The sequence below is a fragment of the Neovison vison genome, chromosome 2 (assembly GCF_020171115.1).
Source record: "Neovison vison isolate M4711 chromosome 2, ASM_NN_V1, whole genome shotgun sequence".
Lineage (NCBI taxonomy): Eukaryota > Metazoa > Chordata > Mammalia > Carnivora > Mustelidae > Neogale > Neogale vison.
This window is the reverse complement of record NC_058092.1, coordinates 73,117,780-73,175,247: the sequence shown is the minus strand read 5'-3', so window position 1 is coordinate 73,175,247 and position 57,468 is coordinate 73,117,780. Positions and strand designations below refer to the sequence as shown.

General features: G+C 36.8%; 1 protein-coding gene across 6 annotated transcripts; it reads left to right on the top strand.

Annotated features, from left to right (window-relative positions):
* Window positions 1–14,998: 14,998 nt before the first annotated feature.
* Window positions 14,999–50,622, top strand: ODF2L (outer dense fiber of sperm tails 2 like). 6 transcript variants are annotated; one of them, XM_044238620.1, is made up of 17 exons: window positions 14,999–15,180; window positions 17,017–17,264; window positions 20,775–20,944; window positions 23,618–23,750; window positions 24,480–24,608; window positions 26,063–26,122; window positions 26,250–26,321; window positions 26,838–26,954; window positions 30,609–30,794; window positions 33,665–33,774; window positions 34,727–34,862; window positions 38,421–38,531; window positions 40,901–41,005; window positions 44,516–44,601; window positions 44,684–44,846; window positions 47,733–47,858; window positions 50,401–50,622. In XM_044238620.1, the coding sequence occupies exons 2-17, from the start codon at window positions 17,235–17,237 to the stop codon at window positions 50,527–50,529; spliced, it is 1,863 nt and encodes a 620-aa protein (XP_044094555.1). In that variant the 5' UTR covers window positions 14,999–15,180; window positions 17,017–17,234; the 3' UTR covers window positions 50,530–50,622. The 6 variants fall into 6 exon arrangements, with proteins under 6 accessions (XP_044094555.1, XP_044094554.1, XP_044094557.1 ...); XM_044238619.1 differs by having other exon boundaries at window positions 14,999–15,462; window positions 17,168–17,264; XM_044238622.1 differs by having other exon boundaries at window positions 14,999–15,462; window positions 17,168–17,762.
* The last annotated feature ends 6,846 nt before the right edge of the window (window positions 50,623–57,468 follow it).

The following is a 57,468-nucleotide window of genomic DNA, read 5'->3' as shown; positions in this document are numbered from 1 at the left end:
GGTCTGGTACACAGTAGGCATCACAAATATTTTAGGAGTGATAATACTACTTGATAACTACCTAATGCTTTAGAGTTTACAAAGGACCTCATTTAAATGTCAATTCTATGATGCGGGCATAACTCTACTCTTTTTCAGTGAAGCCTCTGAGTCTCAGGAAGACTGAAAATGAGCCAACGGTGAAAGAAACTATTGTGTGATGACTTTTATCATGCTTATTTTATGGGTGACAAAACTAAGGCTCAGAAAATCTAAGTAACTTGTTCAAGGTTGTGTGAGCATCATCATAATGCTAGAATGAGACCCATAGGTTCCCATTTCCATTGTTTTTCGCGATATCACATTGTCTTGTTTTCCCAGGAAACTGGAAATAAAGTGAGCTTTATTAGAAATGTAGAGCTTCAACATTGAGGGACAGTAATGGAAATTTTCCTCTTGCTATCCTTCTGCTTGGAATCTCTCCTCTGACTTCTTTTCACTTATTTATCCTTCAAATTCCAGTTCTGGTTTGGAGCCTGAGTTGAGCTTCCTAACTAGGTCAAATCCCCTCTTTCATGCTTTCATAGCATTGCGTACCTCTCCTTTGAACTATGATCATGGTCACGGTTTCATATTCATTTTGTGTGATTGGTTTTCTGCTTCCCATGAAAGGCATATGAGACAAGGGACTCTACCCTGTGTGTTTTTATCACTACCTCCTTAGCACCTCGCTCAGGAAACTCTCAATAAAAATTTGTTGAATGAATGAATGAATGAATGAAGTTGAATGAATGAATAAAGTAAATAAAAGCTAGTTACAGAAGAACGCTGGATTTTAGTGTGGAAATGCTCCTCCCAACTTTATTTTTTTAAGATTTTTAAAAAATTTGTGAGAGAGAGTGAGTGAGTGACAGAGAGCACAAGCGGGGGTGGGGAGGAGAGGCAGAGGGAGGAGCAGACTCCATGATGAGCAGGGAGCACGATGGAGGGCTGGATCCCAGGATCCTGGGATCATGACCTGAGCCAAAAGCAGATGCTTAACCGACTGAGCCAGCCAGGCGTCCCTGCTCCCCTCCCTGCTTTCAAAGTATCTCTTCAGAAGGCAACTCTTCTGTTCCGAAGCAGTTTTCTTCTTTCTCTGTCTTGTCAGAAGGCCCTGGGGTATTGGTGCTCCCCCTGGGTGTGTAGGAGAGTGAATCATTTCTGGTAACCATGTGACTGCCATAGGCATTCACTCTGTCAGTTCACAGGTCAGCTTAGCTTTCTCATCTCTGGGGGCTGGTTCCCAGTCCTGGGGGTTCTTTCCCTCTCTCACCATGCGACAGAGCGGAAGCCCAGAGGTGTGGGGACGCTGAAGGCTCTGCCTGTAATGGTGATTCGTTGAGCAGAACAATGAAATTTATTTCCAACTTTTCTTGACAATTTATTTTCTTAAGCCAGTCTCTTGTGCTTTTCAGAAAAACATTATTGGCATCAGTAAAACCATATGCTCAAAAATGAAAACCAGAAGCGGTACAGAGTCACTTTAGTCAACAATGAGAGAAGAGTTTCTTCTTGCCACCGTGCACACTTGTGTGAGTCGTTCTCTGGCTGAGGGGCTGCTGAGGACTGGCACAGAGCCCTCTCTCCACTTGTTGGTGACAATAGTTACAATGACCGCTGTAGCACGAGGAGCGGAATGTTGGCTTGGGATGGCATGCTGCTTTATAAAGAGCAGCTACAAGGAGCAATCTTGTCCCATTTCATCTGAACAAGTGCGCTCAGGTTTTGCTCCTCCTAGACTGAAGGTCGAGATATGTCCATTTTTGTCTACCTGCTTTTTGCGTCTTTGGGTTTAGAATCCAATGCCTGGATCTGGCCACTCGACTGGCATCCACTTTCATCATCTGTCCCTAGCGGATTCTAGTCACTGACCCATTCTCTGACCGGGTCTGGGGTGTCACATTCACTCCTGAAAGCCTTTTCTCCACTTCTGCTTTGCCCTCAGCAACTAGGCCTGGGGCAAGGCCAGCTAAAGATCTCTTCTTTCTGCCTTCTTCTTTGACCCGGCCAACCTGACAGGAGACAAAAGTAAAAAGCTCTTAAAATTGACTTGGCTAAGGGACTTAAAAGTTGTTCCTGAGGTGAGTGTCCATTTCTGATAAAGTGTGACCTTGTAACCCAAAATCCCACAATTTATCCTTTCATTCCCCAAATATTCACCACTCATATCTATAGCATTTACAATATCTAAAAAATGAGATATACCTAAAGTGAAGAAAAATGGGAATTCAATGTTCAGGCATTTATTTCAAGTTGTAGTAATTCTAGGAATCTGCTCTGCTTTTATCTGCTTTCAAGAAAATAAGAGTTATTCCATTTCAGTAACTGAAGAATCTAGAGCACATCTTTGTTCATTGTCTGAATTTGCAGCTCTTCCTGGCCCCAAAAGGCCTCTCTGTTTTCAGGGAGTCTGCAGGCAGAGACCCACAGAGTGAGCCAAACATGCATTTGGTATCGGAGAAGTCAGGAGATCTGACGTCTTGAAGAGTCCAAAGAAGTTTTGAGTGATTTCTTCTCAGGCTATTGTTTTGTCTCTTAGAACAGGAAAGCTCATGATGGGGCAGGGCTACAAAGCCTGTGGATCGCTTTAGTTTTGCAACATTTATGAGATAAATCAAAATGGAAGTGAGACAAATTGTAAAGAGTAAGAAACGGATTGCACATTTCATGGCTCCCTTATCCCATTTTCTTCAAACTTACATTCATTTTCAAAGCAAGTGAGTGAAGTGGGTGGTCCAGATAGAGTCCGGGAAGTCACTGGAGTTCTGCTGAGTCACCACCGTGTCAGAACTTGAAGCACTTATACTCCTACTTCTTTTAATTCTCGCGATGCAGTCTTTGACCCCTAGGCTTGCTGTTAAGCCTCCTCCCCATCCTCACTGTGCCAAGAACCCTGCAGATGATTTCATGCATGAAAAAACAAAAGAACCTCTAAAATTTGCCAGAATGAATGGAAAACAAGAACTACTTTTAACGATAACCTAATAAAGAACATGGGAGAAAGGGTATAGAATATTTCTCATTTGCAAAATGGGCATAAAATTGTGTTCCATAAAATACTCTTTTATCTGTTATGTACCAGATAGTATATAGCATCATGTGGATGTAAGATATTATCCTTATTATTATCTTTATCTTCCAGGGAAGAGCAAAAAGAGAAAGCAGACATGTAGTGGAAATTTTTTAAAGAGATGAAAAATAACCAGGGAGACTCAGAGGACAATAAATGAAAGTAGAAGCACAAAGACTACATAGTTCTTCCCTAGTCTCCCATTCTGTTTCCTTTCTGCTCTGAGTCTGTGCATCTGTGAACCTCTAAGGCTCTGCCAGATTCCCTTGCTGCCCCCAATCCCAGCAAGGGGCAGCAGGTCTTTCCGTCTTCCTCCCTCCTTGTGCTGCTTCTAATACATTTCACTCCGCCAGCCCTGCAAAGGACAAGGAGCAACTCCAACCGGTTGAAAGACCTGGAATTTGGGGGATTAGGGCTCCCCCTTCTGTTCTCAGGAGGCAGGTACCTGGGGCTCTGAATCTCCAGATAAAACTCTCAGCAAGCAGAATTGACCTGTACAGAGCACACCGATGTTATTTACAGTAGTACTTTTCAAAGTTTAATGTACCTAAGAATCACCTGTTCAAATTAAACTCTAACTCTGTAGATCAAGGGGAGGCCAAGCTTGATTCTGCAAGTGTAACAGGCTCCCAGTTGATGCTGAGGCTGCTGGTCCCTGATCCACGCTTGGAGTGGTCTCCTGGGGTGTATCCCCGGCTTTGCTTTCTGATTACAGCTCCTACAGGACATATGCATTTCTATGGTGACACCATTGTTTATTCTTTGTAAAGAAACAGCTACAAAGTTCAGAGTTAAAATTTAAAAACCAACAGCACAGGTTTGTAGGTTTTAGATTCTTGAAAGTCACTATCACCTTTCTATGATCAGAGCCTCTGCCTTAAATTTAATCTATTTTCTTATGGAGCCATGGTAAGATTATTTTAATGATCTCCAAAATGTAGCCTCAAACAAGTCATTGCAAAGGATGGACCTTATTTAAACAGGGGATCGCTTCCTTAACTTTTAGTTTTCTTTTTTCAATCCGTTATTTATTCAAAAATAAAACTGTGTCAAATATACCTCAATAATGCTGTTAAGAACATAAAATCGTGTTTCTGCTAGCTACTCGGCCACCATTCTAGGTGCTGGATATGTGTGAAGAAATGGAGTTTACATTCTGTCCTAATGAAGTTTATATTTGAGAAAAGGGAGAGAGACAGCAGGCAAACATAATGAGATATCTAAGGAAAGTACATGTAAAATAAGAAATGAGGTAAAGGGGAGGAAATAAAAGGGTGGAAGGTGAGGGCTTTTATTTTGTACTGGGTGCTGGGGGAAGGCCTCTCAGGTAAGATTATCAGGAGTAGGGAAGGAAACAAGCAAGCATCTGAGAGAGAAATGGTTCAGGCAGAGAGAAGGTCAAGTGGGAAGCCCCTGAGGCTGGAGGGGGCCTGAAGTGAGAGACGCTGGGGACAGGGCCCTGGGCCTGGGGGTCTGAGGCGTGGAGGCCATGTCTTGTGTACAGACCACACAGGCTGGTAGATCATGGAAAAGACTGCAGTTTATCTGTGAAATGGGAAGTCAGTGGTGGATGCAGAAGAGTGATACAATCTGACTCTCAAATTTCCTTTCTGTGAGGAGGCCAAGTGTGGAAGCAGGAGCCAGTGAGGGCTATTGCTGAACACAGGTGAGGCAATGGAGTGGACAGAGCTCAGACGACACTCTTGCTTGTCTTCCTTTAGCCTTCCTTCAGCTTTCTAGCAGTTTCCTTTGTCCTCTCCATCGAATATTTTTTGCTGTCGAGGTGAAATAAAAAGCCCTTCAGCTTGGAAGCTTGTTAAGAGAGGACTCAAGGACTGTTTTGCTTGTCCAGGAATGTGGAGCATAACGCTGACTGACAGTAGAGGAAATAAAATGAGCAGCAGTGACATGAAAATAATCTGAGGTTATTCATAGACAAATGACATGAAAATATAGTCCGAGTTTATAACAGAAAGCTGTGGTTCTTGTTTTGTCCACCGATGCTCCATAAATGGTAACTACCGTTATTATGAGTTTAGTTATCTTCTGTTGTCAACTGGGATCCCCTTGTTCCTCAGAGACCTCCATACAATTGGTTTTTATCAATGTCAATTCCATGACCTGTGGAAAACAAGTCCCCCTCTTCGATTTCTCCAACTACCTGCACGCTTGGCTCCTTAAAATTCCCGTTTCCTCGTTCCACGCGAGCTGCTCCCGTGCTTTGCTATAGTGTCCCAAATACAGTGTTATGAGTTTTCCAAAGAAACATGTACATATCATGTTTGTGAACAATTTAGACTTTATTGAAGGGTTAATAGGTGGAACTAGAGAAGGATTTGTGTCACCAAAAAATAAAACAAAGCACTTCCCAATCACTGAAAGCATCAGCCTTCTGGAAATAATTTTCCACAAATGTGGATCATCCTTGGCCCCCCAGTTGTCTCAGTGTCTTTCTATCCCGAGGGATCTTAATTTCTCCTCCTTTCTCCCTTTTCCTTACTTTCAACAGTGAAAGGAACCAACTAACTACCACCGACAAAATCCCTGCCTGGCCCCATATGCAGCCAGTGTGCCACTCCTCAGTCCTCAACACCACTCAGAAACCAAGCAGCAGGGGAAGATTGGAAGGGCTCTCCTTCAACCTCAGACAGTTATAAAGTGTTCTCCCCAGGAGGAATTCTGGCCAATGGGGGTTTTTTAAGACTCTTCTGGCTTAGACACTCATCTTTCCAAATGTCTTCAAAATTCACCTCAGCTCATTTCTATTTCTTCTATAAATTGGAAGTTAAAATATTTATTCTTCTACCATTATTTTTCTTGTGACATGTCATTTCAATTCTGTAAAGTTGCTATTTTCCCTTTAACTCACTGGGCCTAGCTAAGATCTCAGAGTTCTTCTCATATCCCACAGCGCCTGGCACCCTACTTGGATCCCAGTTTTCTTGAATAAGCTGCATATTTGTATCAAGAGTTTTGGCTGTGACTTGTGTGACAATCCCAATAAATGCTCTGCTTGAACTGAGACCATCTTTGATCTCCTTTCTTTTTCCTTATTATTCACCAATTCTTTTTTGTCCCCCATTTGAGTATTTTCTCTCCTGCCTTTTTCTGTTCTCCTCCAAAAAGAATAGGGAGCAACTTTAAAAAAAAATTGTTAGAGCAGTATATGTCTTTTACTACATAGCTGTTTTTATTTTTTTTTCTCTATTAGAAAGTAATTTTATTTAGTAAGTTCTCTTTAGAGTCACATAACTAGAAAAAAAGGAAAAATCAATCAATTCTTTAATACAATGCCATAATTGGTTACTAAAAATACAATAATCTTTAAAAAATTTTTTTAATTAACATATAATGTATTATTTGCCCCAGGGGTATAGGCTTAGACATTTCGACATTTCACAGCACTCATCTTAGCACATACCCTCCCCAATGTCCATAACCCAGCCACCCCATCCCTCCCCACCACCCCCCCAGCAATCCTCCATTTGTTTTTTGAGATTAAGAGTCTCTTATGGTTTGTCTCCCACCCCGGTCCCATCTTGTTTCATTTTTTTCCCTCCCTACCCCCCATGACCCTCCGCCCTTACTCTCAAATTCCTCATATCAGAGAAATCATATGTCTTTCTCTGATTGACTTATTATGACTTTTTTTGTTTAGCATAATACCCTCTAGTTCCGTCCACGTCATTGCAAGATTTCATTTTTTGATGGCTGCATAGTACTCCATTGTATATATATACCACATCTTCTTTATCTGTTCATCTATTGATGGACATCTAGGTTCTTACCATAGTTTGGCTATTGTGGACATTGCTGCTATAAACATTCAAGTGCATGTGCCCCTTTGGAGCACTACATTTGTATCTTTAGGGTAAATACCCAGAAAAATACAATCATCTTAAAAACTAAAAATGTACAATGGATGATACATTTTAGCTAAGATCAGATGTTCACAGTATAAAAATATGAAGAGTATTTTAAAAGCAGTGGTTAGGGGCGCCTGGGTGGCTCAGTGGGTTAAGCCACTGCCTTCGGCTCAGGTCATGATCTCAGAGTCCTGGGATCGAGCCCCACATCGGGCTCTCTGCTCAGCGGGGAGCCTGCTTCCTCCTCTCTCTCTGCCTGCCTCTCTGCCTGCTTGTGATCTCCGTCTGTCAAATAAATAAATAAAATCTTTAAAAGCAGTGGTTATAAGAAGTGACAAATTTTTTAAAAGAAACTTTTTGGGAAGCATTTTGTCTTTTTCAAAGAAGAAAAAAAGGATGAATTTCTTAGTGTCATATTTTATCCTAAGTGTCATTATATCAGATACATGTTTTATCTTCACTTGGATGAGTTATCATAATATAAATTATTGCAATGAGTCACACACGGTAAATTGCTTACTGAGTAGGGGATAAAGCCAAAAGAGTAAAATTCCAGAATGTAAGAATAAAATTTTCTGCCACATCTGTTTTCAGTTATATACACTGTTATTGGCATTCATCTTTAATCTTATAATAATCATGTATAATCAGCAATTAAATCATTAAGTTTTTGGCTTTGAACGTTAAACTGATGAGACTGACATCCCAGCTCTGGCTTTTACCAACCATGTAGACTTAGGTAAGTTATTCAACATCTCCATGTCTGATTTTCAGCATTTGTAAAATTGGTATAAAATTTAAATAGTACATGTGGTGATTACAACTTTGTTTAGGTCACAGTAAGTGTTTAATTAATATTAATCCATGTTAATTTATGGCTGTTCTTTGGTGTGCTTGGCACCTGCTTAGGCACTGTTGATTGCCCAGCTAGAGGCTTGCCTCCTTCTCTTTCTTGCGGGCAAAACCCGTCTTCTGTGAAAGAGGTCAAACCTGTCTGATGCTCATTTTTCCAAGCCTCCCTTATACTGGGGCACAACTGTGACCTGACTCAAGCCGATAACCAGGAGGGAGGTGGAGGAGATGGTGATGTTGAGATTGTTTATAGATAATATTTTCCTTCCTGTGAAAAAAGAGAGAGAGAGAGAAAGAGAGAGAGAGAGAGAGAGAGAGAGAATTACCTAGGAAAATCCCACCCTTCTTTCCTACAAGAGTGCAGGAGCTGAGGGAGACTCTGCGGCCCTTAGGTGGAAGGTAAGGAGGGTGGCCAAAAAGTGAGAGTTAGTAGAGCTGAAAGAAAGAGCCCGTGTCCCTGATGACATTGGTGGCAGCTGTGCCAGTCTGGAGAGTGCTTAACTCCAGACACCTTCCTGTGTGAAGTAGGATGTATCTTTAAGCTGCTGTTAGTCAGCTGTTCTGTTACTTTCAGCCTAATTGATAAAGACACTTCAAAAAATAACACTGATAATTTCTAAAAAGTGGCGATCAATATTTGGAAACGTGTATATAAAGTGGTTTAACATATAAGTTGTATGATATTTTGAGGAAAAAATAATATTAATCTCCTAGATGAAATTTTGGCCAACCAATTTGATCTTCCATACAAAAGGGTCAAGCTGAACTTTCATAAACCAGGGGACACAGACCCAATGAAAGAAGGCCATCCAAAGTAAAAAAGCTTAAAAGAAAATAATTTCCTTTAAGATTTTATTTATTTGAGAGAGACAGACAGTGCAAGTTGGGGGGAGAGGGAGAGAGAGTCTGAAGCAGGCTCTGGGCTGAGCACAGAGCTGGAGGCTTGATCCCACAGCTGTGAGATCATGACCTGAGCCGATATCAAGAGTTGGCCACTCAACAGACTGAGCCACCCAGGCACCCCTAAAAGAAAATAATCTTAATTAAAAAAAAATTTTATTATGTTCAGTTAAAAATAATTTTTAAAAAAGCAAACAACAGGGATGCCTGGGTGGTTCAATTGGTTGAGCATCAGAAACTTGGTTTCTGCTCTGGTCACAATCTCAGGGTCCTGGGATTAAACCGTGTCAGGCTCCATGCTGAGAAAGGAGTGTGCTTGAGATTCTCTCTCTCCCTCTCTCTGCCACTCCTGCTCATCCTTTCTCTCTCTCTCAAATAAATAAATAAATAAAACTTTAAAAGAAAATGCCTTTTACAAGAATGTTCATAGCAGCCTTATTCATGATAGCCCAAAACTGCAAACAACTAAATACCTGTCAACAGGAGAATTGATAAATGCATTGATATATTCAGATAACTGAATACTACTACTCCACAATAAGAAGGAATAAACTACTAAAATATGCAACAACATAAATCCATTTTAAAAACATATATATTGAGCAAAGGGAGGCAGATGCAAAGGAATATATATTGTAGGTCTGCATTTAAATGAAGATCAAGAATAAGTACATTTATCTCTAATGACAGAATTAGAAAGTGGTTGTCTTTGAGAGTGCATGTGTGAAGAGTGAAGGTAGTTTTGGTTAATGGGCTGGAAAGAAATGCAAATAAGCTTTCTGGGTTCATGTAAATGTTCTAGGTCTTGTTGTAGGTAGTAGCTTTATGGGTTGTATAATTATCAAAACTCATATTCTGAACATTTAATATCTGTGCACTTTATTGAATGTAAATTATACCTCAATTTAAAAGTGGCCTGTAGGCTTCAGGAATTAAGTAATTATTGAAGGAAGTCTTTGATGTGAATGGCAGAAAAAAGAATAAAAGATGGAGGGGTGGGTTTGCTATTTATAACTGCACTAAGATGCTTAAAGAAAAATGTGATAAGCTCAGAAGTTCAAAGAGTTTCTTCTTTTTTTTTTTTTTTTTTAAGATTTTATTTATTTGACAGAGGGAGAGATCACAAGTAGGCAGAGAGGCAGACAGAGAGGGGAGGAAGCAGGCTCCCCACCAATCAGGGAGCCCAATGCGTGGCTCGATCCTAGGACCCTGGGATCATGACCTGAGCCAATGGAAGAGGCTTTAACCCACTGAACCACCCAGGCACCCCAGTTCAGAGAGCTTCTATGATTGCCTTAAAAATGTATCTCTGAGGGGCGCCTAGGTGGCTCAGTGGATTAAGCCGCTGCCTTCAGCTCGGGTCATGATCCCAGGGTCCTGGGATCAAGCCCCGCATCGGGGTCTCTGCTCTGTGGGAAGCCTGCTTCCTCCTCTCTCTCTGCCTGCCTCTCGCCAACTTCTGATCTCTGTCTGTCAAATAAGTAAATAAAATAAATCTTAAAAAAAAAATGTATCTCTGAGTTGCTAGAATGACAAGGATTAATGCTGTGAAAGTTTAAACTACAAGGTAAGTTAAATAAACAGACTCACCAGGTCTTTCAGGTAAAAAATTAAGGCATTGAGTGAGAAGTTGGATCTTGAGAATTACAGAATCTTTAGGTCAATTTGCATCATTCTATCATCTTGATAGACAGACCCTACAGAGCTCTTTGCTTTCTGAAGAATCTTCCTTCTTGTCTTACAAGGCCAGTCTTGTCTTCTTTGAAAATTCTGAAGTGACTTCATCTGAAGAATTTACCTTGTGAGGAGTTCGTGATTCTTCTCATAACTCACTGCTATCACTTCTTTATATTTCTTTATATTTCTAGACTAGCACCACCAGTAGAAATAGAATTTTAGTAGCAAAATTAAAAACTAAATTTAAAAAAGAGCTCAATTTAAATTTTAAATATCTTATTTAACTCAACATGCCCCAAATATTATTTCAACAAATGATTATTATAAAAATTTTGTTCTTTTTTCATATGCAGAGTCAGTGTTTGTTTTGCCCATAAAACATATCTCAGTTACTACTACTCACACTTTATTTTTAAAGATTTTATTTATTTGAGAGAGAGAACACAAGCAGGGGGAGTGGCAGAGGAAGAGGGAGAGGCAGGCTCTCTACTGAGTGGGGAACCTGACATGGTACTCGATCCCAGGACCCCAAGATCATGACTGGAGCTGGAGGTGGATGCTTAGCCAACTGAGCCACCCAGTTGCCCGAAGACTACTTGTATTTTAAATGTTCAGTAGGCATAGGTGGCTAGTGGCCTCTACATTCTCTATATTGGACCAGAATTTATTAATGTTAGAATTGTTAATATTTGGACTGAATATTTTTTGTTGTAGGGGCTGTTCTGTTCATTGTAGAATGTTCAGCAGCATCCCTGACCTCTACCTACTAAGTGCCAGTATTACTAAGTCTATATATCTATTGAGTTTGATCTCATATAATCCAGGGTACAAGTAAAAATTCTGACTTTGGAGAAGTTAGAATTATGTTGGCAGAATTATGTTAGCAGAAAACTATGGAATATGACAATGAATTCCAGGAATGTTACACCAGGGACAAAGGAATACAATTTTGATGAGATTGAAATGATCAATATGGATATATTTATCAAAGATAATGGACACATTGTGCTTACCTGAGCACCTGCAAGTGGTTCAAGGTTTACTTGGTGGGTTGAAACCCAGATCCAGTAGTGTTCTGCATGAAATAAAGTTGAGATGCTAGAAATCCCATGATATATTTTAGAGGATTGACTTAAAATACTTAGGGAGGTAGGGTGTTATAATGGATTTATCATGTGTGACTGTCAACTATCTCCAACTGTATCCTGAGAAGGCCTGGAGGACCTTCTTTTTGCTAATGCATCGGGAAAATATTGGGAGAGGAAGTTGTTGTCCTTTAAGCCCAGGGATGAAGTTAGAAGGTGCTGCAATTGAATAGGACCTCTAATTACCTAATGGAAATAATAGAATCTCAAAATGGCAGAGGCCAAGTGATAGCACTAAACTATCAGGGTTGAGATAACAGATTACCATAATAGGCAGCAGGGCCAGGACAGTAATTATAGTTGTTTGACTGGGAGGGATCTTCAGTGGTACAAAAGTGATTATGGTGTTCCTGTAATTGAAATGGATGGAGAGCCTACTAAGATCTTACTTAATCTATAATAATGAAAAATTGCTGGATCTTATAGAGATCAGAACTTCACTACCTTAGCGGAGATTTACAGCACCTTGACCTTGCTTCTTACTTCATGGCTATTATAATAGGAAGGTCAACTGGTAGGCCATGGAATGGCCCTTTTCTACTGAAACAGTTAACCTAAGTCCCATATCATATTTCTAGAGGAATTCTAGTGATTAATGCCACCATTAAAGACTTGAAAGATGCAAAGGTGATAATTCTCACTGTACTCCCTTTTAATCTATCTGGCTTGGGTAGAAGATCAACGGGTCATCTAATATATGGATCTGGATGTAGTCTTTTTATCAGGTGAGTAAGTACAATTCCTAGCATCTACTATGCAGATATCGCTCTGGCAAATGTCTTTTATTCACCCTAATATGTGTAGAACAACTGAACTTGTTTTTTAATCTGGAAGTGAGAAAATGTGAGAGAATTTATTGCTTTATGTAAAAAGTATGTTAGTTCTTTAGTTCTCTGTCATACAATAGTGTGCAGAGACCATAATCATTTCATCGCCTTACAGGACATCACTTTTGTCTAATGCATTAATTGTGTTGTGCTGACAGAACCTGATGTTCAGAAAATGGCACATACATCAATGCCTTGTGTAGTAAATTGTGTTTCCATAGATGCAATGTGACTTTGATACTATCCCAACAAGAGATGGAATCTTTTACTTTTTCTCTTCTATTTGGGCTGGCTCTCTGATATATTTTAGATAACAAAAAGCAGCAGAAGTGGTTCTGTGTAATTTGGGTGGCCTTAGATCTGCAGCTTCTTCCTTTGCTACCAGGGACACTCACTCTTAGGACACACCTGCCATGAACAAAAGCTCAAGTTGGCCACCTGCAGAGCCACATGGATAAGGTGAAGGAGGACTTAGCCTTCCAATTGAGCCCACCTAGTCACCAAACACATAAGTCACCTCAGCAGCTATCTGGCTACAACCTGATAAGAGACACAAGCAATTGCCATATGGAGGAAAAAACCCACCCAGCTGAACTCTGGCTGAATTTCTTACCACAGAATAATGAACAAATAAAATGGTTGTTCTGTTAAATCCTAAGTTTGTTAAAACAGCAAAAGAAAACCAAAACATGTTGGAAAGAACACAAGTAACTCAAGTGGGGAATAAGCCCTAAGAAAATAATTTATTACACAACCAAACTATTTTTTTAATTGCTTTTTTATTTTGTTAAATTTTATTTGTATTCATCAAGTATCTTTAAACTACTATTTCATTGTTTACTACTATTTCATTTTACTGTTTACTACTTTTCATTTCATTATTTCAGCTTACTATTTCACGGCCACTTTTACCATTATAGTATATATTTGTTCCTATGGGGAAGAAAAACAAAATTACTATCCAACATTGCACCTTGCATCCTACACACAGACGTACCACTAATGATGTTTTAAATGCTTTATATCAGAGGTCTATACACTCTGTCCTGAGCCAAATCTATCCTGGTATCTACTTTTATAAATAAAGTTTTTATGGAACAGAGCCAAACCATGTGTTTATGTATCCTTTATGACATCTGTATGCATGAAGGACAGAATTAAATATGACAGAGACTGTATAATCCACAAAATCTAAAATATTTACTATGTGGCCTTTTACAGAAGTAAGTACATTGGCCTCTGCTTTAAATTATGAGAAAATCCTTAATGTATTATTTTGTAAGTAGTCAAGTACTTAATGATATTTGGGGAAATTGATTGGCATTTTTGGTGGGCTGAATTAATTTTTTTTCCACTTAAATAATTTAAAATAAGGGATCTTTCTATCCAAAACTTCATTATCCAACCAGATTTCAAATTCAAATTTAGATTAGATTAGATTTAGAAGATGAGAGATGCCATATTTACCTGGGCAGTTCAAGTAGTCAGTTTGAGAATCTAATATAATCATTTTGAGATTTTGTGACTTATTTTTCATAAGAGAAGCCCAACTTCTGTGTACAATTATTTTATTATGACAAGCTAGTAAGGTTAGCTAGAATCCCAGGTAAGTGCTGGAAAAACCCTCAAAATTACTTTCCTTGCACCGATTTCACGTGTCCACTTCCGGTTTTGTTTTTTTGTTTGTTTCTTAAACAAGGAAGACTAGCCCAGAGTAGCCGTTAGTTGACTTGCCTGCGCTCATGATCCATCAGTAAGAGATGGATCCGGTCTCCACAGCTTTTTAGTATTTGCATATATGGAACAGTTATATGTTCTTTATGAATGAACTCTTAAACTGCCATGAACTTCTTGCTGGATAAGTAGCACTGGAAAACAAAACAAAACAAAACAAAAAACAAAACAAAGATAGCTTTGCTGTAATCATCAATGGAAAATGTTCTCAAATAAAACCAATAATGAAGTATGCCATGGCTAAACTGCTCAACTGACGTATGAAATTCGCTCTATTTGCTTATCTCCCATGATGGTGCACAATTCTTAACATAAACTTCAAGGTGAGGTGGACTTTTAGTTTAAAACTTCGCCTGGCTTGTTCAGGAGTGTAGAGATCATACTCGTTGCCTGTCGTACAGATGCAAAGAATCTGAAATCTGAAAGTCGCCTTAGATCACCGTTCAGGTCCCTAATTTAACAGAAGGAAAGGCCTGGGGAAGATCTCAGCTAAACAGCAATACTATATATTTAAAACAAAGTTCCTTTGTAGTCGCTGTTGCTTGGGCTTTTTCAATGTCCCCTTTAAAAAGCAAAAGCAGGGCAATTCCAGGCCAACTGTTAGAAAATGCGGAATCTATCGGTTATATTTCCTTTTCTAGGTTGAGCTCAATTGATATTTTTGGTAACTATACTAAAGTGAGGCCTCTCCCATAAAACAAAAGGTTTGAAGGGCGGGCGGGAAAAGCTTCCCCAGAGCGGCAACTGAGAGACAAAGCGCCGCTCCCAGGCCCCGCCCCCTCATTCCCGCCAATCGCAACAGACGCAGGTCCTTGCTTTCCTGAGCCCGGCCAATCGGCTGCTTCGGCTGTGGGCCCGACGCAAAAGGCGGGGCGTCCGTTGCCAGAGAAGCCACAGGAGGTTACTAGCGCGGCTTCCGTCCCGCTTGCACCAGGGAGGGCACTCTTCCAAAGCAAGCAGTTCTAGGGATTCGCCTGCTTGCCACCTCACCTTGCACCTCACCTTTTGGCTTCCTTTCTAGCTTTTACCTGCGGCACTGCCCCCTGCGTCCCTCTCTCTCCTAGCCGACCCAGGGCCGGAGAGCACAGGTATACGGCAGTGGTTTCCACTAACTTTCGCTGAGGCGTCATCTTCGCAGCCCCTTTGGACCCTTCCATAGCCGAGCGGCACGGGGCTAACGTCACGGCGGCGTGCTGACGTAGCGGTCGGGGCGTAGGCACGCTTTCGGGAGGGGGTGGTTTGGGCTCGGACCGCTTCCTTGCGGTTACCGCGGACGCATTTTGGGGTTCTGGAGATAAGGGCTGTGGTGGGTCCCGGAAATGAAAGGCCTTCACGTCCACCCAGAGCTAAACCTCAGCCCCTTTCTGCCTGTACGTGCCACTTCCCCAGAGTTGACTGCCTGGCTTGGGGACAAGGCAGCGAGGCTCGTCCTCCTAGGTTTTTTGTTTTTTTTTTTTAAAGATTTTATTTATTTATTTGACAGAGAGAGATCACAAGTAGGCAGAGAGGCAGGCAGAGGGAGAGAGAGGAGGAAGCAGGCTCCCTGCTGAGCAGAGAGCCCGATGCCGGACTCAATCCCAGGACCCTGGGATCATGACCTGAGCTGAAGGCAGCGGCTTAACCCACTGAGCCACTCAGGCGCCCGAGGCTCGTCCTCCTAGGGAAGATGTGGTTCCCAGGACCCCAGGGTAGATCTTAGTTGATGGGCTTTTCCAGAACGAAGCCCTTTTCTGGCCGGCGTTTCCTTGTGAAACAGTTCTCTTACCCAACTGGCTTTCAAGCGACCACCATATAATCTATACCCGATTGTGGTAGGCCCTGCGGCCCCTTTGGTGAAGAATACTATGGAAAGCCTTGAAAATGAAGTCCTCCAGGTTCCTTCTAGGTTTCCAGACTCTGTAGGAAACTCCTTCATGTGTGTGGCCTTGGACTGTCACTTAACTTTCCTGGCTTCAGTTTCCTTAACTGGAAAACGAGAGCGATAATAGTCACTTTGAGTGGTTGTAAAAAGTGATTAAACTACAGTGTCAGGTTTTGAGTACAGGTAGTAAGGGGAGCTTTTTTTTTTTTTTTTTTGAAGATTTTATTTATTTATTTGAGAGAGATGACAAGTAGGCAGAGGGGCAGGTGGGGGTTGGGGGTGGGGTGGGAGGGGAGGAGCAGGCTCCCCACTGAGCAGAGAGCCCCATATGGGGCTCAATCCCAGGACCCTGGGATCATGCCCTGAGCCAAAGGCAGAGGCTTTAATCCACTGAGCCACCTAGGTGCCCCAGAGGTGCATGTTGATTGAGAAAACCATTACCACACCGGGGCTGGTATTTAGGATGTCTATTTCAGAGACAAAGTTTCCCTGTCACCTCACCCATAGTAAGGTTTCAGGTGTTTTTTAATTAATGAGGTGTTTGGAGTAGTTTTAAACGCTACTTGGTTAGTTAAAGGAACAAACTACAGAAAACCTGTTTTTGAAATTAGTTTGCTTTCCTTCTGCTTAGAATAAGAGTGTCATGGTCATGTTCGTAATTCTTCAACAGCTAGGTATCCATTTTCTGCTTCTCTTTCTTCTACTTTCATGGTTGATGGGTATAAATAATATGGTTTTTGTATCCAAAAAACCCAAAGGTATGAGAAAGTGGCTTTGTTTGTATTGTACAGATGAATGAGACTCAAGGAGCTGAATATAGCAGTGAGGTTGGCATAACATCTATCCACTGAGGTCAATTCTTTTGGAAGTCAGTTGTTTTCCCTTGGGCTCTGGTTTAGTAGTCCTCAACTTATGACTTCTTTGATGATGATTTGTAATGATTCTGTAAAGAACAGATCTTGAAGGAATTGTTTTTAAAAGTTGGTTTTATACAGATAACTGAGGCCTGCAAATAATTTAAGGAATGGGGATTGACTTAGTATGGTTTTTTTTTTTTTTAAAGATGAAAAAATTTAAAGAGAAGGCCTGGTGGGAAAGCAGTCCCCAAAATGAGTCAAAGGGGCCCTAAATTTTAAAAAAGCCACTCAAGCAAACAAACAAACAAAAAACCCCACCTGTAAGTGCTGCTTCATTCTGTTCGAACCTCCCCACAGCTTGGCTGGCAAAGGTTTCTCTCATGTAGAAGAGGCAACTAAGGCCCACTGTGCCTGAGAGTTGTCCATGTCAGGTTGTTCTAAGGACCAAGAACGGGTGAGTCTGGCTTGGTATTTCATTTTAATATGCTGCCTCTGGGTCAACAAGGATTAGTTGAATTATTCTCAGGCTACCTGTACTCTGTTTGAGAAAGAGGAAATAATACTTTCAGGAGATTTTCTTCAAGCTCAGAAGTTATTTTGGTACTTAAAGGGATAAACTGTCATTTTCTGGAACAGGTATGTGGAGCAGTCCATTCAGATGGGTAAGTGAGGTGTTATATTTAGGTCACTTGCTTTACTGATCTCTTGCTATTGTAATTCCTTCATTGCTTTTTAAGGTTTTTTTTGTTTTTCTGTTTTTTTTTTTTTTAATCACCAGTGGAAACAACTTTTGATTGCTTCAAAATTTTTTCTAGGAAAAGAATGCTGGAATTTCATCTCTCTGGGACTCGAATAACCAGTTTCACTGCTTCTGCTCTTCTCCCCTCCATATGCATGGTCCAGTCTCCAAAGTACCACTGAATTTATCCTTTAAAGATGCGCTTTTGATCTGGTATTATCTTGCTTAAAATGATTTAATGGTCTGTCTTAACCTTTAGGAAAAAAATCAAACTTTTGAGCTTGGCATACAGTGACCACTTCCATGTGTCCAGTTTCGTCCTTTGCCACTTGGCCTTACAAATCATGTCCCTTCGTGATTTCCTTCCTCTAGCTTGTACTTGACCCTCTACCTAGAATGCCTTTTCACTTCCTTTTTGTCACTCCCATTTGTTCTGCAGCACTCTACAAATTCTTTAGTAAACTTTGACTAGTGTGAAGAACAGTGAGAGAGATGAGCAGCATTCCTATATCTACTTTGTGTTCTTTGCTGAATATTTCAGTGAATTTTTCAGGAGAAGCTGTGTGCTCTTGTTTGAAGCCAGTGGGAGCTCGTTTTCCAAGAATTAATGTTTGGCAAAACAAATTGAAATCTTGAGGTTCTTATGCTTTTCTCTTCAGAGAGATTGGTTTTAAGTACATATTTGTCTGCAGCTGGTTCATTTACTTAGAGCAATCTAGTTGCTAAGGAAGGGCCTGAACTGGGATCTTTCTTTTCTCTGACCATGGCCAGCATTACAGTCCCTGAACAGCCATCCCTCAAATGCTTGTTGTTGGCCAAAATGGAACATAACTTTAGTGAGTGTAGCTGGGTCAGCATACACCATGACCATGCCTGGAAAAAGCTTTAAGTACTTGCCTTTTTGATAGGGGACTGGTAAAGTCATCTCTGTATAGGAAATTTAATTCTTTAAACATTAAAATATGTTTAAATTGCCAATCTTTAGGGGTTTGGTTATTAAATATGTGTGCAGAATATGTGTCTTTGTTTCAACACCAAGTTTTACAGAAGTATATTTGTCAATTGGCAGTATATTCCATGTAATTGAAAACATTTTCTTGCAAAACATCTGCTTTTCTGTAGAAGAATACATTTGGCTCACTAAAATGATAGCATTTTTTTGTAAAGGTAGGACTTTTTATGCTAAAGAAAATTGTTGTTCAGCACACATATGTTTTTAGTTATAGTATTGTCACAATACACAAATGTGGAGTGCCTTGGAAACTCCGAACAATTTTTATTCTGGAAAATATTTCTAGATTATAAGAATATAATTGTTGATAATTCCTATGGATATATCTGAGACTTGACTTACATAGTTCTCTATGTTTTGAGGAATCAGTAATAAAGGTAACATTTCTGAATGTTGGGCTAAGAGTCATTCTAAGATCTCTGTTTTTACAATGGTTTAATTTTATTTGTTTACCCTTTATGGTAAGACACAGTTACTTTTTACAGGTGATGAAGCAGAAAAATGTAGTATTTCATCTTGTGATAAAACTTTTAGAAAAATTGTATAAATGGTTGCCAGTAGCCCCCAGAGCTAAGAAAGAACTCCTTTAAAAAATACTGATACCAAACGAAGAACCCTAATCCCCTTACATTTATTTTTGAACTTTTATTCAAAACATAGGAAACATTTTTCTTTGAATCATTCCCCCAAAAGCTAAATCAATGAAGTGAATGAGTAAAAAGCAGCTGCCTTTATTCATCACATTAACTGCTCTAAGCCTTGAGTCCTCTCCTTCAATTACTGCTTGGCTTTGATAAGGCTTGTGGGTACTAAGGATTCAAACGTAAATAAGGTATTCTTTCTTTAGATTCCAGTGTGCAGAGCAACAAATTTTAAGCAAGTGAATGAATGAAAGATAAATACAGTTCCTCTGTGAGTGGGGTAACTGTTGGAACCAAACGATAGTACTGTTGATTGCAGTGATTTATTTAGATCATATTCTTCTTCATTCTTAGGTTTGGTTTTACATTTGATTTTTATATCCATCTATTTTTAATTCTTCTTTAATTCCTTAAGACTTCAGATAGCTCAAAATATTGTTATGTCCTACTAAAAGATGTTTCATATTTGCACCATTCAAGTAGATCATCTTAGATATCTGTAGGTTAGTTGGCAGTTCCATTTGTACATGAGTTGCTGGTATTTAAAAAATATTAACATGCTTCTCATTGGTCTGTATCCTAAATATTTGTTTCTGAAGTGTATAGAACCTTTAGACAAAAATAGATGTATTTTTACAGACACTTTCAAAGTGTCATTTAGAACTATAAGTAATTTTCAACCTCTAATTCTTCATATCTAAGGTACTGAAAATTCCTGAACAAATATATAATACAGGTTTATAAAAATAAGTTACAAAGAGGTAAAATATCTCTGAAAAAATGCAGAAGCTATTAAATATAACATTTGATTTTGTATAAATGTAAGATGTATAAATATAAGTCAGGGAGACACAATATATTAGAGTTTTGAAAACACAGCCTTAATGATTGCTGAACTACTAATTCATTACTTAAAATGTAACAGTTCCGAAGAAATTCATTGAGTATTTTTGTTTAAAAAAATGATATCTCTAAGTTTGGGAGAAAACAGTTGTTTAGTAAAACTTAGAAGTATTTGTCATCTGCCTATTTGTTATCACCAAAATGACCCTAGATTGAGCTGGGAAATGGGAATAAATCAATTTAATTTTGTAAATTTTGTAAACTTTCGAAAGAATAGCTTAATCTTCTTGTAGCTATTGTTGCCAGATACTTTGAAAAATATATGAAATTTCTACTGTTGTAGGCATACATAACATACATTTCCTATTGGGTAGATATAATGAAACTGAGGACCAGAGTTAATCATAGTTTTTATATTTATTTTCTAGTATGACTGGATTAAGTTATTATAATACTTCAAGAAATAGATTGATAAAAATTTCTACATTCTTGTGGTTATGTAGAAAATAACAAGCCTTTTGGAAACTGTGGAATTGGCAATTGTTGAATGGTTGTGCAATGGAATTTTGATAGTTTTTAAATTAGTATCACAATGAGTAGCAGTTATAATTTCTGTTTTGTCTGTAAAATATTATTCTTTATACATGTTTAGGATTTTTATCTTATAGGTTAATGATAGAAAAAAGAAACTACTGAAATGATAAGTTTAATAACTAAAATATTTCTTAGCTTTCACCTTATGAAGAAAAGTTGTGGAAGCCACCTATAAGTCTGTTTACCAAGTTTATGGAGAAACCTGCAATTGATAGAAGTCATTCAGAAGAATTATGTTCCCATTTTACAAGTACACCAGAGGACGAACATTTACCACAGGCTGCCAGTGAAAGTCATCTCAGCTGGTATTCTCAATTATAGCAGGGGATATCTAATTTTCTGTTTTTAGCATTTCATATTTTGTCCATACTGTAAATTATTTGAATCAAATACAGCATTCTTTCAATAATAACTTCTTCAACTCTAGCAATTCATATGTTTATTTAACCTGATTACAAATCAGTACTCATTTAGCAGAATTGGTCTAGTTTTTTTGGAATCTTAATGAAATCAAATAAAAATGAAAGCCTTAACTATTGAAAGTTATTAAAGTATTAAGCCTTATAGCTAAGGTAAATGAAAATAGAAATACTGTGGAATTTTGGAAATGTAGTTGATGAGTACTAATTCACTGTCATTTGGAGTATTGCTATATAACAAATACCTGTCATATTTTGCTGTCTCCTTTAGAATAGGGAATACATGGGGGTGCCTGAGTAGTTCAGTCAGGTGAATGTTCAGTTCTTTTTTTCAGTCAGGTCATATGTCAGGGTCATGGGATTGAGCCCCACACTGGACTCCACACCAGTTGGGAGTCTGCTTGAGATTTTCTCCTTCCCTCTCCGTCTGCCCCTCCCCCCAAATAAATAAAATCTTAAAAAACATACGGAATATTTATATGACTCATTGCTCACTGAGATGACAGTCTTTTTTTTTTTCTTTTAAGATTTTATTTATTTATTTGAGAGAGAGAGAGAGAGCACAAACATATCTGCTCCCACAGGGAGCCTGATGCAGGGCTTGATTTCAGGACCCTGGGATTGTGACCTGAGCCAACAGAAGATGCTTAACCAGCTGAGCTACCCACGTGCCCTGCAAAATGACAGTCTTAAAACACCGTTATTGTCACTGTTGATAGTATAGTCCAGCTTCTGTTTAACTTATAAATGACAGTAATATTTGGTCATATATAATCATTTGACTTTCTTCTGCCCATGGTTTTTAATAATGGGCAACTGTTATTTACAGCCAACATCTTACACCCATCACGTTAAGCCAGCTGTAATTAAGAACACAGTCTGCTTTCAGACATAGCCTCTAAGATCCCATCAGTTGTTGATGAGCCATTATATTGTGTTTTGTAAAGAAAGAAAAAAACTGCCTATTGAATAAAGATACAGTGCTTTTTTTTTTTTTTTTAAGATTTTATTTATTTATTTATTTATTTGACAGAGAGGGACATAACGAGAGAGAGAGAACACAAGCAGGGGGAGTGGGAGAGGGAGAAGCAGACTTCCAGCTGAGCAGGGAGCCCAACTGGGGGCTCGATCCCAGGACCCTGTGATCATGACTCGAGCCAAAGACAGACGCTTAAGAATCGAACCACCCAGGCACCCCGATATGATGCTTTCTTATGACTTGTTATTTTATTTATAAATATTGAAAAAGCTCCTTCAGACTTAATTATACATAGATTTTGACTTCAAATAACTCTCTGCTTATATAAGAATAAAATATAAATGAAGTAAAGTAGGGTATTCTCAAAATTTTCTTATACTCAAAATCCGACTCTTCTGAGTCGCTTTTTGACTCAGAGTTGTCCTAGCTATTAAGAGTATTGGTGATGTGGCATTTCTTAGGAGCATCTCTAACTGAAATAAGATTTACTGGTGCGCGGCTCTTATAATATCCAGCAAGCCTATTTTGGAGTCTTGCTTCTGGAATGTTGCTAAACATTCCTACATCACCAGCTTCTTCAACTCCTCTATGATCCTCCATTCCTAGGGTTTAAAAAGTGCTACACCTGGGGTGCCTGGGTGGCTCAGTGGGTTAAAGCCTCTGCCTTCGGCTCAGGTCATGATCCCAGGGTCCTGGGATCGAGCCCCGTGTCGGGCTCTCTGCTCCGCAGGGAACCTGCTTTCTCCCCTCTCTCTCTGCCTGCCTCTCTGCCTACTTGTGATTTCTCTCTGTCAAATAAATAAAATCTTTAAAAAAAATAAAAATTTTTAAAAAAGTGCTACACCCCATCTCAGGTATTCTTGCAAGTATTGGACAGCTTTAAGTTCTGGGCATGTGAAAGAAAGAACTTACGATTGCTTCTTAACTAACAAAGATTACAAGAAGCATCCTGATTTCAGGATGTAAAAATGTGACCAAAGAGATGTCTCTTACAATGACACACAGTAAGTAGTGTCTAGGTAATCGAGAAGGCAAATATTAATAGTTTGTTTTGAATGATGATGTATTATAAAGCCAAGCGTGAAGGATTTTTGAGATCTCGAGAGCTTTAGTTTTTCGTGTTCTATTTGTTTAGCTTATTTGTTCTTCTGGAGGAATTTTTGGTGAAGGACATGAAAGTTTCAAGAAAGCATTAGGGAATAAGGTCTAGAAAGACAAATCTTTTGGGTTTGGAGAAGGGAGAAGATAGGGAAGTAAAAAAGACATAAACATATTCCCACAAATCATTTTACAAACCAGAAAAGAGATGTTGAACAATTACAAGCAGCACAGTGAAGCGCTGCTGTTGGTGGTTTTTGTGTGTTACATATCTAAATGTTAAAAAAATTTTCTGTGTATATTAAGTATAGAAAAATAGGGGAATATAGGAAAAATCTGATACATTTTTAGTGACAACTTACTGTTACATTTTGGAGAGCCGTTTGTGTAACTGATAGTTACACTGTGCTATATTTGCTTAAAAGTGTAACTACTTGATGTGACAGATTTAACTTAAATTTTATTTGTATATATATAATTAGTCTAAAGCAGGACATCCTAAATGAAAAGACTGACCTGGAAGCAACATTTAAGGAAGCTGAGTTGGCAGCCTGTTCTGTAGAATTACTTTTGCCATTATTTAAGGATACTATTGAAGAAATTAGTTTTGAAAATGTGAGTATCTGACTTGTGAACATCTAATAAAATGTACAACAAGCATGATACTCGGGATACATTAATTGCAGTTATATCTTAACATAGTTATGGACACATACTGGTTTTTGATATAAAAAATTGAAGGTTTATCAGTCTCCTATGTCATTAACTGAAATTTTTTTCTTTAAAGATAACCTCAGGCATGCACTTGATAAGAGGTTAAGCTGGAAAGCATATACCTTGGTGCTTGATTTATCTGAAGTTCAAGTAGAGAGTCAACTATTTTAAGAGTGAATTTAAACTAAAATATTCTAAGATAAAATATATCTATTTTCTATAGTGTTGTATGGAATAGAAACTTGTATTCCAAAATTTCAGTGTACTAAAGTTTGAGTTAGAGATGAAAAATAAATTGTATTCTACTAGCTTCATTACAATAAATGCCTGAAGTACTTTAGGACTTAAGCTCTTATTTTGATTTTATTAGTTTAATATATGATGTACTTTAATATACTATTAATAAACTTGGCAAAATTTACTCTTACCATATGCAAAAATGATTTTGTGGCTAGAATAAAGTATTCTTTGATACTTTACTGCAACATTGTATTTTAGGTGTTTTAATACTGTAATACTTAATACTTAAAATACAGCAACACTGTAATTTAGCTGTCTTAATGTATCTTTAAAAAAAATTTTTTTTAATACTGTATCTTAAAAAGGTATGTGGTTCTTACATTTTGTCAGGTTGATCTTTTTGCATCCAATTTGAAGAAGATCTCTGAACAGAAGGAAATATTAACAAAAGAATTAGACACTTTTAAACGTGTAAAAAAAACTTTGGAACGTCTTCTTAGAAAGACAGAATACCAACAAGTAAGGGCTTCTAAGCACTAATGTAATAGATGTAATTCTCACTTGAAGGATTTGCTATTTCTCAAACTGTAGAAATTGAATTATTGGTAAATTTGAAATGGAAATAATTCTTGAATTTTTGTTTGAAATGGAAATCATTAAACTAACCCATACTCTTAATGTTTCACAAATAGTTCTACATGAAAGCAGCATGTTTTTATAGGAAAAACACTTATATTTTCTATCTCAAAATTTTTCATTATTTGTTATAGTTCATCTCATCTGGTTACAATAAAATTTTCTTAGAATTTAAGCTCCTTTGTACCATTGTATTCAAACATTCATTAATCTTTGGTGGCTAACAATTTGTTGAGAGATAATTCATATACCATACAATTCACCCATTTAAAGTGTACAATTCAGTGATTTTTAGTGTGTTTGCAGAACTGTGCAGCAATCACCACAGCCAATGTTAGTGCATTTTCATCACCACAAAAAGGAACCCCATGGCCTTTAGAAGTTCGCCTACCACCCAACCCCACCCACCCCTCCTTACCCTATTATCTGCTTTCTGTTTTTATGAATTTGATGATTCTGGATATTTCATGTAAACAGATTCACATAAAATGTGGTCTTCATAACTGCCTTTCATTTAACATAGTGCCTTCATGGTTCATCCATGTTGTAGCACACGTCAGTGCTTCATTCCTCTTTATTACCAATAATATTTCATTATATGGCTATTCCATTTTTCACTTGTCCATTCCTCAGTTGATGGATATGTAGGTTGCTCCACTTTTGGGCTGTTATGCATAAAGCTGCTGTGAACATTTATTTACAAGTTGTTTATACCCAAGAGAAATGAAAATATATGTATGCCAAGCAATTCCACTGTGTCCCTCTACATAAGTCTAAGAGTAGGCTTCATGCAGTCCATGAGCCCTCTGAAATTGTGTGTGCAGTTTTGCATTATATGTACATGGCATAAATGCTTTTGGGTGAAAGGAATTTATAGCTTTTTCACATACTCAAGCAGGAGTATGACCCTCAAAATGAATAAACATTTTTCTATGTTCTCATTTAAAATATCTACATAGAATTCCTTTACTAATGTGCTGTGATTCTTTAAAAAAAAAAAAATTCTTGGTTGCCAGAATTAAGGTTGTTTATATTTTTTACTATTTATAAGCAGCCCAGTGAGCTTCCTTTGCATACAGGATTTTTGTGGGTTTCATGTCATTGGCTTGTACTGTCTGAGGTGTTATTTAGAAATTAGTATATAATTTCATAAACCATGGGCAAAAGATGATTTGGAACACTTAGGCAGAAATCCATATGATGACCTTTTTAAAAATCTGAACAGTGCATAATAGTTGTCCATATTAATTTCTTAAAAGATGCTTATTACTCTTTCTACTTTTATATGTAGAGAAATATGTTTGTTGATACTGATTTATAATATCTTTTTTTCATAGGTAGGGGACAGTTTATCCAGCATGTTAGAGAAACTAACTGATAATGAAAGTGAAAATACTGTAAGTCTTTTTATACTTCATGTCTATTCTGACATTTTTTACTTATATGCTGCTTGGTTTTATAAAATTAGCCAACATTATCCAAATTGTGGTTTTTCTTCTAACTCCTACATTATATTTGCCGAAGGCTCTTAAGAAGAAGGTACTTGAAAAGGAGACTTATATTCAAGAACTTTCTTGTTTGTTTCAGAATGAAAAGGTAAGAAAATTTTGAGCTTAATTCATTATATTTTCTTAATATTGACTCCTTCTTTTCCTTTCCATCCTGGTTCCCATATATTCAGAAATAAACACAGAAGCGTTTTTATATTATTTGGATATTTTACAAGTTTTTTTGAAATTTCTTCTTTAAAGATTTTTATGGTATTTAAGTTAGGGTAATTGACATAAATCACCATATATTAGGAACTATGAATAAATTTGTATTTCAATTTTAGTGTAAATTAAGAAAGTTTAGTGTTTGTAGGAGCATTTTAGATATAATTTACTTAGGCTAGGTAGGACTTCTTAAAAGGAGATATTGGAGCCATTAAATAAAAGGGCAGATGGGGACACAGCCCTATAGTTTCATATACAATATATAATGGGGTCATAGTTAATGTAAAATGGTACTTTACTTTTTGTCAACTTTTTAGATCATATCTAAATGTGGATAAAGTGAAAGACTGTGGAGAAATATATCAAATAACACATCTTTTTGTTTTATCTGTTACAGGCAAATGCTTTGAAAGCTAACCGTTTTTCACAATCAGTAAAAGTGGTACATGAACGACTACAGCTCCAAATTAATAAAAAGGAAGCAGAGAATGATAAATTAAAAGAACACATAAAGGTTATAAATATTCAGTCATTTTTATAGCTTAAGTGATAAAATTAATGAACAACTATAAAGTCCTTCCTTAGTTCTGGAATTTGGTGGTTTTGGAAGAATTCAATTTAAGTATTGCCATGAGAAATACATATTTGAGGCAGATCTTAAGATTTCTGGCCCTTCTACAGATTTGGTTCTAAATCCCAAGATGGAAATGCTCTCTCTGTTTAATACCAGTCTAGGAGGAATTTATAGAGCTTGAATTACTTTAAAAATCTTTCCCATTATACAGTTAATTTATGTTTATTGTGGAAAATTTATAAAATGCAAAGGAAAAATTTAAGGTCATTTAAAAACACCAAAACCGTTATTAATATTTTGGGATATAGTATTCCTGTCTATTTTCTACATCTACATATAAATAAATACATACATTTAGTAGTCTGTCAGTAAATGTTTATTATTTTTATGTTTGTCACTAATGGTTAAAACTTTAAAATTAGTTACTCAGCTTTAGTGTTTAGAAAATTGAGTAACATTCTTGTTGTGCAGTTTTTTTTTTTTATCAGTGTCATTAAGAGGAATATTTTGGCTTAAGCTCAGTGGTTTTAGTGTTCCTCTGGAAGCCTCACAGGCACTTTGAAATAACTTGAGGTCGCTATGACATGACACAAGCTAACTGGATCTATTGTCATTATTTTTGCCAAGAGAAAAGAAGCAGTGTTCTCGCTTGGGGAAGAGAAGTGTACAATGATAATCCACACTGAGTGTGAGGACATTGGTGTTAAATTTCTGGTTGCTTTTGCACTCCTGAATCATGGCAGATGTTTGCAACCTGTGGCACGTTTCAAGACTGCCCTTGGGGTGTTTTGGCTTTTTTTTTTTTTTTTTTTTTTTTCTTCAAGGGTAAAAAGCTTTTGCCTAGTAAGGGGACATTAAGCAGACTTATGCAAAATTTATATTTTGTCCTTTGTCCTCCTACATGTGCTTTTAAGCACTTTCCCCCAGGATTCCTTGTGTCCTTTGCATGGATGTCATAGGGCATTACAGATGAACATGTGGATTGACACCTGAGATAATCATCTGTCACAATTTAACTTTTTTTTTTTTTTTAAAGATTTTATTTATTTATTTGACAGAGAGAGTGATCATAAGCAGGCAGAGAGGCAGGCAGAGAGAGAGGAGGAAGCAGCCTCCCTGCTGAGCAGAGATGCAGGGCTCTATCCCAGGACCCCGGGACCATGACCTGAGCCGAAGGCAGAGGCTTTAACCAACTGAGCCAACCAGGTGCCCCCTGTCACAATTTATCGTATACAAGTTTTAATTATGTCCTCAAATAGCAGTTGGGAAAATTTTTGAAAACATTTTTCTTCAACTTAAAAATGAAATATTAAGTAATTTTTTAAAGTTAATTTTAACAATTTTCATAGGGTAATTTAGAGAATATAAGACTAAAATCTTAAGATTTTGCCATCACATTCTCCTAATACTATGAGTTTAAATTCCTGTACAAAACCCCTACTGTTTAGAAATAATTACAAGAAGTTGCATTAGGTTACTGATTTTTTTTTACCTTCCCTCTAACACGCAATTTTGAAATTTAAGGCATTAAGTTATTGGAGGGGGGAGTTCAGAATTTAGTTCTTCGATTTAGGTTTCACAGGGTTCTTTTTGGAGTACAAAGATAATGAATTCAGTTTGATAACATAAATCTCACTTAATAGTTTTGACTCAGTTGAGTCAATTCGTTGTAGTAGGTCTTTACAAAATTTATGTTTTAGTTCTCAGAGAAGTATCCTAAAGATTCTTTAACCCATTTTTCTTTCTAGATCTTTATAATATAGCAGTTAGGAATAGAATATATTCACAATTTAGAAGACACAGAATAATTATCTTTATAATATGCAGCATGTAGAGTTCCTTGGAAATAGGGAAAAGCAAATAGTTGACTTTAAAATATATGTCCATTCATTTGGCAAGACTGCAAAGAGTTACTTAGTTATAATTTGATAGTTTAGTATACTCCCTAATAGTGCCCAAATGTGAGATAGGATAAATCTAGTGAGGAAGGTCCTGACTATCTTGTTCCAAAAAATTTATTTCACCTTGATGTTTAAAATGGTTTAGTGAAATGTAGCAGTTATTCATGGTGTGCTGATGACACCCTGTGGTTTCCTGGAGGAATGGCAGCTATATTTCCTGTGGAGTCTGTTCTCTTAAGTAGACTTACACTGCTCTTACTCTTTCTTGTTTTCCCTCAGCTACTTATTAAAATATTTTATGGCATTTTTTAGTTTAAGTAGATTTCAAAAGACTATTTAACAGTATTTTGCTGCTTGTCTTAATCTGCTAAGTTCATTTTTCAGAGAGGGCTCGTCTTTAAATCTTATTTAATATGTACTTCATCTAAATTTTAGTGGAAGTTAAGAAGATAGTTTTTCGGGCACTTGTGTGGTTCAGATGGTTAAGCATCTGCCTTCAGTTCAGATCATGATCTCCAGGTCCTGGGATGAGCCCCATGTTGGGCTCCCAGTCGAGCAGAGAACCTGCTTTTCCCTCACCCTCTGCCTTTCCCCCTGCTTGTGCTCTATCTCTTAATCTCTCTCAAATGAATAAATAAAATCTTAAAGAAAAAAAAGAACATAGTTTTTATTGATCATGGAATTAAATAGAAAACTGAGTCTTTTACTGTGACTCCTTCAATTTTTTTTTCATTAAAATGATTGCCCAGAAATTTTAAACTAAAACCTTAACTCTGTAATAATTTTTTCAGTATTATACAACTTTTACAAAAAATGTAAAGTGTTAAAACTTAGGTCTCTAAATTCTTAGCTATTTAGTAGTCAAATACTTTAAATACAAAGTCTTAAAAATAATTAGAAATAAAAGCATGAGAGTTACCACACTAAATCATATCCATCATCTGCCCGGCCTATTATTCTGTCTCTAGTTATGTAAGGAAACAGTCATGCCAATTAGCACCATCAAATTCAATGGATAGAAACATGGCCCTTGAACATCTTTTCACCCTTACTGTTATGGTTCTTATAGTTATTCATCTAAGCCTGTTCAGTCTTGGAATAGTAACTTCCATAAAGTTACTACTTATTGGGTAAAGCAGTATGTTTATTGCCCTTGATGTAACTTTTAAGAATCAAGACGTGCCCCTTAATTCCAGTAAATTAACATTTGCAAAATAAGCCTATCTCATCTATATCATTTGTGATCTGTAGATTCTGATCATATGTCCTTTAAGCCTTTATCATTGCAAGTAAGAGTTCTAACATATGTAGGGAGCAACTGATTCCTTTGAGTTTTGTGTATTTTATTTTGGATTATCTCCAGCTCAATTATAGTTCTTTGATTTTCTTAACTAGTACCATGTATAATATTCTAGATGTGAAATTTTAACAAGTTCTAGTTAATTACAAAAATTTAAAGAAAGTTAAAGTTTAAAGAGAGTTTAAAAAAAAGTCTAAAAAATGTTTGTATACTAATTCTATAATGTTACAAATAAACTTTGGTGAAACCAACTTCCTTTACTGTTTTGCTTTTTATTAATCCCATGATTAATTCTTTTGATAAAATCTGTGGAAGATTATTTACATATTTTTACAATGTTGACATAAACATTGGAGTTCTAAAATAATTTAAGTACTACTAATATTTTTTTAGAGCTTGGAAACCAAGATAACTGAATGGAACTTACAAATGAGAAAGAATAAGCATGAAGCTGTAGCAATGAAAGAATCAAGTAAGCAAAAAACTATAGCTCTGAAAAAGGCATCTAAAATTTACAGACAAAGGCTTAAATACTTCACTGGAGACATGGAAAACCTTACCTCCCAAATTAGAGATCAGGTAAGTATATACATTCTTTCTTAACCGTTCTATGTACTTAGTTTGTGTAGTTAACATCCTAATGCTTAATATAATAATCTCTTAATTCTACTGATACTAGGAAGACTTTATTCACACTCTTTTGCTTTAGTCTTTATTTTGAAAGGTTCCAGAAAATGTCACATTTGCATATTACATCAGTATTTCCCTGGGAACTTTATTAAAGGATATATTAAAAGTGTCCCAAAGTGGGGCGTTAAGAGGTTAAGCCTCTGCCTTTAGCTCAGGTCATGATCTCAGGGTCCTAGATCAAGCCCCGCATCGGGCTCTCTGCTCATCAGGAGCCTGCTTTCCGCTCTCTCTCTGCCTGCCTCTCTGCCTACTTGTGATCTCTGTCTGTCAAATAAATAAATAAAATCTTAAAAAAAAAAAAAAAAGTGCCCCAAAGCATCTCCGGTAAGTTAAGAGTACATACAAATTCCCCCTTGGAAATGGACAGTGTATATTAGCGTATGAAAGACCCTGAGTAGGCAGAGTAAAACAGCATAATGAAGAGTTTTGAACTCAGAGTTTCTCTCCACTTATTTAACCACAGAACTCTTGTTTTACCCACAAAACAGCTCTTGGAACTGGTTCTAAGGAACACCAGTTTGGGAACTGCTGATTTATGTTATTAGACCATATGACTCTATTCAGTAATTCACTTCATTTGAACTCTGTAATGCACTTAAAGCCATTCACTGACGTAAACACACCATGTGAAAGTTATCTTTGGGTGTAGTACAAAGTTGAAAACTGGACTTAGTGCTTTGTTGTTTGTGATGAATTATTGTATTTATTCAATTAACGGTTAATAAAATATTTACTCTTTTTAATGTCTCATGGGTATTCCACCTCTTAAGAACTGATGTTAAGGCTTACAGAATTATTAGAGGCTTTTAGAAATGAAAGTGGGCTTGCATGAACTTTTGTGTAAACAAAACAACTTAGTATTTTATAAGCTCAAGTGTTAACACTTAAAGATGAACGACATTCAGAAGAATTTAACTAGACAAAGAATTGAGGACTAAGTTCATAATCTAGAAGGTCATTAGACTGAGTTGAATACCTGAAAATATTCTTGAGTGGTGAAAGTTAGTCAAGTCATTAACATTCTCAGGATTTTCCTGTTTAAATAGCATCGTGTGACACATACCCCAGATCATGGCATATGAAGGCTCTTCTGCTTGTTCATCTTGTGACTTTGGGTGAGGTACTTAACCTCTCTAAGACTCCATTTCTTCATCTATAAAATAGGAGATAGTAATATTCCTATCTCATGATTATTGGGAGGAATAAATGAGAAGAAGAATGTCAAAGCACAGTCCCTGGCCATCCTACATTTTTGCCATATTGACCTCCTTTCTGTTCCTCTTATCTGTAGAGTTTTAATGTTTGCTATTTTGTCTGGTTGTAATGCTCTCCTCAGGTTCACAATAGCTCGTTCTTTTTTAATCACTCAGGTATCTTTTTTTTTTTAAAGATTTATTCATCTATTTGACAGACAGAGATCACAAATAGGCAGAGAGGCAGGCAGAGAGAGAGGAGGAAGCAGGCTCCCTGCTGAGCAGAGAGCCAGATGCGGGGCTCAATCCCAGGACCCTGGGATCATGACCTGAGCGGAAGGCAGAGGCTTTAATCCACTGAGCCACCCAGGCGCCCCACTCAGGTATCTTTTTAATCAACATCTCTTCAGAGGGGCCTTTCTTGACCTTTCCTTTTGAAGCAGTCCCTCAACAGTCATGTCATATCTTAAATTCTCTTCACAGCATTTATTTTTATAGTTAAAATTTCTAAATATCTTTATATTCTAGTATATTACCTAACCTACACTATACACACACACACCAACTTATATACTTCATTGTGCAAATTTAAATTCATTTTACATAAAATATGAAAACAGAATACTAGGCTTTATTCAGCATATCAACAATATTTTGTAAAAAGGTATAAACCAAAAAATTCTTGCATATAGTATATGCTCAATAAATGCTTTTTCCGTGACTGGATGAATGGTGGAAGGAAAGAAAGAAGCCCCCAGTAAATGCTAACTGCTATCATATTATTACTTCTGGGTCTTCTGATTAATAATTATTGGTATTGTCTTCCCAGTGAGTTTGTCATTTTGTAGAATGTTAGGGGACACAATGACTATAGCTCACTAGGTGGGTTCATAAAGAGTAGATTCATTTGACAGTTACTTATTGAGTGTCTTCTGTATGCCAGGCACTATTCAAGGCCCTAGCAATGAACAAAACAGACAGAAGTCTCTACCTTGGGGAGCTCCCATTCAAAGTGGTTAAGCCATTACTATAGTTTTCCTTCTTTGTTGACAGTAACAGTGTTTGGGGACCAATGGGGGTGACCTCTACAAAACAGCTTGACATCATTATAGCAACAATAAATAAGGCTGCGTTATTAAATGTGGAATTGTGGAATTGCAGAGAGCTTCTATATGTATCAGTAGAGGACTTCTTTCTCCTCTGATGCTTATGTGGTTGTTAGCATCTTCTATATATAGAATGCGGAATGAAAAGTTCAAGAAATAGGAAGGAAGTTATCTTCATTGGTAATGAAACATTGTTTGAAAATAGTTATATCAACATCCTTAACATGTTGTGTTAGAACTGCCACTATGTGCATATAAAACAATACTAATATAAAGATATTATCAACATTTACTTTAAAAGATTCCTATATTCAGAGTTGTACACTAACATTTTCCATATAAAAAACTCCATCCTTTATAGGATAAGTGTTTCCTTGTTTATGTCGTATTTGTGTTTAGAGCCCTGCACAAAACCAAAGTGTTATTCAGTTACAGGATGAGTACTTGATGTATTTTTTAGGAAGCCAAGCTGTCTGAAACAATTTCAGCTTCCAATGCCTGGAAAAGTCATTATGAGAAAATTGTAATAGAAAAAACTGAATTGGAAGTTCAGATTGAAACAATGCAAAAGTAAGAAAAAAAATTAAGAATCTTTTTCTCATTTAATAAGGAGTGTTTTCAGTTCCTTCCTCTTTAAGCGCTTTGCATTTTGGTTCTTCTGGGTTACATATGGTGAAGTTTGTCCATATGATTTGATATTTTTGCTATTTATAATGTTAAAAACTTTCCTTATTCTAAAAATACAATAAAATGATTACCCACTAAAAAGTGCATTGGTATTCACATTTTGAACTTTGTAGGTTGGTATTTGGAATTGAGTATGTGTCATCTATTATTTGCGGTTAAATGTTAACACTATTTTATCTTAAAATGGAAGTGATAGTTCTCTACCAAACAAGAATATGTAAGTAAGAATATATAACAGAGCTTAAAATAAAAGCACAAATGCTTTCAAAATCCTAAAAATTATTTTCCCTAAAGCACATTAATTGCATAACAAAGAAATTCAATGAGTAAACCTCCCTTCTTTTATGCTTTGAAATTTATTACTGATAAACTAACAGTAATGAACCCTGCTCATTTATTTTTAAATGTTTTGTTTTCTGTATATTCTCTTCAGTTTTATCATTGTAAACTAGCATGTATCATTCACTTCTAAAGGTGAGTTATTGCCTCACTTGATCCTTTTATATAACCATGGCCCTGAGATTGTGTAGATGTATGTGCATGTGTGTGAATGAGAGACAGATGGCCCCTGAGGATAATAGTTCAAACATTTTACTGAATAGCAAAGAGAATGTTGTGTAATTTTTCATTGGTATTATCAGTGGGTAATTATTGCTACTCAAGGTTATGCAGTTAGTAGCCTGATAGATAACTGCTTCCTGTTTACCTTTCTCTGTGACTTGTACTTTAAAACTGCACATCCTACCAACATAATTTCAGAAACACACTTAAAAAGCACTATTTGAATGAAAATTTCTATGACTTTTATGTAAAATATATCATTTATCTTATAAAGGCAAGTTACAAATCTTTTGGAAGACCTGAAGAAAGTGGAAGACCTTGGAAAAAATTCATGTGAAGAAATTCTTAGAAAACTTCACTCAATTGAATATGAAAATGAAACTCTGAATCTTGAGAATACAAAATTAAAGGTAATATGTATTCTGGGGTGATGGCTAGGTCAGTTGGTGGAGCATGCAGCTCTTGATCTCAGGGCTGTGAGTTTGAGCTCCACATTGGGTGTAGAGATTATTTAAAAATAAAAGCATTTTTTATGATAAGGTAATATGTGTTTGTGTCTGTATGGGTATATATTGTCTAATAACAGCTTAGTAGAAGTAGCTGGAATAGTAGCATGATTAGGATAGTACTCTTCTGTCATTTTGTTTTTTGTGTTTTTGAGGGTATTAGAGGATCATTATAATATGCAACTTCTTTTTTTTTTTTTTTTTTTTTTTTTAAAGATTTTATTTATTTAGTTGAGAGAGAGAGAGACAGTGAGAGAGAGCACTAGCGAGGAGAAGGTCAGAGAGCGAAGCAGACTCCCCATGGAGCTGGGAGCCCGATGCGGGACTCGATCCCGGGACTCCAGGATCACGCCCTGAGCCGAAGGCAGTCGTCCAACCAACTGAGCCACCCAGGCGTCCCTATAATATGCAACTTCTAAAGCTATATATATATCCATATTTATATATGTATAAATATTTATATATAGATCACATATTTATATGTGATACACATAGTTATATATAGATCTTCAAGTGTTTATAGTTATACACAGAGATATATGTTAAAGTTGTTTTTAGCAATATTAAATAATAAGATTTATAGCTTGAATAACTGTCTCAACTTCTAAAAAATTTATTCTTCAATTTTAGCTGTTGAGTCATTCAAAATTACATTAACTTTAACGCGTAAGATTTTTTTTCTATGTGTCATGGTTACGATAGGATGTAACCTCAGGCCTGTTCTGTTTGAAACCAGAAAGTATGTTCCTGGCTGCTTCATAACCAGAAAGAATTTTCCAACTTAATCAAATCCAAGGGGTGATTGGTTTGTATGTGGACCAGAGAAAAAAATGGGGAAGAAATTTTTATACTTTCTGAGAAAAAAAAATTGAGCTCTCAGTTAGAGATACAAGTAACCAGATGAGACTTGATTAAAGATTACTGCATGGGGTGCCTGGGTGGCTCAGTTCGTTAGGCATCTGCCTTCAGCTCAGGTCATGATACCAGGGTCCTGGGATGATGCCTCACGTCAGGCTTTCTGCTCAGCAGGGGAGTCTGCTCTCCTTCTCACTCTCCTTCTATACTCTCCCTCTCTCTTTCTCTCTCAAATAAATAAATAAAATCTTAAAAAAAAAAAAAAGATGTTGCATCATTTTCAGTTCTTTAATACTATTTTTGGAGGACAGTAAATAGAACACAGAAAAGAATCTGTGTAAAAAGGCCAGAGTTGGCAGTTCGAAGCAGGTATCACATCAAAGAACCAACCCTCTTTTTAGCTCTCTCTTCTGCCATTCCTAGGTTATGACCCTCATAATCCAAAATGATTGCTGGAGCTCCAGCCATTATAGCCAAATTTCAAGCAGTAGGATTGCAAGGGGAAAAAGATTAGTTATTACTCACCCCCCCTTTTTTTTTCATCTCCTCTTAGGGAGACTTCCTGTAAGTTCCATACGTCTCTACTCTTCTACTTATTCAGGCACATGACCCCAACTAGGTATAAGGAAGACCAGGGAGTTTAGTCTTCTAGTTATCCTGGGTTCTAGCCAAATATAAATACTCATTATTTCCTGCAGTTTATTCACATTTTCCTATATCTCTTCCTATAGTTTTAGTATATTTACAATTTGGAATCATTTTTCCTAGTACCTAAGACCTGCCTTAGTTCAGCTCAAGTGCTTCTTCCCCCCAAAGTCTTTTTGATTTGGATGAGTCTCTCCTTATAAACTCCCCATCTTTGTATGCCCAGAATGCCCAGGAAAGGTGTCACATACACTTAGCTCTCCATGAATATTTATTGAATGAATGCTTAAAATGTTTATCTTGGAAGAGGAAGCGATTTTGTTATGTTTATTTTCTTAATTTCCTTGATAACCTTCAGAGAGAAAGGATTAGAATAATATTTCATCAATTATGAATCTAATTTTTAATCAAATGGTAAGTGGAATTAATTTTAAATTACATAGGGATAAGAATCATCAAGTTAGTTTACATCTTATTTTCTATTAATAATTCAGAAACATGTATTTTTAATGCATTATTCTTTCGATTTTTGTTTAAGGAAAAAACCTAGGTGCATCTGGCATATGTTTCTGCAGTGTAAAATTGCCTAGATGTTGTATTTTGTTACTTTTAATGACTTCCGAATAATTTTAGATTTTAACATTTCAAATGAAAAAAGGATCTTGCTGATATTCCTTCCAAGACCCAGTGACCTCTTCTCTTGAAATTGCAAGAGGTTATTTGCATGGTTGTAAGTTCTATTTGTTCATTATAAAGAGTTTTTTAAAAAAAAAAAAAAACAGAAAAGAGTAAAGGGAAAATTTTAAAAATCACTGTACTCTCAAAACTCAAAGAAACTAAAGTTACCATTTTACCATATAGTCGAGGATTTTGAACTAGTTCCAGTTTTTTTTTTTGCTACTATAAATAAAAATGTGGTTAGTTTCTTTGAGTTTTTTGCCTGTTTTCTTAGGATAAATTTCTAGGATTGTAATTATATGGTCAAAAGGGAGGCTCATTTTTAGTGTTATGTATTTCCAAATTACCCATCATATGGGTCCCTATATTTTTTCCAATGCAAGACAATTTTAAAACTAATCTCTCCAAATTTGATAGGTGATCTCATCTAGTGTTGGGGCTTTAAGTACCATCTATATCCTGGGGCTCTCCAATTTATATCTCTTGCCTAGACTTTGCCCCTGAATTCCAGACGTATTTTCTATGGCCTACTTGAAACCTCCACTTGGATATTTAATAGGTGTCTCAAAGTTTAAAATAGAGCTTCTTTATTCCCCCAAATGGTTCATCCTACAGTTAGTCTCATCTCTGTTAATGGCAGTATTATCTGTCCTTTGATCTGGTTTTATCCCTGACTCCTTTCTCTCCCACCTGCTTCCAGTCTGTCAGCAGATCTACTTCACATAGATGAGGATTTGACCACCTCTCCCCAACATCACTGCTGTTGTCTGGTTGAAGTCACCATCATCTCTCCTAGTTATGGTGACTTCCTGAGCCCCCTTTGCATCTGCCCTTGCCGCTATAGTCAGCTTTCAGTTCACCATAGCATAGTTCCCATAAAAATGAAAGACCATGTCACTATTTCACCCCAAACCCTCCAGTGATATCTGGATAATAAACACCTACAAAACATTATTCCATCTGGCTTTCCAGTACTTCTCCCACCTCATCTCCTTCCATTCTCCCCATTGTTTTCTCCCTTCCTGGCACACTGGCCTTGTTCTTTTCCCCCTAACTGGCCAGGGCTCGTCCCACAGTTGCCTTTCTCTGTGGGAATTCTCTTCCCTCAAAGAGCCACACATCCTTTCAGTGTTTGCTCTAAAGTCCCTTTCTCCGGACGCCTCCCTGGCCCATCCACAACATGTCATTCCGATTCTGCTTTTGTGTATGGTATATTTTACTTCATATTCTTGGTTTTTGTGAATTCTAATGATTTATAAAATCTGTTTATTTTTTCCTTGCTAGACTACACTTGAGGCTTTGAAGGATGAGGTGATTTCTGTTGAAAATGAACTTCTAGAATTGCAAGAAGTAGAAAAACAACAGAAAACCCTTACTGAAGTATATAAAACTCAGGTAATTATTGCATTGATTTTGTTGTTAAATTTTGTAGGCGATTTAAAACAGTACTTTTTTATAATCTAAAGAAGCAGAATTGAAGAAAGGTAGAGCTATTTTATGATAGAACATATGTCCCATATTTCTTAAAGTCCCACATATTTTTATAGTAGATGATTCTACTGATTCTGGATTCAGGCCTTGACTGTGTATGTATTGGCTATTCCAAAAAGTAGATCTAAAGTTAGTTATGTAGATGAAATGTGAATCTTATGTATAATCTTGTTAAACTTAGTTATATTGTCATTTTATTTATTTATTTATTTATTATTATTTTTTTTAAAGATTTTATTTATTCATTTTTACAGAGAGAAATCACAAGTAGACAGAGAGGCAGGCAGAGAGAGAGGGAGGCAGGCTCCCTGCTGAGCAGAGAGCCCGATGCGGGACTCAATCCCAGGACCCTGAGATCATGACCTGAGCCGAAGGCAGCGGCTTAACCCACTGAGCCACCCAGGCGCCCTATATTGTCATTTTAGATGTTTAATGGCATTGATTTAGAATATTGACTCCCTTTTAGGGTCATTAAAACTCAGTACTCCCTCTTTCTCAATAAATAAAATTCTGATTTACTCACATGAAAGACTTGGATAAGAATTGTGAAAATATATGTGGAATAGAGCTATGTTCAGTGGCAGTTTATAGAAAACCTTATATTTTGAAAATGTAGTATTCAAGAAAAACTTTATGAGAAAGATGGGACTTATGCAGGTCCTTAATGATGGTACCAAACTGGTCAATAATGAGCTGGGTTTTGCTGGAAGAGAGAGCATTTGAATTAAAGAATAAATAACTAAAGGTAAAAGCTTAAGGGGAGGGCATCCTGTAGATAAGTAGGAAGTTCATCTGGATGGTGTAGATGGGAGGGTAGAGTCAAAACATCCAGTTAGAATCCTGCAGTCATGCAGTGCTTACCAGAGGTAGGATGGAGGTGTGGTGGACTGTGGGCCTGTTACTGAGAATGCCAGCTGGGTCCTGAAGCTGGGTGTTTGGGTTTAATCCATCAGCAAGAATAATGTGCATGTTCTGGGCTCTGGGCTTTGTATAAAGGCCTCAGAATTTTTTTTTTTTTTTTTTGAGCATTGCTTAAGTGTAAAGTAATTGGTTTGAGAGCCAGTTTATTTATATATATATATATAATATATATATACTATATATATATGTATATGTTTATTTGTTGTTGTAATAAATCTGACTTTTCCTAAATCCGCATGTGGACATACATGTCAGCAGATTTCAGTTACTCCTTAGTCTTCAGATTTCTTTTTAAAAATTATTCTTTAAAGTGACCTTGACTTGCAAATAAAGATCTCTAATATTCAGGCTTAAGGGGAGGATATAGAAATATGGTTCGGAAAAGACAGGTAAATCATAAAAGAGTTGTAGATTGGAGTAGAACACTGAGCAATTCTTCTATTAAAGTAGAAATAACATTAGATAAAGATATTGAGGGTATTGATAGGGAAATAATGATTTGTTTAAAAATTCAGATGTTTAGTTTTTTTTTTTTCTTTCCCCAACTTATTTATTTTCAGAAAAACATTATTCATTATTTTTTCACCACACCCAGTGCTCCATGCAAGCTGTGCCCTCTATAATACCCACCACCTGGTACCCCAACCTCCCACCCCCCCGCCACTTCAAACCCCTCAGACTGTTTTTCAGAGTCCATAGTCTCTCATGGTTCACCTCCCCTTCCAATTTACCCAAATTCCCTACTACTCTCTAACACCCCTTGTCCTCCATGCTATTGGTTATGCTCCACAAATGAGTAAAACCATATGATAATTGACTCTCTCTGCTTGACTGATTTCACTCAGCATAATCTCTTCCAGTCCCGTCCATGTTGCTACAAAAGTTGGATATTCGTCCTTTCTGATGGAGGCATAATACTCCATAGTGTATATGGACCACATCTTCCTTATCCATTCATCCGTTGAAGGGCATCTTGGTTCTTTCCATAGTTTGGCGACTGTGGCCATTGCTGCTATAAACATTGGGGTACAGATGGCCCTTCTTTTCACGACATCTGTATCTTTGGGGTAAATACCCAGGAGTGCAATTGCAGGGTCGTAGGGAAGCTCTATTTTTAATTTCTTGAGGAATCTCCACACTGTTCTCCAAAGAGGCTGCACCAACTTGCATTCCCACCAACAGTGTAAGAGGGTTCCCCTTTCTCCACATCCTCTCCAACACATGTTGTTTCCTGTTTTGTTGATTTTGGCCATTCTAACTGGTGTAAGGTGATATCTCAATGTGATGTTTAGTTTTTTAATTTATATTATGGTTTTAATTAAATATGTTGTCCTAATATATTTTATTTTCAGATACAAAAATTACAAGAGGCAGCAGAAATGGTGAAAACCAGATGTGAAAATTTGCTACATGAAAATAACCTAATTACAAAAAACAAAAATAAAAAATTAGAGAAGGTGAGTTTGATGTTTTAAGCAATAAAATAATATTTATATGTTTTGTATTTTATGAATATTATGCATATTCTTTCATTATAGTCATTTTCTATAGTTTTGACCTAGAAATTACCTGTCTTTAATCTCTGTAGGAGTTTGTTTTCTATGGAGATAGTGTTTCCTCCAGGCTTGAAATGTTTGTTTGTGTGAATGTTTTTCTACTTTTTCCTTAGTATTTGGAAAATAGCATAAATGTTTAATTTTTCTGATATAAGAGCAGATTCATATATCTCAAAAAAATGGTTATCACTTATCACTGGCTTCATCAGCCATAAGTATGCAAACTTGAATATCTCTCATTTTTAATCCCACCTTTTTGTTTTTGGTACTAAATCTTTTGTGTCTGAAAAGTAAAGTAAATATTCACTGTTAAATGCTTTTTGGAAGAAAAATATTATTTAAAAAAGCAGCATCGTTTCCCTTTTATCACCCCATTGCAGCAGAATGAGGGGAAGCCCACTGTTGGCAAGTTATTATGTTTTTGTGAATATTTTTAACTTTTTAAATGAAACCGCATCCCTCTTCGGGTCTTCTCATGTTGTTTTGGTAAGGAAGTAGTGAAAGTCATAGGGCACTGACTCCCGGCAGGAGAGGTCATGGGATGTTAGCAGTCACTTCCAACTGAGTGTAATAAGGTGACTGTCTCTGGGTTGCCCACACATCTTGGGATTGAGAAGTCTGAGTAAGGCACAATGTGAAGAAGAGGTCAGCCAGAGTAGGCATTCCGCTGGTGAAACAGAGATAAAGATAGCCCACCAAATATGCAAGTTACTACTTTCTTAGAATTACTTTATACCTATTTTTAGCAGCATGTCTAGCATTTTATGTGTCCTGGTCTCTCTCTCTCTCATGAGACATAGCACCGCAAAGCTGTCCTCTTTTGCTAGGCAGCACTGTAAATAAAACACCTTATTTACATCAGCCTATTCAGGAGGCTGATGGGGCAGAAGCCTGTGATTTTCAGATGCCGTGAGTCACAGTGTCTTCTAACTGGTATTAAACCAGAAAAGTCATTTCTTAAGATGAAATTTTTCCTTTTCCTTTTCCACTGGTTTTCTCATGGGCTCTTAGATATTTGGGGACCCAGAGGTAAGCTTTGTTCTTATTTTATCTTTTGTGATCAAGAATGCCAGATGTGCTTGGTAGCTCTAGGTGTTCCCTGTTTCAGGGAAAGACTCTGGGTCTTGTGTTTTTCCTCCTGTAAACATCCTACATGCCATTTGTCTGTTTTTTTGTTTTGTTTTATTTTTGTTTTTGTTTTTTAATTAACCATGTAAGCATTTCTTAGAGGTGCTTCTTGTCACATCTCCACAAAAGTGCCACGATGAGGCGCTGCAATGACCAAAGGGGTGAATGTAGGTAAATTTAGAGACTTGCTCAGAATTATTGTAATGATGAAATGGCAGTCTGCTGAAGACTGATGATATGAGCTATCTTGACATAATACACCGTAATCCCACCAGCTGGACTAAGATGAGTGCAGCAAGGCTGTTTTAATTGAAATATCTGAGTTACAAGATTGAATGACAAAGTGACAGTTACTTTAGCCTAACGGCTGGATGGTAGCAAATGACCGTACCAGCGTTACTAGTTATGACTATGTTTGAAGATAAATAACAGGAATCAAAAAGTTTGCTTTCCTAAGTAGGTTAAACATTCTCCATGTAGGCTAATATAACTGTATGCGTTGAGTCAACAGACTTTTTTTAAAGACTATTTAAAAGCTTCAAATTCTAATGTAAGTAACATACAGTGTTATATTATTTACTCAATAAACTTTTTGAAAACCAAAGTACAGCCCACTTTTGAGGTACGTGTTCTCGTTAGCCGAGTCTAATTTACCGTTTAATCATATTTATTTGGTTCAGTCTTTTTGTTTAAAACCATTATGCCTAAAATACTTATTATATTATGAGCATATCTAGTGTTTAAGATAGTAAAAACATTAATGCTGAATGTGTGACCTTGCACTTGTTTCCTTAATGCTACAACTCAGATGAGAGGGCAGATGGAGTCTCATCTGCAGAAGTTAGAGCGCGTCCGTGACTCGTTGACGGCGGCGGAACAGAGGCTTCACGAGTGTCAGGAGAGTCTGCAGCACTGCAAGGGGAAATGTGCAGACCAGGCGCGCACCGTTAGGGAGCTGCAGGGCCAGGTGTCCGGCCAGCACTATGCTTTCTGCTAGATAGGTTCAAGGAAACTTCAGAATGATTTCACCAGTTGAGGGCACTCCTGTCGGGGTTTTTTTTTTTTTTTTTTTACACTCCCATCTCCATCAATTTATCAGTTTATTGCAGAGACTGTAATATTCTGCAAGCTATTCTTTCAGTATTGTGAAAAATTGTTAACTAAAATTGCTCATTTTAGTTTATTCGTACAAATCTACATTTAGATGTCTCAGAACATGGTAATAGCATGAGAGAAGGAGCAATGCTGTGTTTACATACATATTTTTTGACATCAGGATAAGCTAAGTTATTGTAAATTACCTGACAAGAATTACAGTTCATTTTAATTAGAATTGTGCATCAAGCTCATTTGGATTATTCTCGGGGTTTTTTTTTTTTTTTTTTTTTTGCCAACATATACTTCTGTACTCCATCAGAACAAAGATCATGGATGCCCAGTTAGTCACCACTTAGCCACCTCCTAATTCAATGCTTAGCACAGAGTAAGTGCTTAATAAATATTTCTCTAATTATTTTTTTCAAAGATGCATGTGCAAGGAGGTAGCAAGTGTTTTTATTTGCAAAACAATTTTTAGGAACAAGTCCCTATATTCCAAATGTAATCTGGATTTTAATTTTGAAATGCATCCTGTTTTTAAAAAGCATACAAACAAAATTTGCTAAATTTAAATTTCTGAGAAGAGATTTTTCTAGGAAAATGCCAAATCTGCATAGATAACCTAAATTATTAAGTAAATTATGAGAAAAATTTTATTTTCCAAGCTTCTTAAAATAAGTATAGCTTTTGAAGCAATAGGAAGAATATTCTGTCTTGATATCCACAAATTTTCTGTGGTTGATTTGCTTGTTTTATTTTGTTTCTCACAAATATGATTTTTACTTGTAGTTACAACTTCAGAGTAAATTATCAATCACTATCTTTAGGTAAAACAAGAAATTGTAAGAGTACCTAAATATCCAACAATAGGAGATTCATACTGTTTGGTCTTCAAATTTACTTAATAAAATAAACGCCCTTTTTCAAGAAATCATTGTTCAGAATGTATTAATTGCCATCATTCAGAAAGAATTTTAGTAGATGATTTTTCATGAGGCACTAAACAGGAATTCAAGAGCTTGTGTTTTAACAATGTAGTGTTTCTTTGTATCTCTCTGTGTAGGAGTATTAATAATAGTGATGTTTTCTTGTTTTTTGTGATTATTCTAACGATAAAGTATATAGATTTCTTTGGAAGTTGGTTAGAAAAAAATAACCAAGAAAACTTTATTTTTCCCCTTTTAGGTTGATGCAAATCATAATCTTCTGAGAAAGCTTTCTCTGGAAGAGGAAAATTATCTTATTCAGTTGAAGTGTGAAAACCTTAAACAGTAAGTATTAAATTGACTTAAAATTGGTGTTACATTTTTCTCTACGCACTATAATTTTAAAATATATGTTTTCTGTAAAAAGAAAATTAGAACAGATGGATGTGGAAAATAAAGAGCTTGAAAAGAAGCTGGCAAACCAAGAAGAGTGTCTTAAGCATAGCAATCTTAAGTTTAAAGAGAAATCTGCAGAATATACAGCATTGGCCAGACAGCTGGAAGCTGCTTTAGAAGAAGGAAGACAAAAGGTACAGATGGCCTTTATTTAGAAACTTTTTAATTAGTTTACCCAAGAGTCGTCCTTTTAAACAGACAATATCTCATCTTACCAAACCTACAGTTATTGTTTTTTCCTGATGACAGGGTAGCTGTATTACTGGTGCAGTTACTTCAGTAGGTAAATGATGGTGTGGCAGGGTAGAGGCATAGATGGCAAACATAGAAGGAGCTCCCCTCCCTCCTCTTTCTTTTGTTTTTTGTTTTTTTTTTTACATAAAACCAAAGCAGTTGTTCAAATTGTTGAGCATTTTGGTTTTGATCAGGATCTGGTGAGCCGTAGAGCTCAACTCCCTTTTCTTTTGGCCAATATTGTTACATTAAGTACATGTAAGAATTAAATTTCCAGTTAAATCCATTTGGTTAGCATTTAATAAACATCTCACTGTGTGTCAGCCACTCCGCTACTATTTGAGATGAAAAGATGAATAAAACCTTGTTAGTTTACAAGCTCCTTGGCAGTTTCCCTGGTGTTATGGGACACCTGTGTACAGAGGGCACGGGGAGACCGTAGAAAGAGACAAACCACTCCAGGTTGGAAGGTGACAGGTTTGATAAGTGAGGCAACACAAGAGTTTTCTTGGATGGCCACAAGATGAGTAGATTTCCACACCTGACAGAATCTTAAAAGTCTATATAGAGGGCCTTAACTAGGTTCAGTCACATACCCAGTCCAAATAGCCTCAACACCACATTCCTTTCTCAAGGCTCTTTACTTAGAGTGGCTTCTGGGAACAGGGCAGGAAAGCAGAACAGATATCTAAAGCACAAGGGGGAGAGTGGGGAGCTTAGAATTGCTCAGGGTCAGATGGAGGTCACATCTTTTTTTTTTTTTTTTTAAGATCTTATTTATTTATTTGACAGAGAGAGATCACAAGTGGGCAGAGAGGCAGGCAGAGAGAGAGGTGGAAGCAGGCTCCCTCTCGAGCAGAGAGCCCAATGCGGGGCTTGATCCCAGGACCTTGGGATCATGACCTGAGCCGAAGGCAGAGGCTTTAACCCACTGAGCCACCTAGGTGCCCCAAGTCACATCTTTTTGATAACCTCCTCCTACAGACCTGGCCTCAACTCTCAGGACATTCATAGTCCAGGGGAAAGATAATATATAAACAGACAAGTGTCATCCAGCATATCGGTGCTACAACAGAGGGAGGTACAAGGTGCACCAGAAGACATTGTTAGTTTATTGTCAGGGGTGGTGGTTGGAAACAATGCAGGAGGGTCTTAACAGGTAAATTTATCAAATGACTTGAAAATGTAGTCTTGAAAGGGCTTAAGGTGGGCTTTGGAGTCCAGCTAGAACTGGATTTGAATTCTGGCTCTAACGCATTACACCCTGACCCAGAGTGAATGACTTCTTGAAATTCTAGTTTCTTAATTAGTGAAATGGGGATGATGAGTTTCCTCATCAGATTGAATGACGCTAAAAAGAGATTGTCTATTCCATGACGACTCTCAGTTGACTACCTCCACCCCAGACTTCTGTCTCTCCTGAAAACTAGAGTCAGATATTATGCTGCTTACGTGACATCTCAAACTTAACATGTCCAATACCAAATTGTCTTTCCCTCTAAACTCTCTTCCACCCATGTCTTCCTCAAGTTTGTTAATGGCAACTCCATGTAAGTTAGATAAAATCTGATATCACTGAAGTGTGGTTCTTACATCACACATGCTATATACATACATATATACACATATGTATATGTATGTTTGTGTGTATATGCATATATATATGTATGTATGTATTTTTATAACTCTGGGAAACTAATTTAGATTTATTTTGAAAGATACATCCTTGGATAAAAGCTAGGTTGTAAAATGTATTGCCGATGATAGAAATGTAATCCAGATTTCTCAGCCCCATCAACCTTTGGGAGGAAAATAAAAGACTTTCTCCTAGAAATGCTAGGTGTCTAAGATTCCTTCTGAGAAGTGTTCAGAGTCCCCAGCGATGTGTCTGCCTTCTTTCTCTCCTGCTGCACTGGAAGGTGAGGCTGTCTGTCTCTAGTTCCTGCCAGGTGAGGAGTGCTGTCACTGCCTTTTCACTATTGTCCAAACTGAGGACATTGTCAAAGGCTCTTTCTCCTATAGCTTCAGATCCTGCTAGCATCCCTCATATTGCTGCCCTTGGAATTGGTGCAAAGAAATCTTTGTAAATTACTTTATAATAACTTAGAACTGGGTTTGCAGGAGCATGATTAAAGGACAGTCCTTCCCACTAGCTCCTTGCTCCTTAACTAGGCCTCATCTCAGCTCTTACTCTTGTGGCTTCAACCCAGCATTCCTGCAAATAGGCTACCACATAGCTGAATTGTTGGATGAACATAGCTAAGCTAGCTTTCTGCTAAAATAAGCAATCATAGAAATAAGAGAACTCAAATTCAGAGCGCTCTGTGAGTGAATGAATGAAAAACCAGTCTCCTGTTGTATACGTGAGTGAAGTGTCTACATCCCATGCCCTGCCCTTATCTCATCTACCCAGTCTGCCACCTGCACTGAATGAGAACTTGCTGTGCCGTACCCCCACTCTGAACACCACGGTGAATGTAAATCCATGCAACATGCCAGCTGGTCTCAATAGGTTATAAAAATATAATGTTGGGCAAAACATCTACCTGAGTCACAGAGGACTGCAAATATGTATACTTATTCCATCTCAGGCTAATTTTGCAGATACTTTTACTGCAAAGAGAAGTAAACATACTTATGTTATTTGTGTTTCCTCAGGATAGAACATCTTTAAATATTTTGTCATTAAACTGTTCAGAAAAAGAAGTACAGTCTAAGTATGTCAAGGCTTTAGATCATACTTGAAAACATATTTAGTTATTTTTCTCCTTTAATGAAAATTACAGGTTTCTGAAGAAATAGAGAAAATGTCATCTAGAGAGAGGGCTTTACAGATTAAAATATTAAATCTGGAAACTGAGCTTAGAAAGAAAAATGAAGAACAAAATCAACTTGTTTGCAAAATGAACAGTGTAAGTATTAGTATGGCTTAATGTATTTTCATAAAAAATAAATTAGCAGTTAACATTCTTACCCTGTAGTTTAGTTAAAGTATGAAGTGAGCAGAATCAGGACTCATGCTTTACTGGTAATATTAAGAATAACAAATAATATAAGTCATAAAAATTTTAAATGTCATGGTTATGCCAAAGAATAACTATCCTGCATCCTTGGTAGCTCCCAGCACATTTCCCCAAAGTCTCATCAGGCCCTTTACTGCTTATTACTTTCACACAACAGCTGCTTAGTAAATTATACTGAGGAATTTCTGGTACGAATTTTTCATTATTTAAGATATACAATTTAAACTATTTTGAGTTAGACTTTGATATCTGTCTTGAGTAATGAATATTATACTTTAAAAAGTGATGAATTTGTATTAAGTAATATTCAGTGTTGTTATATCTGCGTTTAAGATAGGTACTGTGGGCCACTCAGCCATGAAATGAGAATCCCAAATTCACTGTGTTTAATTAATCTTCTGATGTCTTTTCCGAAGTATTCATGGAAATAGTCAATTAGCATAAGATACTATGGAAGCTAGCACTAGTCATGACTAAAGTACTTGAAAACGGTCTACTCGATGATATAGAAAATGATGATACTTTATCTTTTCTGGGAGCCAGAGGAGCAGGAAACACTATTTTTTCATTCCCAAGTGTCTAGAAAGTTGAAAACGTGAAAGGTTCAAAAGTTAAATGATTTTTGTTATGCATTATTAATTTAATTTTATCACCAAAATTTTATTATCAAAATTTTAATTTTATCATCAAAATTTCTGTGGCAGTTTAATCAGAACAAACATTTCTCACTTTTAATGTAGCATGGGTCTGCTCTTTATTCTAAATCTTTTATTTATATATTTATTCTTTAATTTTCTTTTCTCACCATCAGAATTTCTGATACTAAAAAGCATGTGTCATTAAAGCTTCTGAAGAGGGCGCCTGGGTGGCTCAGTTGGTTGAGCGACTGCCTTCGGCTCAGGTCATGATCCTGGACTTCCAGGATTGAGTCCCGCATCGGGCTCCCAGCTACTTGGGGAGTCTGCTTCTCCCTCTTCCCTTCTCCTCTCTCATGCTGTCTCTCACTCGTTTTCTCTCAAATAAATAAATAAAATCTTTAAGTAAATAAAAATCTTTAAGCTTCTGAAGAAATAAGTAGTGAGATGAGTTCGGTTTCTCTATAATGTTCTCAGTGCTTGATTAAATCTGCAAAATAAATAAGTTTAAGACGTGGTATTCTATTAAATTTGCTAATTTTTATAGTAATAAAAATCTAGAATTCTAAGCAAGGATTTAGACATTGCTGAGTCTGTGTGTTCTGTCCCTTCCAGGGGACAATTCCGTGGGCAGGTCAGTATTTATTTTGAATGCATGTTCTAGCTCCAGTTGAGTTGTAAGCAGCCTGAAAGCCAGTGTCATAGTTGGTTATACTCTAGTGTCCTCTACAGTGCCCTGCCCACAAGCAGACTTCTTTGGATTTTCTGCCCCAGTGCTTCAGCTGGAGCAGGGTGAATGCACAGACCCAAGCTTAACCTGGGCTGTCCTGCCTGAAGCCTGAAATGCTTGGTAGTCTAACAGATTATCCTAAAATCCATGAGCATTTTACATTCTCCCCTACAATAGAGGTGTGTTCTTAATATTTTTCCCTCCAAACTGTTGAGTAAAACTGATGTTTCACAAAGATTTGCTGTATTCATTCTGTATACTTTGTGTAGTGCAGCCTAGCACATTGCTTCATACCACTCCACTGCCCCCAAGGGGTATTGCTCAGTTTCAGAAGGTATCACGTGTCATTGACTACCAGATAGGAAGGAAATAAAAGATTTCTCTTCTTAAGGTGCCTACATTTCAGTTGGAAGCTAGATGTTATTTGCAGCCTGTCTATCTGAAGTATTTTCAGTGAATAGATCTACTTGAGAATTTATATGCAACCGAATATTTTAAAAATATATATTAGGCTTTTAATTTTTCCCTCAGAGAACACCTATTATAATAATGAGAGTTCTTTTTATTTTTAAAGGATTCTAAAAATGTTCATATTATCAAAACTAGAATTCTGTCACTTTTTAAGATAACAAAAGTCTTATAAATAAAATACGAATGTATAAAATACGAAAATACGAAATAAGTATTTTATACTTAAGTATAAAATACGAAAATGGCAAAAACTGGTATTAAAATAGGTCATGTCAAATGTAATGAAAAATAGTTATGATGGTTTTAAATAAGATCTATTATGTTAATCATTTTAAATATGTAATCATTTGACGTTGATTGTATTACAACAAACTATATCACAGTAAGATCAACCATGTGTGTACTTTAGTTATGCTGGATTTTAAAGAAAAGTGAGCTCTAAGGTAAGTTGTTAATGCACATATCAGATGTTAGAATTCCCTCTTAAAAAATTAAAAGTCACGTATTTAATTGTTGTATATATAAATTATACATTATAACTCTACCCTTTGATATGAATGTCATTATTGATTGTCTTTATTTTTTCTTTATTTAGAAAGCACAACACCAGGAAGTGTGTTTGAAGGAAATACAACATAGTCTTGAAAAGTCGGAGAATCAAAATGAGAGTATTAAGAATTATTTACAGTTTCTTAAAACTTCTTATGTAACAATGTTTGGATAAATGGTTGGATTTATTTTCTAGAAGCAATAGGATTTTACTCTAAGTCTAAAACATGATTAGGTACAAAAATAATAATAAATATACTTTAATTTATGGGTGGTAGTAGTAGAGTTCTTATGTAGTTTTCTTAAATACAATTTATTATCCTTTTGCAACTTTAAAATAAGATACAGATGTTAGTATTCCTTTTTGCTGGATAATTTTCATTTAGCTCTGGTTTAAATACCTATTTAAATTATATTGATTTTTAGAATGGTTTTCACACACACACAAAAAGCCAGAATCATTTTTTGTGACTGTCTGTAGCCATCATTTAAGTGAATTTGTAATAAATCTAGGCCAGTTTTAAGCCAAATACATGGTTTTGAATAACATATATTAACATATGTAGTTGTTTTACTTTGTGGTAATATATATATATTTTTTCCTTGATTTTATAGATCTAATATCAATATCGATATCGATATAGATTTATAAAATCAAGGAAAGTATTCTGGATATTAATTGTTAATAATAGTATAATTATATGGGACACCTGGGTGGTTCATTCGGTTAAGTGGCTGCCTTCAGCTCAGGTCATGATCCAGGGTTTTGGGATCAATTCCTACAATGGGCTCCTTGCTCTGTGGGGAACCTGCTTCTCCCTCTGCCTGCTGCTCTGCCTGCTGCTCCCCCTGCTTGTGTTCTCATTCTCTCTCACAAATAAACAAATAAAATCTTTTTAAAAAATAGTATAATTATATGCTTTCTAAAGATACCAAATGTCAAATTAATACTGTTTCAAGTATGATGCCATTATAATTTCTATGAGGCTTTTAATAGAGAATATTAACTCATAGTGACAGTTGAAAACATGTTGGCATACATTGTTTATTTATAAAGAGTGGGCATTTGGGATCTCCTGTGAGTTTGTAGTCTCTTTTCTGTTTCATTTTTTTATTAGTGATTGTCTGGGATTGTCACTGTAAACCTTCTAAAGCCCTAAATTAACTCAAAGATTAAAGGGAATGGCTTGTTCCACCCCTTTCCATAGCCAACTCCATTGGGATGATCAAAATAAGCACGGTTAATACCAAGAAGTTGTAGGATAAGGTCTTCATTATTGCAGTGACATAAAAGAGATACCAAGAACTTACACCCCCCAGTCTCCTACCTGATGTGCTAAGGCAGGATCCTCTAAAAGGGGACTGATGTTGTCAACAAGCAATCAGGTAATAGGATCTCCTCTCAGACAATGGCTTGGGGGCTGTTTATTCAAACAGCACTCAGGTCTCAAAAGATCATTCAGAGAAGCAAATTGTGTACTACATGGTCCAGCCTATGAACAGAGCTATCTCCCCAAGAGGTTTTATCCTCTTCTCTGACTAGAAATGGGATCCTGCTTCTCTCCTCCTAAGACTGCCTAAGACTAAGACTCCTAAGACTAAGAACTGCAGGAGCTATTTGTCCATGTCCATGAGGTTACTAGTATTTTTCTTAAAATAGCTTAATATAGTAATTTCAGGAACTGGCCATGTTTTTTGCCCAACAGTTGCTAACAATATTAATGTTGCCTTTTTTTTTTTTTTTAATCATACTTCTTTTACCAAAACACATACTTGACCCTTGTGGTCCTTTCTTCACCCCCTGAGGCAAAGAGAGTTTTAAGAAATACTCCAACGAAAGGAAACTAAGGTTCTTGAGTACTGTGCACTAGACTGCACTCTTGAAGGGCAGAACTATAACCTCCTCATATTTCTATTCCAGCCACCATACAATAGCCCGTACGTAGTAGATGCTTGGCTGATGTTCGTGGGTAGATGGATGAATGGATTTGGGAGAGAAAGGTATTTATATTCCTCTGTTACATATGAAAAAAATGTAGGTATAGAAGGATTAACTACCATAACTATGGTATAAAACCCTTAAATTTTAAAGTTGACATTTGAGCTTAATTCTTCTGATTCTAAAATTAAAGTTCTACGTACAGTGCTATTTTGCAGTTGCAAGCAGCAGTGGCATTGCTCTTATTTACTGAGGACTCATCGTGTGCAGGACAGAGCTCCCTGTGTGGGATATGTACTAACTTATTTAATCTTTACACTTAGTAGCACTTCATGGGTGCTATTAGTTCCATTTATTTTTCAGGAAACCCAAACACAGAAAGGTTTCTTGTCCAAGGCCACAGACTTAGTAAGTGGCAGGCATCCAGAGTCTCTGCTCTTAACTTTGACCATACTACCTTCATTTACATAAGTAAATTAAAGGTAGAGGTTTCTTAGAACTATCATGCATTTACCTCCTCTATGAATATTTCCTTTTTATACTTCTAATATTTACCAAGGTAGTCTGTGCCTCTGTGTTAAGAATTAGTCACTGCAGTGTTTCAGATAGACTGTGGAAGGAAATGACTACTGTGGAGGCCCTGGGGTTGGTATTCAGAAGCTCCTGACAAAGGACAACAGGAAGTGTGCCAGACCCTAGGAGAACTGTAGCCTGGAGGACAGACATTGGGCTCTTCTGGTGCCAAACTTGGCTTCAGGGAGGCCCAGAGTCAGTGCCCTGGTGTTCCTGAGCACTGTCCTTTCTGCCAGCTCTCCACCATCCCAGAAACTTGTCCCATGGTGCTGACAGCCTGGCAGGGTTTTCTCTATCCTTGATATTTAGGGCCTCAAGTCTTTCTTGAGTCCTAAAAGTTTTTCCCATTATTTATGCAATTATTACCTCTCCACATGTTCCTTTCTTCCTCCTTGTTTTGTCTCCTGGATATGATCTCCACACAACTTGCCTTTTCCCCTGGGGTCTGTCACAGGGTATTTTGTGAGGTATTTCCACCTGATTTTTCTGACGAGTAATGTGGTTCTCAAGAGCAGTCATTCTCTTTCTGTTGGATATTGAGTTTCTAATTAAGAACTCATGTTTTTTAGTTCCTAAAAGTATTGGGTTTTGGGGTTTTTTGTTTGTTTGTTTAGTACTGTAATTCCATTATATTTTCACTAAAATTCTCATCTGTTTCTTCCATTGGTTCTACTACAGTAGGAATCTCGAGTTTCTGTTCTGCTGGCTATCTTTCTTTCCAAACCCCATATGAGTTTTAATTTTCCTTGCCTCTTCATGGTTGTGTTTCCCTCAATACCTGTCAGCAGCCTGCCCTGCACATTTCTTGGGCAGTAGCAAACCAGGTGATGAAAGGCAGATGGCTTCAGTTCTCATGGCCTAAGATCGGCTACCCTCAGCTGAAGGACTCTGAAAAACCATTCTGCTCCCAGATGTTTTCAGTCATGAGCATCAATTCTTCTCAACTACCAAGACTGGAAGCACTTCACTCCACTGAAGAGCCCGCTTCAAGGTGTTCTGGGGTCCATAAGTTTGTTGAAGCGAACAAAAAGCAAAAGCCCCCGGTGGAGGGTAACACAGGCATTGTTGTCTGTACTGAGAATACTGCACGGCAACTTAAAGATTGAATTCAATCTATATGCTGGTTTGAAATTTGCTCATAATTTTTATTTTTAAAATTTTTATTTTAAACTTAAGAGTCAAAGAATTATGTATTTGTTATGATTCACCTTTTGTAATAAAAAAAATGTCTTATGAGTAAGTTGACATATGTTGGTATAAGCATGGAGAAAGGTGTTGAGAAGCCTACGTGCCTTGGTGGGGATGGAGGAAATAGTCTTTATTCCACTTATTCCAGTGTGATTATTTGCTAATCAGTTAATAAAAAATTTAAAGGTTGGAGGACAGTCATGTTAGGGAGTAGAAGAGTAGGACTAGTGAGAGGTTATGGTCTGACAATGAAGTACTGGAATTAGGTTTTCACAGGGGGGATTAGTTAGGGACAAGGAAAAAGTGAGAAGTCTGTTTGAGGTGGAGTAGAGGTCATTGACGTGCAGGGTGCCGTGTCACTGAAAGGTGTGGACGTTGAAGCCCTCTAGAATGTGGAAAGGATTGGAGTAGAGCTGAAGGGCAAGCATCCTGGTTAGATGTGGGCAGATGAGTAGGTCACTGTGCTAAGGAATGAAAGTTTTTAAACTCTACCACTGGTTTCTGATGACATTTAGAATAATATCCAAAATCCTCAACAGAACCCTTAAATTCTTGCATGTTTTGGCCTTCAGGTTCCTGGCCTCATGGCTCTGCCCACTTCCCCACCCTCTCCTACCATTTTCCTCCTCACCCACTATGCCCAGTTGTACTTGGTTTCCTTGAAAACTGAGTTCATTCCTGCTTTTCTTTTGAAATACTCTTTCCCCTACTTTGGCCTGACTAGATCCTCCTCATTCTTTCAGTTCACTTCCTACTCTTCTCTTTCAGAATTGGCAATTTTTTATCTGTGTGATCCTGTGATATTTGTCTTACTAGACTTTAACAGTGGGATTTACTGTTCTGTAGCCATCTAACAGGGTGCCTGGCACATAGCAGCCCCTAAGTATATATTTGTTGGATGGTTAGGTAGGTGGAGGGATGGTGATACTGCCATTAGTTCTGGGCTTCAAAGTAGGGTGAGAGGAGTTGCCAGGAAAAGTAGGGGAGTTATATAGTCTTGAAGAATGAGTAACTCTCTCTCCTGCTGGCTGCAGGAGAAGCAGTTTCCTGGGTGAGGAGACAGGTTTCCTTTCAGGCAGAGGTGGAGTCTGAAGAGAATCAGGGGGCAGGGGACCTTGCCTATAATCAGATGTGTGTCCCAGAGGCTACAGTGGAAAATGGAAGGGAGTTGGCATTGGGAGTGAGTCAAGAAAGTGGAATGGATTTTAAGAGGAATTTCTTTTTTTTTTTTTCCCTTGTCTAAGAATTAATAAAAGTCCCATGTGGTATCTTCTTTTCTTCTGATACTACTCATTTGGGAAAGTTGTTTAAGTCCCAAGTATAACATTAGTGTTTTTGGTTTAACATTGCAACCAATTGTGGGACTTTCTAATAACACTTCCACAAGAGGAAAAAATATTAAAAATAAGTAAATAACTGTTTTTTGCTTAAAACAAGATTTCCTTAAGATTGTAAAGTTTAGGTACATTAAAAAAATGAGTATCTTGTTTGTTTTTTCTTTGGCATGGCGTGAGGTAGGGTTAGAGGGAAGGAGAACTGTTAGGAGCCCTCTCTATCATTTGTTATTTGATGAAGTTAATACTGACAACAGACTAAGCTTAAAACCAGAGAAATTAATAAGACTGTAATTAGTTGTCACATTATTTTAAATAAATATTTTAATTATAAACTGTGCCCCCCTTTATGCAAGCTTAAAGTTTATTTTTTGCAATGTCTTTGTAAAGTAGATCTCTTTCCTATCATTAAAGCTCAATTTTTTAAAAGAACTGAATAGAAAGAGTGTCTGAATCTACGTTAAAAAATGGCAATTTCATTTTCATAATTAATGGTAGCTAAAACCTCTTGAATGTCACTGAATACTATCTAAAACTTTTTATACTTAAAAGATTTTGTTTTACTTCTATAGACAAGTGCAGTTAATTCTTTAAAACTTCTTAAGTTTTCATCTCCATGCCGGAAGTCTAACTTGGTTCTTACTATTTTGTACTTGTCTTATTTGAGAGTTCTATTTTAGCCTTTCTGATAGTGTTCATAAAATTGAAATGAGAAATAAGAATTTTAATTTTAAATGAGTTGACTCCTATTAAAACACTAAGCCTAACACTTCAGAATACAGTAGATGCAAAGATTTCTATACTTTCTTTTTCCTGCCCAACATATAAATAGGTCTTACACATTAATAAAAATATGAATGCCCATCCAACACAATGGCCAAAGGATAAAAACAGACAAAGCATAAGAGAAGAATTGCCAATGGCCAACAAATATATTCATAAGATGCTCAGTTTAGTAGTAAAAAAGTGTAAGTGAAAACGAATCTCTTTACTTCCCCTACAGTCATTTTAAAGAGGTAAATCCCACTTTTGAAAAGAGATAAAATGAGAATTCTCATTACTAATGGTACTTACTGTTCCATTTATCTCTGGGTATCCAATAATATATTATTGTTCCACAGTTGGAGAGTTGTGTTGTTTTCATGTTTTCTCTGTGACAAACTTTTCTGCAGTGTATATCTTCCTGCCTCTAATTATGACTTTAGGATAAATGCCTAGATGTAAATTATAGTATCAGATGCTGTGCAAGTTTTCAAGGTTCTTGAAACAGAATTGTTCATGTCATTTGCTACAATAATTTTCAACTTAGGCATTTGTCCTAAGGTAATTAGAAGCTGGTGGGAACTATTTCTGTTTAGACCACTTCATTGCTTAGCTAATGCCTGGCATCTAGTGACAGTTAAGTCTTGTCATTCAACATTCAAATGAACAGCAGTATGGCCAAGTCATCTTTCAATTTTAGTTATAACTATAAAGTAGAAATGTGAACATACTCTGAAAATTACAAGGAGTTCTGAAATTGTAAGTATTAGTATTTGTTTATAATTTTAGAAGTGCTATACTTTTATTTCTCATTTTTAGTTGAAGTCAGTGCAACTGAACCTGAAGCTGATGTTTACTTTCCTACATGTGTATTTATTTGATATTCATTTGTATTAATATTTTTCAGAAATTTTATTTTTGAGATTTTTATTTTATTTTTTATTAACATATATTATTTGTTTCAGGGGTACAGGTCTGTGATTCATCAGTCTTATACAATACACAGTGCTCACCATAGTACATACCCTCCCCAATGTACATCCCCAAACCACCCCATCCTTACCACCCACCTCCCCTCCAGCAACCCTCAGTTTGTTTCCTGAGATTGATTCTCTTAGGGTTTGTCTCGCTCTCTGGCTTCATCTTGTTTCATTTTTTCCTCTCTTCCACTATGATCCTCTGCTTTGTTTCTCAAATTCTACATATGAGTGAGATCATATGATAATTGTCTTTCTCTGATTGACTTATTTTGCTTAGCATAATACACTCTGTGTCATTGCAAATGTCAAGATTTCATTTTTGGTGGCTACATAATATT

Coding starts and splice junctions, on each gene's coding strand:
- ODF2L (XM_044238620.1), top strand. CDS start 17,235: ATGTCAGGTTGTTCTAAGGACCAAGAACGG. Junction 38,532..40,900: donor CTGAAGTATATAAAACTCAG/GTAATTATTGCA, acceptor TTTTATTTTCAG/ATACAAAAATTACAAGAGGC. Junction 47,859..50,400: donor TTGTTTGCAAAATGAACAGT/GTAAGTATTAGT, acceptor TTCTTTATTTAG/AAAGCACAACACCAGGAAGT.